Source organism: Microcebus murinus, chromosome 15 (assembly GCF_040939455.1).
Source record: "Microcebus murinus isolate Inina chromosome 15, M.murinus_Inina_mat1.0, whole genome shotgun sequence".
NCBI lineage: Eukaryota > Metazoa > Chordata > Mammalia > Primates > Cheirogaleidae > Microcebus > Microcebus murinus.
The window spans coordinates 79,002,718-79,070,671 of record NC_134118.1 but is presented as its reverse complement, the minus strand read 5'-3'; the positions used below and the strand labels follow the sequence as shown (position 1 = coordinate 79,070,671).

The following is a 67,954-nucleotide window of genomic DNA, read 5'->3' as shown; positions in this document are numbered from 1 at the left end:
GCGTGGTTTGTGGGGCGCTGAAGAAATCAGTCCCCTCCATCTCCTACCTCTGGAAAACGCCCAAGCCCTTGGAGAACTGCCGGCAACGCGACCGGGGGGGGGCCGGGACCCTCCTCTGCGTCCTCCTGTGGCCCAGTCCAAGGGGCCTGGGCCTGGCCGGGGCTGCATTGGACCCCGACCACCCTGGCGTGTGGACTCGCTAAAAATCGGCGATTAGATATTGGATTCCAGCTTCATTGAGGTCATTTCACTAATGAGTGCACCGGAAAGAGTTTCCTAATCCATCTGTGAGGGTGGCAACTGAAAGAGAATTTTAAAGCTGACAGAATAGGCGAGGAAAGGCATAGGAGATTTCCACACCCAGTAAGGAAGCCTTTCCCGAAATGGAAGAAAGAAACGAGCAAACAGAAACACCGGTAGCCCGCCAGGATCAGAGTCTGCCCCCGAGAGAAAGTACCCTGACCAGGTTCACCCGTGGGTGGGTGGCGAGCTAGCGGCATTCAGAAGAGCGAGGCCCGCAGTCTGTGCAGAAGACACCTGCACTCGGGTGTGTGTGGCGGCACGATTCACAAGCAGCTCCAGATGTTAAGCCAAGGAGAAGCCAGGGAGTTCCCAACGCCCCAGGTGTCCTCAGCCCACGACTGGCTGCTGGGGGAATGCGAAGCCCGGCTCCTTGTCTCAGAGCGGGACAACCAGGAGGTGTGACGTACACCCCGGGGTTCCCAGGAGGATCAGGCTGAAGCTGGGACTTGGCCTGAAAGTGTCCCCTCGCATGGCCACCCCCTTCCCCTTCCTGCTCCTCTACTCCTGGTGCCCCTCCATCCAGGGGCCAGACCTTAAAGAGTCACCCGCAAGAGAATCCTGGTCCCAAAGGAGCCTTCTGGGGGACCCGTGCTGAGAGAGGTTGTGGGCATGGCCCGCTGGGGCTCTGCCCGACCCAGGGCTGAGAGATGCAACCTCCCAGCTCTGGGTCCCTGCAGGGGAAGCGTTGGCAAGCACAGGGCCAGTCCTCCAAAGGCCCAGGTGCAGGGAGCCCAGGCCAAGCAGCCTGTGGAAGAAGCCACACCGGGAAGACGACTGCAGGCCACGGCCCTTCCCACCTCCTCCTCCTCCTCCTCCTCCTGCTCCTCCACCCCCGCCCGACCTCCCACCCCCCACCCCCGACATGGCGCAGGGCTCAGAGACACCTCAGACACTTGCTACCCAAAGTGCAAAGGGCATCAGTTGCTCCTCCAAACCCCCCCCCCGCCCAGCAGACCGCGTTGTCCAGCCAGCCCCCGGGCCTCCCTGGGGTGCCCAGCACAAAAGTGCAGACAACCACCGGACCCTCAATGTCAGTTTTCGGATGTTTTTGCCACTCTAAGGACCCGCAGGCCAGCTGGGCCTTCTGGCAGGACAGAGAGCCCCGGAATCCGACGTGGAGAGCTGGGTGTACGTCCCCACGAGGAGGCGGTCCCCACCTCCGCGGCTCTCCCCTTGCGGGGGGGGGGAAAAGCAGCCACGGGGCCTCAGAGAAGACACCAGGCTGGGCGCCCGCCCCACAGTGGGGGCACGTCCCCCGCAGGCCACTTAGCGACGGCCGCCGGCCGGCGGACGGTTGGGTGGCGCGAGACGCTGCGGCCGCCCTGCTACCGGGTTCCTGGGAGGGCGTCCTGGAACCAGCGTCCACACCAAGCCCTTGGAAGGCCCAGGCGACGGAGGAGCCCCGTCAGGCAGGGGCCGAGGACGGTGACGGCCCGGGCGGGGAGGAGCGTGTCAGGCAGGGGCAGAGGACGGTGACAGGTGACAGGCCGGGCGGGAAGGAGTCAGTCAGGCAGGGGCCGAGGAGGAGACGGGCTGGGTAAGGGTTAGGGTTAGAGTCAGGGCACAAGTCACAATCGCAAAGACCTGGAAGCGACCCGAGTGCCCATCGACCCACGAGTGCGTAAATGAAATGTGGCGCGTGGACACCACGGAGTGCTATTCAGCTAGGAGGAGCAGCGGTGAGAGGGCACCTCTCGTGGTTCTCCTGGCCAGAGCTGGAACCCGTTCCAGTAAGCCAGGTAGCCCAAGAATGGACACACGAGCACCACGTGCTCGCGCTCACCAGCAAATGGGTACGAACCGATGGACACCTAAGTGGACACAGAGGAATCACCTTCATCGGGTGGGTGTCGGGCGGGTGGGGGGAGGGGATGGGCATACACCTCCATTAGGAATGGGGTGGGTGCGCACCGACTGGGGGATGGGCGCACTTGAGGCTCTGACCCGAGGGGGGAGGCAGGGAGAGGGCAACGTACCCGACCCTAACATTGGTACCCCCACAATACGCTGGAACGACATCAGAGGTAAATGAATAAGAACACAGGGGGGAGGGGGGCACGGGCAACACATGTCACCTTAATACTTGGACTCCCATCATCTGCTTGAAAAGAGAGAGAAAAGAAAATGCAATCATAGAGATAAGAGACACTTTTTAAAAATAATGAATCCGAAGAGAAAAGTAAAAGGAGGCCTGTGGAGCAGGTCTGGGTGTGACTCCGGATCCCCCAACATCAGGTGCCACCACCAAAGATTCCTACGTGTAGCCCAGAGAACCCCAAAAGCAACGGGACGAGTTCTGGTCACATACTCCCTCCAAATGACATCCTGGCCTTCTTCTGGAACTCCCTCCCCTCTCAGACTCTCAAGGTTTCCTCCAGCGTGTCGGTTCCCACAGAGCAGACCTTTGGTCTGAGACCTGACAGTCCAGAAGCCACGCATGCTGCCGCGTGACGGCGGTGTCGCGGCTTGGGACAAGAGGAGGCCCCACGGTGCGGGCTGGGGCGCCAGGCACCGCGGCGGGCGCTGAGGGTGGGGGTGACCCCCACCCCGGGCCGCCGCCTCGCTCCCAGAGAGGGGACAGAACAGGAGGCAAAACAAAAAAAAAAAAAAGAAGAAGCCGACGGCACCCGGTATTCCCAGGCGGTCTCCCATCCAAGTACTAACCGGGCCCGACCCTGCTTAGCTTCCCAGACCAGACGAGGTCGGGCGCGTTCAGGGTGGTGTGGCCCTAGACGGCGGAGGGCGCCCCTGCCCCGCTCAAGAAGCCGAGCCTCTCTGCACTTCCCCGCCGCCTCCTCCCGCCCCAGGCCCCGCACCGGCGCTGACCCGCGCCGGGCCGGGCCTGTTGAGTTCACCGGCCGGGTCCGGCGGGCTCCGAGGGACGGGGGTGACAGGCGGGGCGGGGCGGGGCGGGCAGGGAGCGGTGGGCCGGGGTGGGGGGCTGTCTCTCTATACACACACAAACACACACACACACACACACTCACACTCACTCACTCACACTCACACAAGATGCGCCTCCACGGCTGGACTCGCCAAGGTGGAGACCTTCCAGCCCCCTTCCTCTCCTCGCCTGGCCTCCTTCCCCTACCCGCCCCCCACCCCCAGCTCGTGGCCGCCCCCGCCGCCGCCGCCGCCGCCGCCGCCGATTGCGCACGCGCGGATCGCCCGCCCTTTGACCCCAGGCAGGGGCCGCCCTCCCCGACAACCCCTTTCAGCTGGGCCCCCCACCCTGTGGGTGGGCTGCTGCCTATTCCCCCGGGCCCGGGCTGGGGCACAGCGCATGGGGGAGGGGAGCGAGTGTATGGGGCGTCTCTCTCTCTCTCTAGGGATGTGTCCCATGGGTGGGGTGGCGTGGTTTGTGGGGCGCTGAAGAAATCAGTCCCCTCCATCTCCTACCTCTGGAAAACGCCCAAGCCCTTGGAGAACTGCCGGCAACGCGACCGGGGGGGGGGGCCGGGACCCTCCTCTGCGTCCTCCTGTGGCCCAGTCCAAGGGGCCTGGGCCTGGCCGGGGCTGCATTGGACCCCGACCACCCTGGCGTGTGGACTCGCTAAAAATCGGCGATTAGATATTGGATTCCAGCTTCATTGAGGTCATTTCACTAATGAGTGCACCGGAAAGAGTTTCCTAATCCATCTGTGAGGGTGGCAACTGAAAGAGAATTTTAAAGCTGACAGAATAGGCGAGGAAAGGCATAGGAGATTTCCACACCCAGTAAGGAAGCCTTTCCCGAAATGGAAGAAAGAAACGAGCAAACAGAAACACCGGTAGCCCGCCAGGATCAGAGTCTGCCCCCGAGAGAAAGTACCCTGACCAGGTTCACCCGTGGGTGGGTGGCGAGCTAGCGGCATTCAGAAGAGCGAGGCCCGCAGTCTGTGCAGAAGACACCTGCACTCGGGTGTGTGTGGCGGCACGATTCACAAGCAGCTCCAGATGTTAAGCCAAGGAGAAGCCAGGGAGTTCCCAACGCCCCAGGTGTCCTCAGCCCACGACTGGCTGCTGGGGGAATGCGAAGCCCGGCTCCTTGTCTCAGAGCGGGACAACCAGGAGGTGTGACGTACACCCCGGGGTTCCCAGGAGGATCAGGCTGAAGCTGGGACTTGGCCTGAAAGTGTCCCCTCGCATGGCCACCCCCTTCCCCTTCCTGCTCCTCTACTCCTGGTGCCCCTCCATCCAGGGGCCAGACCTTAAAGAGTCACCCGCAAGAGAATCCTGGTCCCAAAGGAGCCTTCTGGGGGACCCGTGCTGAGAGAGGTTGTGGGCATGGCCCGCTGGGGCTCTGCCCGACCCAGGGCTGAGAGATGCAACCTCCCAGCTCTGGGTCCCTGCAGGGGAAGCGTTGGCAAGCACAGGGCCAGTCCTCCAAAGGCCCAGGTGCAGGGAGCCCAGGCCAAGCAGCCTGTGGAAGAAGCCACCCCGGGAAGACGACTGCAGGCCACGGCCCTTCCCACCTCCTCCTCCTCCTCCTCCTCCTGCTCCTCCACCCCCGCCCGACCTCCCACCCCCCACCCCCGACATGGCGCAGGGCTCAGAGACACCTCAGACACTTGCTACCCAAAGTGCAAAGGGCATCAGTTGCTCCTCCAAACCCCCCCCCCCGCCCAGCAGACCGCGTTGTCCAGCCAGCCCCCGGGCCTCCCTGGGGTGCCCAGCACAAAAGTGCAGACAACCACCGGACCCTCAATCTCAGTTTTCGGATGTTTTTGCCACTCTAAGGACCCGCAGGCCAGCTGGGCCTTCTGGCAGGACAGAGAGCCCCGGAATCCGACGTGGAGAGCTGGGTGTACGTCCCCACGAGGAGGCGGTCCCCACCTCCGCGGCTCTCCCCTTGCGGGGGGGGGGGAAAGCAGCCACGGGGCCTCAGAGAAGACACCAGGCTGGGCGCCCGCCCCACAGTGGGGGCACGTCCCCCGCAGGCCACTTAGCGACGGCCGCCGGCCGGCGGACGGTTGGGTGGCGCGAGACGCTGCGGCCGCCCTGCTACCGGGTTCCTGGGAGGGCGTCCTGGAACCAGCGTCCACACCAAGCCCTTGGAAGGCCCAGGCGACGGAGGAGCCCCGTCAGGCAGGGGCCGAGGACGGTGACGGCCCGGGCGGGGAGGAGCGTGTCAGGCAGGGGCAGAGGACGGTGACAGGTGACAGGCCGGGCGGGAAGGAGTCAGTCAGGCAGGGGCCGAGGAGGAGACGGGCTGGGTAAGGGTTAGGGTTAGAGTCAGGGCACAAGTCACAATCGCAAAGACCTGGAAGCGACCCGAGTGCCCATCGACCCACGAGTGCGTAAATGAAATGTGGCGCGTGGACACCACGGAGTGCTATTCAGCTAGGAGGAGCAGCGGTGAGAGGGCACCTCTCGTGGTTCTCCTGGCCAGAGCTGGAACCCGTTCCAGTAAGCCAGGTAGCCCAAGAATGGACACACGAGCACCACGTGCTCGCGCTCACCAGCAAATGGGTACGAACCGATGGACACCTAAGTGGACACAGAGGAATCACCTTCATCGGGTGGGTGTCGGGCGGGTGGGGGGAGGGGATGGGCATACACCTCCATTAGGAATGGGGTGGGTGCGCACCGACTGGGGGATGGGCGCACTTGAGGCTCTGACCCGAGGGGGGAGGCAGGGAGAGGGCAACGTACCCGACCCTAACATTGGTACCCCCACAATACGCTGGAACGACATCAGAGGTAAATGAATAAGAACACAGGGGGGAGGGGGGCACGGGCAACACATGTCACCTTAATACTTGGACTCCCATCATCTGCTTGAAAAGAGAGAGAAAAGAAAATGCAATCATAGAGATAAGAGACACTTTTTAAAAATAATGAATCCGAAGAGAAAAGTAAAAGGAGGCCTGTGGAGCAGGTCTGGGTGTGACTCCGGATCCCCCAACATCAGGTGCCACCACCAAAGATTCCTACGTGTAGCCCAGAGAACCCCAAAAGCAACGGGACGAGTTCTGGTCACATACTCCCTCCAAATGACATCCTGGCCTTCTTCTGGAACTCCCTCCCCTCTCAGACTCTCAAGGTTTCCTCCAGCGTGTCGGTTCCCACAGAGCAGACCTTTGGTCTGAGACCTGACAGTCCAGAAGCCACGCATGCTGCCGCGTGACGGCGGTGTCGCGGCTTGGGACAAGAGGAGGCCCCACGGTGCGGGCTGGGGCGCCAGGCACCGCGGCGGGCGCTGAGGGTGGGGGTGACCCCCACCCCGGGCCGCCGCCTCGCTCCCAGAGAGGGGACAGAACAGGAGGCAAAACAAAAAAAAAAAAAAGAAGAAGCCGACGGCACCCGGTATTCCCAGGCGGTCTCCCATCCAAGTACTAACCGGGCCCGACCCTGCTTAGCTTCCCAGACCAGACGAGGTCGGGCGCGTTCAGGGTGGTGTGGCCCTAGACGGCGGAGGGCGCCCCTGCCCCGCTCAAGAAGCCGAGCCTCTCTGCACTTCCCCGCCGCCTCCTCCCGCCCCAGGCCCCGCACCGGCGCTGACCCGCGCCGGGCCGGGCCTGTTGAGTTCACCGGCCGGGTCCGGCGGGCTCCGAGGGACGGGGGTGACAGGCGGGGCGGGGCGGGGCGGGCAGGGAGCGGTGGGCCGGGGTGGGGGGCTGTCTCTCTATACACACACAAACACACACACACACACACACTCACACTCACTCACTCACACTCACACAAGATGCGCCTCCACGGCTGGACTCGCCAAGGTGGAGACCTTCCAGCCCCCTTCCTCTCCTCGCCTGGCCTCCTTCCCCTACCCGCCCCCCACCCCCAGCTCGTGGCCGCCCCCGCCGCCGCCGCCGCCGCCGCCGCCGATTGCGCACGCGCGGATCGCCCGCCCTTTGACCCCAGGCAGGGGCCGCCCTCCCCGACAACCCCTTTCAGCTGGGCCCCCCACCCTGTGGGTGGGCTGCTGCCTATTCCCCCGGGCCCGGGCTGGGGCACAGCGCATGGGGGAGGGGAGCGAGTGTATGGGGCGTCTCTCTCTCTCTCTAGGGATGTGTCCCATGGGTGGGGTGGCGTGGTTTGTGGGGCGCTGAAGAAATCAGTCCCCTCCATCTCCTACCTCTGGAAAACGCCCAAGCCCTTGGAGAACTGCCGGCAACGCGACCGGGGGGGGGGGCCGGGACCCTCCTCTGCGTCCTCCTGTGGCCCAGTCCAAGGGGCCTGGGCCTGGCCGGGGCTGCATTGGACCCCGACCACCCTGGCGTGTGGACTCGCTAAAAATCGGCGATTAGATATTGGATTCCAGCTTCATTGAGGTCATTTCACTAATGAGTGCACCGGAAAGAGTTTCCTAATCCATCTGTGAGGGTGGCAACTGAAAGAGAATTTTAAAGCTGACAGAATAGGCGAGGAAAGGCATAGGAGATTTCCACACCCAGTAAGGAAGCCTTTCCCGAAATGGAAGAAAGAAACGAGCAAACAGAAACACCGGTAGCCCGCCAGGATCAGAGTCTGCCCCCGAGAGAAAGTACCCTGACCAGGTTCACCCGTGGGTGGGTGGCGAGCTAGCGGCATTCAGAAGAGCGAGGCCCGCAGTCTGTGCAGAAGACACCTGCACTCGGGTGTGTGTGGCGGCACGATTCACAAGCAGCTCCAGATGTTAAGCCAAGGAGAAGCCAGGGAGTTCCCAACGCCCCAGGTGTCCTCAGCCCACGACTGGCTGCTGGGGGAATGCGAAGCCCGGCTCCTTGTCTCAGAGCGGGACAACCAGGAGGTGTGACGTACACCCCGGGGTTCCCAGGAGGATCAGGCTGAAGCTGGGACTTGGCCTGAAAGTGTCCCCTCGCATGGCCACCCCCTTCCCCTTCCTGCTCCTCTACTCCTGGTGCCCCTCCATCCAGGGGCCAGACCTTAAAGAGTCACCCGCAAGAGAATCCTGGTCCCAAAGGAGCCTTCTGGGGGACCCGTGCTGAGAGAGGTTGTGGGCATGGCCCGCTGGGGCTCTGCCCGACCCAGGGCTGAGAGATGCAACCTCCCAGCTCTGGGTCCCTGCAGGGGAAGCGTTGGCAAGCACAGGGCCAGTCCTCCAAAGGCCCAGGTGCAGGGAGCCCAGGCCAAGCAGCCTGTGGAAGAAGCCACCCCGGGAAGACGACTGCAGGCCACGGCCCTTCCCACCTCCTCCTCCTCCTCCTCCTCCTGCTCCTCCACCCCCGCCCGACCTCCCACCCCCCACCCCCGACATGGCGCAGGGCTCAGAGACACCTCAGACACTTGCTACCCAAAGTGCAAAGGGCATCAGTTGCTCCTCCAAACCCCCCCCCCCGCCCAGCAGACCGCGTTGTCCAGCCAGCCCCCGGGCCTCCCTGGGGTGCCCAGCACAAAAGTGCAGACAACCACCGGACCCTCAATCTCAGTTTTCGGATGTTTTTGCCACTCTAAGGACCCGCAGGCCAGCTGGGCCTTCTGGCAGGACAGAGAGCCCCGGAATCCGACGTGGAGAGCTGGGTGTACGTCCCCACGAGGAGGCGGTCCCCACCTCCGCGGCTCTCCCCTTGCGGGGGGGGGGGGAAAAGCAGCCACGGGGCCTCAGAGAAGACACCAGGCTGGGCGCCCGCCCCACAGTGGGGGCACGTCCCCCGCAGGCCACTTAGCGACGGCCGCCGGCCGGCGGACGGTTGGGTGGCGCGAGACGCTGCGGCCGCCCTGCTACCGGGTTCCTGGGAGGGCGTCCTGGAACCAGCGTCCACACCAAGCCCTTGGAAGGCCCAGGCGACGGAGGAGCCCCGTCAGGCAGGGGCCGAGGACGGTGACGGCCCGGGCGGGGAGGAGCGTGTCAGGCAGGGGCAGAGGACGGTGACAGGTGACAGGCCGGGCGGGAAGGAGTCAGTCAGGCAGGGGCCGAGGAGGAGACGGGCTGGGTAAGGGTTAGGGTTAGAGTCAGGGCACAAGTCACAATCGCAAAGACCTGGAAGCGACCCGAGTGCCCATCGACCCACGAGTGCGTAAATGAAATGTGGCGCGTGGACACCACGGAGTGCTATTCAGCTAGGAGGAGCAGCGGTGAGAGGGCACCTCTCGTGGTTCTCCTGGCCAGAGCTGGAACCCGTTCCAGTAAGCCAGGTAGCCCAAGAATGGACACACGAGCACCACGTGCTCGCGCTCACCAGCAAATGGGTACGAACCGATGGACACCTAAGTGGACACAGAGGAATCACCTTCATCGGGTGGGTGTCGGGCGGGTGGGGGGAGGGGATGGGCATACACCTCCATTAGGAATGGGGTGGGTGCGCACCGACTGGGGGATGGGCGCACTTGAGGCTCTGACCCGAGGGGGGAGGCAGGGAGAGGGCAACGTACCCGACCCTAACATTGGTACCCCCACAATACGCTGGAACGACATCAGAGGTAAATGAATAAGAACACAGGGGGGAGGGGGGCACGGGCAACACATGTCACCTTAATACTTGGACTCCCATCATCTGCTTGAAAAGAGAGAGAAAAGAAAATGCAATCATAGAGATAAGAGACACTTTTTAAAAATAATGAATCCGAAGAGAAAAGTAAAAGGAGGCCTGTGGAGCAGGTCTGGGTGTGACTCCGGATCCCCCAACATCAGGTGCCACCACCAAAGATTCCTACGTGTAGCCCAGAGAACCCCAAAAGCAACGGGACGAGTTCTGGTCACATACTCCCTCCAAATGACATCCTGGCCTTCTTCTGGAACTCCCTCCCCTCTCAGACTCTCAAGGTTTCCTCCAGCGTGTCGGTTCCCACAGAGCAGACCTTTGGTCTGAGACCTGACAGTCCAGAAGCCACGCATGCTGCCGCGTGACGGCGGTGTCGCGGCTTGGGACAAGAGGAGGCCCCACGGTGCGGGCTGGGGCGCCAGGCACCGCGGCGGGCGCTGAGGGTGGGGGTGACCCCCACCCCGGGCCGCCGCCTCGCTCCCAGAGAGGGGACAGAACAGGAGGCAAAACAAAAAAAAAAAAAAGAAGAAGCCGACGGCACCCGGTATTCCCAGGCGGTCTCCCATCCAAGTACTAACCGGGCCCGACCCTGCTTAGCTTCCCAGACCAGACGAGGTCGGGCGCGTTCAGGGTGGTGTGGCCCTAGACGGCGGAGGGCGCCCCTGCCCCGCTCAAGAAGCCGAGCCTCTCTGCACTTCCCCGCCGCCTCCTCCCGCCCCAGGCCCCGCACCGGCGCTGACCCGCGCCGGGCCGGGCCTGTTGAGTTCACCGGCCGGGTCCGGCGGGCTCCGAGGGACGGGGGTGACAGGCGGGGCGGGGCGGGGCGGGCAGGGAGCGGTGGGCCGGGGTGGGGGGCTGTCTCTCTATACACACACAAACACACACACACACACACACTCACACTCACTCACTCACACTCACACAAGATGCGCCTCCACGGCTGGACTCGCCAAGGTGGAGACCTTCCAGCCCCCTTCCTCTCCTCGCCTGGCCTCCTTCCCCTACCCGCCCCCCACCCCCAGCTCGTGGCCGCCCCCGCCGCCGCCGCCGCCGCCGCCGCCGATTGCGCACGCGCGGATCGCCCGCCCTTTGACCCCAGGCAGGGGCCGCCCTCCCCGACAACCCCTTTCAGCTGGGCCCCCCACCCTGTGGGTGGGCTGCTGCCTATTCCCCCGGGCCCGGGCTGGGGCACAGCGCATGGGGGAGGGGAGCGAGTGTATGGGGCGTCTCTCTCTCTCTCTAGGGATGTGTCCCATGGGTGGGGTGGCGTGGTTTGTGGGGCGCTGAAGAAATCAGTCCCCTCCATCTCCTACCTCTGGAAAACGCCCAAGCCCTTGGAGAACTGCCGGCAACGCGACCGGGGGGGGGGCCGGGACCCTCCTCTGCGTCCTCCTGTGGCCCAGTCCAAGGGGCCTGGGCCTGGCCGGGGCTGCATTGGACCCCGACCACCCTGGCGTGTGGACTCGCTAAAAATCGGCGATTAGATATTGGATTCCAGCTTCATTGAGGTCATTTCACTAATGAGTGCACCGGAAAGAGTTTCCTAATCCATCTGTGAGGGTGGCAACTGAAAGAGAATTTTAAAGCTGACAGAATAGGCGAGGAAAGGCATAGGAGATTTCCACACCCAGTAAGGAAGCCTTTCCCGAAATGGAAGAAAGAAACGAGCAAACAGAAACACCGGTAGCCCGCCAGGATCAGAGTCTGCCCCCGAGAGAAAGTACCCTGACCAGGTTCACCCGTGGGTGGGTGGCGAGCTAGCGGCATTCAGAAGAGCGAGGCCCGCAGTCTGTGCAGAAGACACCTGCACTCGGGTGTGTGTGGCGGCACGATTCACAAGCAGCTCCAGATGTTAAGCCAAGGAGAAGCCAGGGAGTTCCCAACGCCCCAGGTGTCCTCAGCCCACGACTGGCTGCTGGGGGAATGCGAAGCCCGGCTCCTTGTCTCAGAGCGGGACAACCAGGAGGTGTGACGTACACCCCGGGGTTCCCAGGAGGATCAGGCTGAAGCTGGGACTTGGCCTGAAAGTGTCCCCTCGCATGGCCACCCCCTTCCCCTTCCTGCTCCTCTACTCCTGGTGCCCCTCCATCCAGGGGCCAGACCTTAAAGAGTCACCCGCAAGAGAATCCTGGTCCCAAAGGAGCCTTCTGGGGGACCCGTGCTGAGAGAGGTTGTGGGCATGGCCCGCTGGGGCTCTGCCCGACCCAGGGCTGAGAGATGCAACCTCCCAGCTCTGGGTCCCTGCAGGGGAAGCGTTGGCAAGCACAGGGCCAGTCCTCCAAAGGCCCAGGTGCAGGGAGCCCAGGCCAAGCAGCCTGTGGAAGAAGCCACCCCGGGAAGACGACTGCAGGCCACGGCCCTTCCCACCTCCTCCTCCTCCTCCTCCTCCTGCTCCTCCACCCCCGCCCGACCTCCCACCCCCCACCCCCGACATGGCGCAGGGCTCAGAGACACCTCAGACACTTGCTACCCAAAGTGCAAAGGGCATCAGTTGCTCCTCCAAACCCCCCCCCCCGCCCAGCAGACCGCGTTGTCCAGCCAGCCCCCGGGCCTCCCTGGGGTGCCCAGCACAAAAGTGCAGACAACCACCGGACCCTCAATCTCAGTTTTCGGATGTTTTTGCCACTCTAAGGACCCGCAGGCCAGCTGGGCCTTCTGGCAGGACAGAGAGCCCCGGAATCCGACGTGGAGAGCTGGGTGTACGTCCCCACGAGGAGGCGGTCCCCACCTCCGCGGCTCTCCCCTTGCGGGGGGGGGGGGGAAAGCAGCCACGGGGCCTCAGAGAAGACACCAGGCTGGGCGCCCGCCCCACAGTGGGGGCACGTCCCCCGCAGGCCACTTAGCGACGGCCGCCGGCCGGCGGACGGTTGGGTGGCGCGAGACGCTGCGGCCGCCCTGCTACCGGGTTCCTGGGAGGGCGTCCTGGAACCAGCGTCCACACCAAGCCCTTGGAAGGCCCAGGCGACGGAGGAGCCCCGTCAGGCAGGGGCCGAGGACGGTGACGGCCCGGGCGGGGAGGAGCGTGTCAGGCAGGGGCAGAGGACGGTGACAGGTGACAGGCCGGGCGGGAAGGAGTCAGTCAGGCAGGGGCCGAGGAGGAGACGGGCTGGGTAAGGGTTAGGGTTAGAGTCAGGGCACAAGTCACAATCGCAAAGACCTGGAAGCGACCCGAGTGCCCATCGACCCACGAGTGCGTAAATGAAATGTGGCGCGTGGACACCACGGAGTGCTATTCAGCTAGGAGGAGCAGCGGTGAGAGGGCACCTCTCGTGGTTCTCCTGGCCAGAGCTGGAACCCGTTCCAGTAAGCCAGGTAGCCCAAGAATGGACACACGAGCACCACGTGCTCGCGCTCACCAGCAAATGGGTACGAACCGATGGACACCTAAGTGGACACAGAGGAATCACCTTCATCGGGTGGGTGTCGGGCGGGTGGGGGGAGGGGATGGGCATACACCTCCATTAGGAATGGGGTGGGTGCGCACCGACTGGGGGATGGGCGCACTTGAGGCTCTGACCCGAGGGGGGAGGCAGGGAGAGGGCAACGTACCCGACCCTAACATTGGTACCCCCACAATACGCTGGAACGACATCAGAGGTAAATGAATAAGAACACAGGGGGGAGGGGGGCACGGGCAACACATGTCACCTTAATACTTGGACTCCCATCATCTGCTTGAAAAGAGAGAGAAAAGAAAATGCAATCATAGAGATAAGAGACACTTTTTAAAAATAATGAATCCGAAGAGAAAAGTAAAAGGAGGCCTGTGGAGCAGGTCTGGGTGTGACTCCGGATCCCCCAACATCAGGTGCCACCACCAAAGATTCCTACGTGTAGCCCAGAGAACCCCAAAAGCAACGGGACGAGTTCTGGTCACATACTCCCTCCAAATGACATCCTGGCCTTCTTCTGGAACTCCCTCCCCTCTCAGACTCTCAAGGTTTCCTCCAGCGTGTCGGTTCCCACAGAGCAGACCTTTGGTCTGAGACCTGACAGTCCAGAAGCCACGCATGCTGCCGCGTGACGGCGGTGTCGCGGCTTGGGACAAGAGGAGGCCCCACGGTGCGGGCTGGGGCGCCAGGCACCGCGGCGGGCGCTGAGGGTGGGGGTGACCCCCACCCCGGGCCGCCGCCTCGCTCCCAGAGAGGGGACAGAACAGGAGGCAAAACAAAAAAAAAAAAAAGAAGAAGCCGACGGCACCCGGTATTCCCAGGCGGTCTCCCATCCAAGTACTAACCAGGCCCGACCCTGCTTAGCTTCCCAGACCAGACGAGGTCGGGCGCGTTCAGGGTGGTGTGGCCCTAGACGGCGGAGGGCGCCCCTGCCCCGCTCAAGAAGCCGAGCCTCTCTGCACTTCCCCGCCGCCTCCTCCCGCCCCAGGCCCCGCACCGGCGCTGACCCGCGCCGGGCCGGGCCTGTTGAGTTCACCGGCCGGGTCCGGCGGGCTCCGAGGGACGGGGGTGACAGGCGGGGCGGGGCGGGGCGGGCAGGGAGCGGTGGGCCGGGGTGGGGGGCTGTCTCTCTATACACACACAAACACACACACACACACACACTCACACTCACTCACTCACACTCACACAAGATGCGCCTCCACGGCTGGACTCGCCAAGGTGGAGACCTTCCAGCCCCCTTCCTCTCCTCGCCTGGCCTCCTTCCCCTACCCGCCCCCCACCCCCAGCTCGTGGCCGCCCCCGCCGCCGCCGCCGCCGCCGCCGCCGATTGCGCACGCGCGGATCGCCCGCCCTTTGACCCCAGGCAGGGGCCGCCCTCCCCGACAACCCCTTTCAGCTGGGCCCCCCACCCTGTGGGTGGGCTGCCGCCTATTCCCCCGGGCCCGGGCTGGGGCACAGCGCATGGGGGAGGGGAGCGAGTGTATGGGGCGTCTCTCTCTCTCTCTAGGGATGTGTCACATGGGTGGGGTGGCGTGGTTTGTGGGGCGCTGAAGAAATCAGTCCCCTCCATCTCCTACCTCTGGAAAACGCCCAAGCCCTTGGAGAACTGCCGGCAACGCGACCGGGGGGGGGGCCGGGACCCTCCTCTGCGTCCTCCTGTGGCCCAGTCCAAGGGGCCTGGGCCTGGCCGGGGCTGCATTGGACCCCGACCACCCTGGCGTGTGGACTCGCTAAAAATCGGCGATTAGATATTGGATTCCAGCTTCATTGAGGTCATTTCACTAATGAGTGCACCGGAAAGAGTTTCCTAATCCATCTGTGAGGGTGGCAACTGAAAGAGAATTTTAAAGCTGACAGAATAGGCGAGGAAAGGCATAGGAGATTTCCACACCCAGTAAGGAAGCCTTTCCCGAAATGGAAGAAAGAAACGAGCAAACAGAAACACCGGTAGCCCGCCAGGATCAGAGTCTGCCCCCGAGAGAAAGTACCCTGACCAGGTTCACCCGTGGGTGGGTGGCGAGCTAGCGGCATTCAGAAGAGCGAGGCCCGCAGTCTGTGCAGAAGACACCTGCACTCGGGTGTGTGTGGCGGCACGATTCACAAGCAGCTCCAGATGTTAAGCCAAGGAGAAGCCAGGGAGTTCCCAACGCCCCAGGTGTCCTCAGCCCACGACTGGCTGCTGGGGGAATGCGAAGCCCGGCTCCTTGTCTCAGAGCGGGACAACCAGGAGGTGTGACGTACACCCCGGGGTTCCCAGGAGGATCAGGCTGAAGCTGGGACTTGGCCTGAAAGTGTCCCCTCGCATGGCCACCCCCTTCCCCTTCCTGCTCCTCTACTCCTGGTGCCCCTCCATCCAGGGGCCAGACCTTAAAGAGTCACCCGCAAGAGAATCCTGGTCCCAAAGGAGCCTTCTGGGGGACCCGTGCTGAGAGAGGTTGTGGGCATGGCCCGCTGGGGCTCTGCCCGACCCAGGGCTGAGAGATGCAACCTCCCAGCTCTGGGTCCCTGCAGGGGAAGCGTTGGCAAGCACAGGGCCAGTCCTCCAAAGGCCCAGGTGCAGGGAGCCCAGGCCAAGCAGCCTGTGGAAGAAGCCACCCCGGGAAGACGACTGCAGGCCACGGCCCTTCCCACCTCCTCCTCCTCCTCCTCCTCCTGCTCCTCCACCCCCGCCCGACCTCCCACCCCCCACCCCCGACATGGCGCAGGGCTCAGAGACACCTCAGACACTTGCTACCCAAAGTGCAAAGGGCATCAGTTGCTCCTCCAAACCCCCCCCCCGCCCAGCAGACCGCGTTGTCCAGCCAGCCCCCGGGCCTCCCTGGGGTGCCCAGCACAAAAGTGCAGACAACCACCGGACCCTCAATCTCAGTTTTCGGATGTTTTTGCCACTCTAAGGACCCGCAGGCCAGCTGGGCCTTCTGGCAGGACAGAGAGCCCCGGAATCCGACGTGGAGAGCTGGGTGTACGTCCCCACGAGGAGGCGGTCCCCACCTCCGCGGCTCTCCCCTTGCGGGGGGGGGGGGGAAAGCAGCCACGGGGCCTCAGAGAAGACACCAGGCTGGGCGCCCGCCCCACAGTGGGGGCACGTCCCCCGCAGGCCACTTAGCGACGGCCGCCGGCCGGCGGACGGTTGGGTGGCGCGAGACGCTGCGGCCGCCCTGCTACCGGGTTCCTGGGAGGGCGTCCTGGAACCAGCGTCCACACCAAGCCCTTGGAAGGCCCAGGCGACGGAGGAGCCCCGTCAGGCAGGGGCCGAGGACGGTGACGGCCCGGGCGGGGAGGAGCGTGTCAGGCAGGGGCAGAGGACGGTGACAGGTGACAGGCCGGGCGGGAAGGAGTCAGTCAGGCAGGGGCCGAGGAGGAGACGGGCTGGGTAAGGGTTAGGGTTAGAGTCAGGGCACAAGTCACAATCGCAAAGACCTGGAAGCGACCCGAGTGCCCATCGACCCACGAGTGCGTAAATGAAATGTGGCGCGTGGACACCACGGAGTGCTATTCAGCTAGGAGGAGCAGCGGTGAGAGGGCACCTCTCGTGGTTCTCCTGGCCAGAGCTGGAACCCGTTCCAGTAAGCCAGGTAGCCCAAGAATGGACACACGAGCACCACGTGCTCGCGCTCACCAGCAAATGGGTACGAACCGATGGACACCTAAGTGGACACAGAGGAATCACCTTCATCGGGTGGGTGTCGGGCGGGTGGGGGGAGGGGATGGGCATACACCTCCATTAGGAATGGGGTGGGTGCGCACCGACTGGGGGATGGGCGCACTTGAGGCTCTGACCCGAGGGGGGAGGCAGGGAGAGGGCAACGTACCCGACCCTAACATTGGTACCCCCACAATACGCTGGAACGACATCAGAGGTAAATGAATAAGAACACAGGGGGGAGGGGGGCACGGGCAACACATGTCACCTTAATACTTGGACTCCCATCATCTGCTTGAAAAGAGAGAGAAAAGAAAATGCAATCATAGAGATAAGAGACACTTTTTAAAAATAATGAATCCGAAGAGAAAAGTAAAAGGAGGCCTGTGGAGCAGGTCTGGGTGTGACTCCGGATCCCCCAACATCAGGTGCCACCACCAAAGATTCCTACGTGTAGCCCAGAGAACCCCAAAAGCAACGGGACGAGTTCTGGTCACATACTCCCTCCAAATGACATCCTGGCCTTCTTCTGGAACTCCCTCCCCTCTCAGACTCTCAAGGTTTCCTCCAGCGTGTCGGTTCCCACAGAGCAGACCTTTGGTCTGAGACCTGACAGTCCAGAAGCCACGCATGCTGCCGCGTGACGGCGGTGTCGCGGCTTGGGACAAGAGGAGGCCCCACGGTGCGGGCTGGGGCGCCAGGCACCGCGGCGGGCGCTGAGGGTGGGGGTGACCCCCACCCCGGGCCGCCGCCTCGCTCCCAGAGAGGGGACAGAACAGGAGGCAAAACAAAAAAAAAAAAAAGAAGAAGCCGACGGCACCCGGTATTCCCAGGCGGTCTCCCATCCAAGTACTAACCAGGCCCGACCCTGCTTAGCTTCCCAGACCAGACGAGGTCGGGCGCGTTCAGGGTGGTGTGGCCCTAGACGGCGGAGGGCGCCCCTGCCCCGCTCAAGAAGCCGAGCCTCTCTGCACTTCCCCGCCGCCTCCTCCCGCCCCAGGCCCCGCACCGGCGCTGACCCGCGCCGGGCCGGGCCTGTTGAGTTCACCGGCCGGGTCCGGCGGGCTCCGAGGGACGGGGGTGACAGGCGGGGCGGGGCGGGGCGGGCAGGGAGCGGTGGGCCGGGGTGGGGGGCTGTCTCTCTATACACACACAAACACACACACACACACACACACTCACACTCACTCACTCACACTCACACAAGATGCGCCTCCACGGCTGGACTCGCCAAGGTGGAGACCTTCCAGCCCCCTTCCTCTCCTCGCCTGGCCTCCTTCCCCTACCCGCCCCCCACCCCCAGCTCGTGGCCGCCCCCGCCGCCGCCGCCGCCGCCGCCGCCGATTGCGCACGCGCGGATCGCCCGCCCTTTGACCCCAGGCAGGGGCCGCCCTCCCCGACAACCCCTTTCAGCTGGGCCCCCCACCCTGTGGGTGGGCTGCCGCCTATTCCCCCGGGCCCGGGCTGGGGCACAGCGCATGGGGGAGGGGAGCGAGTGTATGGGGCGTCTCTCTCTCTCTCTAGGGATGTGTCCCATGGGTGGGGTGGCGTGGTTTGTGGGGCGCTGAAGAAATCAGTCCCCTCCATCTCCTACCTCTGGAAAACGCCCAAGCCCTTGGAGAACTGCCGGCAACGCGACCGGGGGGGGGCCGGGACCCTCCTCTGCGTCCTCCTGTGGCCCAGTCCAAGGGGCCTGGGCCTGGCCGGGGCTGCATTGGACCCCGACCACCCTGGCGTGTGGACTCGCTAAAAATCGGCGATTAGATATTGGATTCCAGCTTCATTGAGGTCATTTCACTAATGAGTGCACCGGAAAGAGTTTCCTAATCCATCTGTGAGGGTGGCAACTGAAAGAGAATTTTAAAGCTGACAGAATAGGCGAGGAAAGGCATAGGAGATTTCCACACCCAGTAAGGAAGCCTTTCCCGAAATGGAAGAAAGAAACGAGCAAACAGAAACACCGGTAGCCCGCCAGGATCAGAGTCTGCCCCCGAGAGAAAGTACCCTGACCAGGTTCACCCGTGGGTGGGTGGCGAGCTAGCGGCATTCAGAAGAGCGAGGCCCGCAGTCTGTGCAGAAGACACCTGCACTCGGGTGTGTGTGGCGGCACGATTCACAAGCAGCTCCAGATGTTAAGCCAAGGAGAAGCCAGGGAGTTCCCAACGCCCCAGGTGTCCTCAGCCCACGACTGGCTGCTGGGGGAATGCGAAGCCCGGCTCCTTGTCTCAGAGCGGGACAACCAGGAGGTGTGACGTACACCCCGGGGTTCCCAGGAGGATCAGGCTGAAGCTGGGACTTGGCCTGAAAGTGTCCCCTCGCATGGCCACCCCCTTCCCCTTCCTGCTCCTCTACTCCTGGTGCCCCTCCATCCAGGGGCCAGACCTTAAAGAGTCACCCGCAAGAGAATCCTGGTCCCAAAGGAGCCTTCTGGGGGACCCGTGCTGAGAGAGGTTGTGGGCATGGCCCGCTGGGGCTCTGCCCGACCCAGGGCTGAGAGATGCAACCTCCCAGCTCTGGGTCCCTGCAGGGGAAGCGTTGGCAAGCACAGGGCCAGTCCTCCAAAGGCCCAGGTGCAGGGAGCCCAGGCCAAGCAGCCTGTGGAAGAAGCCACCCCGGGAAGACGACTGCAGGCCACGGCCCTTCCCACCTCCTCCTCCTCCTCCTCCTCCTGCTCCTCCACCCCCGCCCGACCTCCCACCCCCCACCCCCGACATGGCGCAGGGCTCAGAGACACCTCAGACACTTGCTACCCAAAGTGCAAAGGGCATCAGTTGCTCCTCCAAACCCCCCCCTGCCCAGCAGACCGCGTCGTCCAGCCAGCCTCTGGGCCTCCCTGGGGTGCCCAGCACAAAAGTGCAGACAACCACCGGACCCTCAATCTCAGTTTTCGGATGTTTTTGCCACTCTAAGGACCCGCAGGCCAGCTGGGCCTTCTGGCAGGACAGAGAGCCCCGGAATCCGACGTGGAGAGCTGGGTGTACGTCCCCACGAGGAGGCGGTCCCCACCTCCGCGGCTCTCCCCTTGCGGGGGGGGGAAAAGCAGCCACGGGGCCTCGGAGAAGACACCAGGCTGGGCGCCCGCCCCACAGTGGGGGCACGTCCCCCGCAGGCCACTTAGCGACGGCCGCCGGCCGGCGGACGGTTGGGTGGCGCGAGACGCTGCGGCCGCCCTGCTACCGGGTTCCTGGGAGGGCGTCCTGGAACCAGCGTCCACACCAAGCCCTTGGAAGGCCCAGGCGACGGAGGAGCCCCGTCAGGCAGGGGCCGAGGACGGTGACGGCCCGGGCGGGGAGGAGCGTGTCAGGCAGGGGCAGAGGACGGTGACAGGTGACAGGCCGGGCGGGAAGGAGTCAGTCAGGCAGGGGCCGAGGAGGAGACGGGCTGGGTAAGGGTTAGGGTTAGAGTCAGGGCACAAGTCACAATCGCAAAGACCTGGAAGCGACCCGAGTGCCCATCGACCCACGAGTGCGTAAATGAAATGTGGCGCGTGGACACCACGGAGTGCTATTCAGCTAGGAGGAGCAGCGGTGAGAGGGCACCTCTCGTGGTTCTCCTGGCCAGAGCTGGAACCCGTTCCAGTAAGCCAGGTAGCCCAAGAATGGACACACGAGCACCACGTGCTCGCGCTCACCAGCAAATGGGTACGAACCGATGGACACCTAAGTGGACACAGAGGTATCACCTTCATCGGGTGGGTGTCGGGCGGGTGGGGGGAGGGGATGGGCATACACCTCCATTAGGAATGGGGTGGGTGCGCACCGACTGGGGCATGGGCGCACTTGAGGCTCTGACCCGAGGGGGGAGGCTGGGAGAGGGCAACGTACCCGACCTTAACATTGGTACCCCCACAATACGCTGGAACGACATCAGAGGTAAATGAATAAGAACACAGGGGGGAGGGGGGCACGGGCAACACATGTCACCTTAATACTTGGACTCCCATCATCTGCTTGAAAAGAGAGAGAAAAGAAAATGCAATCATAGAGATAAGAGACACTTTTTAAAAATAATGAATCCGAAGAGAAAAGTAAAAGGAGGCCTGTGGAGCAGGTCTGGGTGCGACTCCGGATCCCCCAACATCAGGTGCCACCACCAAAGATTCCTACGTGTAGCCCATAGAACCCCAAAAGCAACGGGACGAGTTCTGGTCACATACTCCCTCCAAATGACATCCTGGCCTTCTTCTGGAAATCCCTCCCCTCTCAGACTCTCAAGGTTTCCTCCAGCGTGTCGGTTCCCACAGAGCAGACCTTTGGTCTGAGACCTGACAGTCCAGAAGCCACGCATGCTGCCGCGTGACGGCGGTGTCGCGGCTTGGGACAAGAGGAGGCCCCACGGTGCGGGCTGGGGCGCCAGGCACCGCGGCGGGCGCTGAGGGTGGGGGTGACCCCCACCCCGGGCCGCCGCCTCGCTCCCAGAGAGGGGACAGAACAAGAGGCAAAACAAAAAAAAAAAAAAAGAAGAAGCCTACGGCACCCGGTATTCCCAGGCGGTCTCCCATCCAAGTACTAACCAGGCCCGACCCTGCTTAGCTTCCGAGACCAGACGAGGTCGGGCGCGTTCAGGGTGGTGTGGCCCTAGACGGCGGAGGGCGCCCCTGCCCCGCTCAAGAAGCCGAGCCTCTCTGCGCTTCCCCGCCGCCTCCTCCCGCCCCAGGCCCCGCACCGGCGCTGACCCGCGCCGGGCCGGGCCTGTTGAGTTCACCGGCCGGGTCCGGCGGGCTCCGAGGGACGGGGGTGACAGGCGGGGCGGGGCGGGGCGGGCAGGGAGCGGTGGGCCGGGGTGGGGGGCTGTCTCTCTATACACACACAAACACACACACACACACACACTCACACTCACTCACTCACACTCACACAAGATGCGCCTCCACGGCTGGACTCGCCAAGGTGGAGACCTTCCAGCCCCCTTCCTCTCCTCGCCTGGCCTCCTTCCCCTACCCGCCCCCCACCCCCAGCTCGTGGCCGCCCCCGCCGCCGCCGCCGCCGCCGCCGCCGATTGCGCACGCGCGGATCGCCCGCCCTTTGACCCCAGGCAGGGGCCGCCCTCCCCGACAACCCCTTTCAGCTGGGCCCCCCACCCTGTGGGTGGGCTGCCGCCTATTCCCCCGGGCCCGGGCTGGGGCACAGCGCATGGGGGAGGGGAGCGAGTGTATGGGGCGTCTCTCTCTCTCTCTAGGGATGTGTCCCATGGGTGGGGTGGCGTGGTTTGTGGGGCGCTGAAGAAATCAGTCCCCTCCATCTCCTACCTCTGGAAAACGCCCAAGCCCTTGGAGAACTGCCGGCAACGCGACCGGGGGGGGGGGCCGGGACCCTCCTCTGCGTCCTCCTGTGGCCCAGTCCAAGGGGCCTGGGCCTGGCCGGGGCTGCATTGGACCCCGACCACCCTGGCGTGTGGACTCGCTAAAAATCGGCGATTAGATATTGGATTCCAGCTTCATTGAGGTCATTTCACTAATGAGTGCACCGGAAAGAGTTTCCTAATCCATCTGTGAGGGTGGCAACTGAAAGAGAATTTTAAAGCTGACAGAATAGGCGAGGAAAGGCATAGGAGATTTCCACACCCAGTAAGGAAGCCTTTCCCGAAATGGAAGAAAGAAACGAGCAAACAGAAACACCGGTAGCCCGCCAGGATCAGAGTCTGCCCCCGAGAGAAAGTACCCTGACCAGGTTCACCCGTGGGTGGGTGGCGAGCTAGCGGCATTCAGAAGAGCGAGGCCCGCAGTCTGTGCAGAAGACACCTGCACTCGGGTGTGTGTGGCGGCACGATTCACAAGCAGCTCCAGATGTTAAGCCAAGGAGAAGCCAGGGAGTTCCCAACGCCCCAGGTGTCCTCAGCCCACGACTGGCTGCTGGGGGAATGCGAAGCCCGGCTCCTTGTCTCAGAGCGGGACAACCAGGAGGTGTGACGTACACCCCGGGGTTCCCAGGAGGATCAGGCTGAAGCTGGGACTTGGCCTGAAAGTGTCCCCTCGCATGGCCACCCCCTTCCCCTTCCTGCTCCTCTACTCCTGGTGCCCCTCCATCCAGGGGCCAGACCTTAAAGAGTCACCCGCAAGAGAATCCTGGTCCCAAAGGAGCCTTCTGGGGGACCCGTGCTGAGAGAGGTTGTGGGCATGGCCCGCTGGGGCTCTGCCCGACCCAGGGCTGAGAGATGCAACCTCCCAGCTCTGGGTCCCTGCAGGGGAAGCGTTGGCAAGCACAGGGCCAGTCCTCCAAAGGCCCAGGTGCAGGGAGCCCAGGCCAAGCAGCCTGTGGAAGAAGCCACCCCGGGAAGACGACTGCAGGCCACGGCCCTTCCCACCTCCTCCTCCTCCTCCTCCTCCTGCTCCTCCACCCCCGCCCGACCTCCCACCCCCCACCCCCGACATGGCGCAGGGCTCAGAGACACCTCAGACACTTGCTACCCAAAGTGCAAAGGGCATCAGTTGCTCCTCCAAACCCCCCCCTGCCCAGCAGACCGCGTCGTCCAGCCAGCCTCTGGGCCTCCCTGGGGTGCCCAGCACAAAAGTGCAGACAACCACCGGACCCTCAATCTCAGTTTTCGGATGTTTTTGCCACTCTAAGGACCCGCAGGCCAGCTGGGCCTTCTGGCAGGACAGAGAGCCCCGGAATCCGACGTGGAGAGCTGGGTGTACGTCCCCACGAGGAGGCGGTCCCCACCTCCGCGGCTCTCCCCTTGCGGGGGGGGGAAAAGCAGCCACGGGGCCTCGGAGAAGACACCAGGCTGGGCGCCCGCCCCACAGTGGGGGCACGTCCCCCGCAGGCCACTTAGCGACGGCCGCCGGCCGGCGGACGGTTGGGTGGCGCGAGACGCTGCGGCCGCCCTGCTACCGGGTTCCTGGGAGGGCGTCCTGGAACCAGCGTCCACACCAAGCCCTTGGAAGGCCCAGGCGACGGAGGAGCCCCGTCAGGCAGGGGCCGAGGACGGTGACGGCCCGGGCGGGGAGGAGCGTGTCAGGCAGGGGCAGAGGACGGTGACAGGTGACAGGCCGGGCGGGAAGGAGTCAGTCAGGCAGGGGCCGAGGAGGAGACGGGCTGGGTAAGGGTTAGGGTTAGAGTCAGGGCACAAGTCACAATCGCAAAGACCTGGAAGCGACCCGAGTGCCCATCGACCCACGAGTGCGTAAATGAAATGTGGCGCGTGGACACCACGGAGTGCTATTCAGCTAGGAGGAGCAGCGGTGAGAGGGCACCTCTCGTGGTTCTCCTGGCCAGAGCTGGAACCCGTTCCAGTAAGCCAGGTAGCCCAAGAATGGACACACGAGCACCACGTGCTCGCGCTCACCAGCAAATGGGTACGAACCGATGGACACCTAAGTGGACACAGAGGTATCACCTTCATCGGGTGGGTGTCGGGCGGGTGGGGGGAGGGGATGGGCATACACCTCCATTAGGAATGGGGTGGGTGCGCACCGACTGGGGCATGGGCGCACTTGAGGCTCTGACCCGAGGGGGGAGGCTGGGAGAGGGCAACGTACCCGACCTTAACATTGGTACCCCCACAATACGCTGGAACGACATCAGAGGTAAATGAATAAGAACACAGGGGGGAGGGGGGCACGGGCAACACATGTCACCTTAATACTTGGACTCCCATCATCTGCTTGAAAAGAGAGAGAAAAGAAAATGCAATCATAGAGATAAGAGACACTTTTTAAAAATAATGAATCCGAAGAGAAAAGTAAAAGGAGGCCTGTGGAGCAGGTCTGGGTGCGACTCCGGATCCCCCAACATCAGGTGCCACCACCAAAGATTCCTACGTGTAGCCCATAGAACCCCAAAAGCAACGGGACGAGTTCTGGTCACATACTCCCTCCAAATGACATCCTGGCCTTCTTCTGGAACTCCCTCCCCTCTCAGACTCTCAAGGTTTCCTCCAGCGTGTCGGTTCCCACAGAGCAGACCTTTGGTCTGAGACCTGACAGTCCAGAAGCCACGCATGCTGCCGCGTGACGGCGGTGTCGCGGCTTGGGACAAGAGGAGGCCCCACGGTGCGGGCTGGGGCGCCAGGCACCGCGGCGGGCGCTGAGGGTGGGGGTGACCCCCACCCCGGGCCGCCGCCTCGCTCCCAGAGAGGGGACAGAACAAGAGGCAAAACAAAAAAAAAAAAAAAGAAGAAGCCTACGGCACCCGGTATTCCCAGGCGGTCTCCCATCCAAGTACTAACCAGGCCCGACCCTGCTTAGCTTCCGAGACCAGACGAGGTCGGGCGCGTTCAGGGTGGTGTGGCCCTAGACGGCGGAGGGCGCCCCTGCCCCGCTCAAGAAGCCGAGCCTCTCTGCGCTTCCCCGCCGCCTCCTCCCGCCCCAGGCCCCGCACCGGCGCTGACCCGCGCCGGGCCGGGCCTGTTGAGTTCACCGGCCGGGTCCGGCGGGCTCCGAGGGACGGGGGTGACAGGCGGGGCGGGGCGGGCAGGGAGCGGTGGGCCGGGGTGGGGGGCTGTCTCTCTATACACACACACACACACACACACACACTCACACTCACACAAGATGCGCCTCCACGGCTGGACTCGCCAAGGTGGAGACCTTCCAGCCCCCTTCCTCTCCTCGCCGGGCCTCCTTCACCTACCCGCCCCCCACCCCCAGCTCGTGGCCGCCCCCGCCGCCGCCGCCGCCGCCGCCGCCGCCGCCGCCGCCGCCGCCGCCGATTGCGCACGCGCGGATCGCCCGCCCTTTGACCCCAGGCAGGGGCCGCCCTCCCCGACAACCCCTTTCAGCTGGGCCCCCCACCCTGTGGGTGGGCTGCCGCCTATTCCCCCGGGCCCGGGCTGGGGCACAGCGCATGGGGGAGGGGAGCGAGTGTATGGGGCGTCTCTCTCTCTCTCTAGGGATGTGTCACATGGGTGGGGTGGCGTGGTTTGTGGGGCGCTGAAGAAATCAGTCCCCTCCATCTCCTACCTCTGGAAAACGCCCAAGCCCTTGGAGAACTGCCGGCAACGCGACCGGGGGGGGGGCCGGGACCCTCCTCTGCGTCCTCCTGTGGCCCAGTCCAAGGGGCCTGGGCCTGGCCGGGGCTGCATTGGACCCCGACCACCCTGGCGTGTGGACTCGCTAAAAATCGGCGATTAGATATTGGATTCCAGCTTCATTGAGGTCATTTCACTAATGAGTGCACCGGAAAGAGTTTCCTAATCCATCTGTGAGGGTGGCAACTGAAAGAGAATTTTAAAGCTGACAGAATAGGCGAGGAAAGGCATAGGAGATTTCCACACCCAGTAAGGAAGCCTTTCCCGAAATGGAAGAAAGAAACGAGCAAACAGAAACACCGGTAGCCCGCCAGGATCAGAGTCTGCCCCCGAGAGAAAGTACCCTGACCAGGTTCACCCGTGGGTGGGTGGCGAGCTAGCGGCATTCAGAAGAGCGAGGCCCGCAGTCTGTGCAGAAGACACCTGCACTCGGGTGTGTGTGGCGGCACGATTCACAAGCAGCTCCAGATGTTAAGCCAAGGAGAAGCCAGGGAGTTCCCAACGCCCCAGGTGTCCTCAGCCCACGACTGGCTGCTGGGGGAATGCGAAGCCCGGCTCCTTGTCTCAGAGCGGGACAACCAGGAGGTGTGACGTACACCCCGGGGTTCCCAGGAGGATCAGGCTGAAGCTGGGACTTGGCCTGAAAGTGTCCCCTCGCATGGCCACCCCCTTCCCCTTCCTGCTCCTCTACTCCTGGTGCCCCTCCATCCAGGGGCCAGACCTTAAAGAGTCACCCGCAAGAGAATCCTGGTCCCAAAGGAGCCTTCTGGGGGACCCGTGCTGAGAGAGGTTGTGGGCATGGCCCGCTGGGGCTCTGCCCGACCCAGGGCTGAGAGATGCAACCTCCCAGCTCTGGGTCCCTGCAGGGGAAGCGTTGGCAAGCACAGGGCCAGTCCTCCAAAGGCCCAGGTGCAGGGAGCCCAGGCCAAGCAGCCTGTGGAAGAAGCCACCCCGGGAAGACGACTGCAGGCCACGGCCCTTCCCACCTCCTCCTCCTCCTCCTCCTCCTGCTCCTCCACCCCCGCCCGACCTCCCACCCCCCACCCCCGACATGGCGCAGGGCTCAGAGACACCTCAGACACTTGCTACCCAAAGTGCAAAGGGCATCAGTTGCTCCTCCAAACCCCCCCCCCGCCCAGCAGACCGCGTTGTCCAGCCAGCCCCCGGGCCTCCCTGGGGTGCCCAGCACAAAAGTGCAGACAACCACCGGACCCTCAATCTCAGTTTTCGGATGTTTTTGCCACTCTAAGGACCCGCAGGCCAGCTGGGCCTTCTGGCAGGACAGAGAGCCCCGGAATCCGACGTGGAGAGCTGGGTGTACGTCCCCACGAGGAGGCGGTCCCCACCTCCGCGGCTCTCCCCTTGCGGGGGGGGGGGGGAAAGCAGCCACGGGGCCTCAGAGAAGACACCAGGCTGGGCGCCCGCCCCACAGTGGGGGCACGTCCCCCGCAGGCCACTTAGCGACGGCCGCCGGCCGGCGGACGGTTGGGTGGCGCGAGACGCTGCGGCCGCCCTGCTACCGGGTTCCTGGGAGGGCGTCCTGGAACCAGCGTCCACACCAAGCCCTTGGAAGGCCCAGGCGACGGAGGAGCCCCGTCAGGCAGGGGCCGAGGACGGTGACGGCCCGGGCGGGGAGGAGCGTGTCAGGCAGGGGCAGAGGACGGTGACAGGTGACAGGCCGGGCGGGAAGGAGTCAGTCAGGCAGGGGCCGAGGAGGAGACGGGCTGGGTAAGGGTTAGGGTTAGAGTCAGGGCACAAGTCACAATCGCAAAGACCTGGAAGCGACCCGAGTGCCCATCGACCCACGAGTGCGTAAATGAAATGTGGCGCGTGGACACCACGGAGTGCTATTCAGCTAGGAGGAGCAGCGGTGAGAGGGCACCTCTCGTGGTTCTCCTGGCCAGAGCTGGAACCCGTTCCAGTAAGCCAGGTAGCCCAAGAATGGACACACGAGCACCACGTGCTCGCGCTCACCAGCAAATGGGTACGAACCGATGGACACCTAAGTGGACACAGAGGAATCACCTTCATCGGGTGGGTGTCGGGCGGGTGGGGGGAGGGGATGGGCATACACCTCCATTAGGAATGGGGTGGGTGCGCACCGACTGGGGGATGGGCGCACTTGAGGCTCTGACCCGAGGGGGGAGGCAGGGAGAGGGCAACGTACCCGACCCTAACATTGGTACCCCCACAATACGCTGGAACGACATCAGAGGTAAATGAATAAGAACACAGGGGGGAGGGGGGCACGGGCAACACATGTCACCTTAATACTTGGACTCCCATCATCTGCTTGAAAAGAGAGAGAAAAGAAAATGCAATCATAGAGATAAGAGACACTTTTTAAAAATAATGAATCCGAAGAGAAAAGTAAAAGGAGGCCTGTGGAGCAGGTCTGGGTGTGACTCCGGATCCCCCAACATCAGGTGCCACCACCAAAGATTCCTACGTGTAGCCCAGAGAACCCCAAAAGCAACGGGACGAGTTCTGGTCACATACTCCCTCCAAATGACATCCTGGCCTTCTTCTGGAACTCCCTCCCCTCTCAGACTCTCAAGGTTTCCTCCAGCGTGTCGGTTCCCACAGAGCAGACCTTTGGTCTGAGACCTGACAGTCCAGAAGCCACGCATGCTGCCGCGTGACGGCGGTGTCGCGGCTTGGGACAAGAGGAGGCCCCACGGTGCGGGCTGGGGCGCCAGGCACCGCGGCGGGCGCTGAGGGTGGGGGTGACCCCCACCCCGGGCCGCCGCCTCGCTCCCAGAGAGGGGACAGAACAGGAGGCAAAACAAAAAAAAAAAAAAGAAGAAGCCGACGGCACCCGGTATTCCCAGGCGGTCTCCCATCCAAGTACTAACCAGGCCCGACCCTGCTTAGCTTCCCAGACCAGACGAGGTCGGGCGCGTTCAGGGTGGTGTGGCCCTAGACGGCGGAGGGCGCCCCTGCCCCGCTCAAGAAGCCGAGCCTCTCTGCACTTCCCCGCCGCCTCCTCCCGCCCCAGGCCCCGCACCGGCGCTGACCCGCGCCGGGCCGGGCCTGTTGAGTTCACCGGCCGGGTCCGGCGGGCTCCGAGGGACGGGGGTGACAGGCGGGGCGGGGCGGGGCGGGCAGGGAGCGGTGGGCCGGGGTGGGGGGCTGTCTCTCTATACACACACAAACACACACACACACACACACACTCACACTCACTCACTCACACTCACACAAGATGCGCCTCCACGGCTGGACTCGCCAAGGTGGAGACCTTCCAGCCCCCTTCCTCTCCTCGCCTGGCCTCCTTCCCCTACCCGCCCCCCACCCCCAGCTCGTGGCCGCCCCCGCCGCCGCCGCCGCCGCCGCCGCCGATTGCGCACGCGCGGATCGCCCGCCCTTTGACCCCAGGCAGGGGCCGCCCTCCCCGACAACCCCTTTCAGCTGGGCCCCCCACCCTGTGGGTGGGCTGCCGCCTATTCCCCCGGGCCCGGGCTGGGGCACAGCGCATGGGGGAGGGGAGCGAGTGTATGGGGCGTCTCTCTCTCTCTCTAGGGATGTGTCCCATGGGTGGGGTGGCGTGGTTTGTGGGGCGCTGAAGAAATCAGTCCCCTCCATCTCCTACCTCTGGAAAACGCCCAAGCCCTTGGAGAACTGCCGGCAACGCGACCGGGGGGGGGCCGGGACCCTCCTCTGCGTCCTCCTGTGGCCCAGTCCAAGGGGCCTGGGCCTGGCCGGGGCTGCATTGGACCCCGACCACCCTGGCGTGTGGACTCGCTAAAAATCGGCGATTAGATATTGGATTCCAGCTTCATTGAGGTCATTTCACTAATGAGTGCACCGGAAAGAGTTTCCTAATCCATCTGTGAGGGTGGCAACTGAAAGAGAATTTTAAAGCTGACAGAATAGGCGAGGAAAGGCATAGGAGATTTCCACACCCAGTAAGGAAGCCTTTCCCGAAATGGAAGAAAGAAACGAGCAAACAGAAACACCGGTAGCCCGCCAGGATCAGAGTCTGCCCCCGAGAGAAAGTACCCTGACCAGGTTCACCCGTGGGTGGGTGGCGAGCTAGCGGCATTCAGAAGAGCGAGGCCCGCAGTCTGTGCAGAAGACACCTGCACTCGGGTGTGTGTGGCGGCACGATTCACAAGCAGCTCCAGATGTTAAGCCAAGGAGAAGCCAGGGAGTTCCCAACGCCCCAGGTGTCCTCAGCCCACGACTGGCTGCTGGGGGAATGCGAAGCCCGGCTCCTTGTCTCAGAGCGGGACAACCAGGAGGTGTGACGTACACCCCGGGGTTCCCAGGAGGATCAGGCTGAAGCTGGGACTTGGCCTGAAAGTGTCCCCTCGCATGGCCACCCCCTTCCCCTTCCTGCTCCTCTACTCCTGGTGCCCCTCCATCCAGGGGCCAGACCTTAAAGAGTCACCCGCAAGAGAATCCTGGTCCCAAAGGAGCCTTCTGGGGGACCCGTGCTGAGAGAGGTTGTGGGCATGGCCCGCTGGGGCTCTGCCCGACCCAGGGCTGAGAGATGCAACCTCCCAGCTCTGGGTCCCTGCAGGGGAAGCGTTGGCAAGCACAGGGCCAGTCCTCCAAAGGCCCAGGTGCAGGGAGCCCAGGCCAAGCAGCCTGTGGAAGAAGCCACCCCGGGAAGACGACTGCAGGCCACGGCCCTTCCCACCTCCTCCTCCTCCTCCTCCTCCTGCTCCTCCACCCCCGCCCGACCTCCCACCCCCCACCCCCGACATGGCGCAGGGCTCAGAGACACCTCAGACACTTGCTACCCAAAGTGCAAAGGGCATCAGTTGCTCCTCCAAACCCCCCCCTGCCCAGCAGACCGCGTCGTCCAGCCAGCCTCTGGGCCTCCCTGGGGTGCCCAGCACAAAAGTGCAGACAACCACCGGACCCTCAATCTCAGTTTTCGGATGTTTTTGCCACTCTAAGGACCCGCAGGCCAGCTGGGCCTTCTGGCAGGACAGAGAGCCCCGGAATCCGACGTGGAGAGCTGGGTGTACGTCCCCACGAGGAGGCGGTCCCCACCTCCGCGGCTCTCCCCTTGCGGGGGGGGGAAAAGCAGCCACGGGGCCTCGGAGAAGACACCAGGCTGGGCGCCCGCCCCACAGTGGGGGCACGTCCCCCGCAGGCCACTTAGCGACGGCCGCCGGCCGGCGGACGGTTGGGTGGCGCGAGACGCTGCGGCCGCCCTGCTACCGGGTTCCTGGGAGGGCGTCCTGGAACCAGCGTCCACACCAAGCCCTTGGAAGGCCCAGGCGACGGAGGAGCCCCGTCAGGCAGGGGCCGAGGACGGTGACGGCCCGGGCGGGGAGGAGCGTGTCAGGCAGGGGCAGAGGACGGTGACAGGTGACAGGCCGGGCGGGAAGGAGTCAGTCAGGCAGGGGCCGAGGAGGAGACGGGCTGGGTAAGGGTTAGGGTTAGAGTCAGGGCACAAGTCACAATCGCAAAGACCTGGAAGCGACCCGAGTGCCCATCGACCCACGAGTGCGTAAATGAAATGTGGCGCGTGGACACCACGGAGTGCTATTCAGCTAGGAGGAGCAGCGGTGAGAGGGCACCTCTCGTGGTTCTCCTGGCCAGAGCTGGAACCCGTTCCAGTAAGCCAGGTAGCCCAAGAATGGACACACGAGCACCACGTGCTCGCGCTCACCAGCAAATGGGTACGAACCGATGGACACCTAAGTGGACACAGAGGTATCACCTTCATCGGGTGGGTGTCGGGCGGGTGGGGGGAGGGGATGGGCATACACCTCCATTAGGAATGGGGTGGGTGCGCACCGACTGGGGCATGGGCGCACTTGAGGCTCTGACCCGAGGGGGGAGGCTGGGAGAGGGCAACGTACCCGACCTTAACATTGGTACCCCCACAATACGCTGGAACGACATCAGAGGTAAATGAATAAGAACACAGGGGGGAGGGGGGCACGGGCAACACATGTCACCTTAATACTTGGACTCCCATCATCTGCTTGAAAAGAGAGAGAAAAGAAAATGCAATCATAGAGATAAGAGACACTTTTTAAAAATAATGAATCCGAAGAGAAAAGTAAAAGGAGGCCTGTGGAGCAGGTCTGGGTGCGACTCCGGATCCCCCAACATCAGGTGCCACCACCAAAGATTCCTACGTGTAGCCCATAGAACCCCAAAAGCAACGGGACGAGTTCTGGTCACATACTCCCTCCAAATGACATCCTGGCCTTCTTCTGGAAATCCCTCCCCTCTCAGACTCTCAAGGTTTCCTCCAGCGTGTCGGTTCCCACAGAGCAGACCTTTGGTCTGAGACCTGACAGTCCAGAAGCCACGCATGCTGCCGCGTGACGGCGGTGTCGCGGCTTGGGACAAGAGGAGGCCCCACGGTGCGGGCTGGGGCGCCAGGCACCGCGGCGGGCGCTGAGGGTGGGGGTGACCCCCACCCCGGGCCGCCGCCTCGCTCCCAGAGAGGGGACAGAACAAGAGGCAAAACAAAAAAAAAAAAAAAGAAGAAGCCTACGGCACCCGGTATTCCCAGGCGGTCTCCCATCCAAGTACTAACCAGGCCCGACCCTGCTTAGCTTCCGAGACCAGACGAGGTCGGGCGCGTTCAGGGTGGTGTGGCCCTAGACGGCGGAGGGCGCCCCTGCCCCGCTCAAGAAGCCGAGCCTCTCTGCGCTTCCCCGCCGCCTCCTCCCGCCCCAGGCCCCGCACCGGCGCTGACCCGCGCCGGGCCGGGCCTGTTGAGTTCACCGGCCGGGTCCGGCGGGCTCCGAGGGACGGGGGTGACAGGCGGGGCGGGGCGGGGCGGGCAGGGAGCGGTGGGCCGGGGTGGGGGGCTGTCTCTCTATACACACACAAACACACACACACACACACACTCACACTCACTCACTCACACTCACACAAGATGCGCCTCCACGGCTGGACTCGCCAAGGTGGAGACCTTCCAGCCCCCTTCCTCTCCTCGCCTGGCCTCCTTCCCCTACCCGCCCCCCACCCCCAGCTCGTGGCCGCCCCCGCCGCCGCCGCCGCCGCCGCCGCCGATTGCGCACGCGCGGATCGCCCGCCCTTTGACCCCAGGCAGGGGCCGCCCTCCCCGACAACCCCTTTCAGCTGGGCCCCCCACCCTGTGGGTGGGCTGCCGCCTATTCCCCCGGGCCCGGGCTGGGGCACAGCGCATGGGGGAGGGGAGCGAGTGTATGGGGCGTCTCTCTCTCTCTCTAGGGATGTGTCCCATGGGTGGGGTGGCGTGGTTTGTGGGGCGCTGAAGAAATCAGTCCCCTCCATCTCCTACCTCTGGAAAACGCCCAAGCCCTTGGAGAACTGCCGGCAACGCGACCGGGGGGGGGGGCCGGGACCCTCCTCTGCGTCCTCCTGTGGCCCAGTCCAAGGGGCCTGGGCCTGGCCGGGGCTGCATTGGACCCCGACCACCCTGGCGTGTGGACTCGCTAAAAATCGGCGATTAGATATTGGATTCCAGCTTCATTGAGGTCATTTCACTAATGAGTGCACCGGAAAGAGTTTCCTAATCCATCTGTGAGGGTGGCAACTGAAAGAGAATTTTAAAGCTGACAGAATAGGCGAGGAAAGGCATAGGAGATTTCCACACCCAGTAAGGAAGCCTTTCCCGAAATGGAAGAAAGAAACGAGCAAACAGAAACACCGGTAGCCCGCCAGGATCAGAGTCTGCCCCCGAGAGAAAGTACCCTGACCAGGTTCACCCGTGGGTGGGTGGCGAGCTAGCGGCATTCAGAAGAGCGAGGCCCGCAGTCTGTGCAGAAGACACCTGCACTCGGGTGTGTGTGGCGGCACGATTCACAAGCAGCTCCAGATGTTAAGCCAAGGAGAAGCCAGGGAGTTCCCAACGCCCCAGGTGTCCTCAGCCCACGACTGGCTGCTGGGGGAATGCGAAGCCCGGCTCCTTGTCTCAGAGCGGGACAACCAGGAGGTGTGACGTACACCCCGGGGTTCCCAGGAGGATCAGGCTGAAGCTGGGACTTGGCCTGAAAGTGTCCCCTCGCATGGCCACCCCCTTCCCCTTCCTGCTCCTCTACTCCTGGTGCCCCTCCATCCAGGGGCCAGACCTTAAAGAGTCACCCGCAAGAGAATCCTGGTCCCAAAGGAGCCTTCTGGGGGACCCGTGCTGAGAGAGGTTGTGGGCATGGCCCGCTGGGGCTCTGCCCGACCCAGGGCTGAGAGATGCAACCTCCCAGCTCTGGGTCCCTGCAGGGGAAGCGTTGGCAAGCACAGGGCCAGTCCTCCAAAGGCCCAGGTGCAGGGAGCCCAGGCCAAGCAGCCTGTGGAAGAAGCCACCCCGGGAAGACGACTGCAGGCCACGGCCCTTCCCACCTCCTCCTCCTCCTCCTCCTCCTGCTCCTCCACCCCCGCCCGACCTCCCACCCCCCACCCCCGACATGGCGCAGGGCTCAGAGACACCTCAGACACTTGCTACCCAAAGTGCAAAGGGCATCAGTTGCTCCTCCAAACCCCCCCCTGCCCAGCAGACCGCGTCGTCCAGCCAGCCTCTGGGCCTCCCTGGGGTGCCCAGCACAAAAGTGCAGACAACCACCGGACCCTCAATCTCAGTTTTCGGATGTTTTTGCCACTCTAAGGACCCGCAGGCCAGCTGGGCCTTCTGGCAGGACAGAGAGCCCCGGAATCCGACGTGGAGAGCTGGGTGTACGTCCCCACGAGGAGGCGGTCCCCACCTCCGCGGCTCTCCCCTTGCGGGGGGGGGAAAAGCAGCCACGGGGCCTCGGAGAAGACACCAGGCTGGGCGCCCGCCCCACAGTGGGGGCACGTCCCCCGCAGGCCACTTAGCGACGGCCGCCGGCCGGCGGACGGTTGGGTGGCGCGAGACGCTGCGGCCGCCCTGCTACCGGGTTCCTGGGAGGGCGTCCTGGAACCAGCGTCCACACCAAGCCCTTGGAAGGCCCAGGCGACGGAGGAGCCCCGTCAGGCAGGGGCCGAGGACGGTGACGGCCCGGGCGGGGAGGAGCGTGTCAGGCAGGGGCAGAGGACGGTGACAGGTGACAGGCCGGGCGGGAAGGAGTCAGTCAGGCAGGGGCCGAGGAGGAGACGGGCTGGGTAAGGGTTAGGGTTAGAGTCAGGGCACAAGTCACAATCGCAAAGACCTGGAAGCGACCCGAGTGCCCATCGACCCACGAGTGCGTAAATGAAATGTGGCGCGTGGACACCACGGAGTGCTATTCAGCTAGGAGGAGCAGCGGTGAGAGGGCACCTCTCGTGGTTCTCCTGGCCAGAGCTGGAACCCGTTCCAGTAAGCCAGGTAGCCCAAGAATGGACACACGAGCACCACGTGCTCGCGCTCACCAGCAAATGGGTACGAACCGATGGACACCTAAGTGGACACAGAGGTATCACCTTCATCGGGTGGGTGTCGGGCGGGTGGGGGGAGGGGATGGGCATACACCTCCATTAGGAATGGGGTGGGTGCGCACCGACTGGGGCATGGGCGCACTTGAGGCTCTGACCCGAGGGGGGAGGCTGGGAGAGGGCAACGTACCCGACCTTAACATTGGTACCCCCACAATACGCTGGAACGACATCAGAGGTAAATGAATAAGAACACAGGGGGGAGGGGGGCACGGGCAACACATGTCACCTTAATACTTGGACTCCCATCATCTGCTTGAAAAGAGAGAGAAAAGAAAATGCAATCATAGAGATAAGAGACACTTTTTAAAAATAATGAATCCGAAGAGAAAAGTAAAAGGAGGCCTGTGGAGCAGGTCTGGGTGCGACTCCGGATCCCCCAACATCAGGTGCCACCACCAAAGATTCCTACGTGTAGCCCATAGAACCCCAAAAGCAACGGGACGAGTTCTGGTCACATACTCCCTCCAAATGACATCCTGGCCTTCTTCTGGAACTCCCTCCCCTCTCAGACTCTCAAGGTTTCCTCCAGCGTGTCGGTTCCCACAGAGCAGACCTTTGGTCTGAGACCTGACAGTCCAGAAGCCACGCATGCTGCCGCGTGACGGCGGTGTCGCGGCTTGGGACAAGAGGAGGCCCCACGGTGCGGGCTGGGGCGCCAGGCACCGCGGCGGGCGCTGAGGGTGGGGGTGACCCCCACCCCGGGCCGCCGCCTCGCTCCCAGAGAGGGGACAGAACAAGAGGCAAAACAAAAAAAAAAAAAAAGAAGAAGCCTACGGCACCCGGTATTCCCAGGCGGTCTCCCATCCAAGTACTAACCAGGCCCGACCCTGCTTAGCTTCCGAGACCAGACGAGGTCGGGCGCGTTCAGGGTGGTGTGGCCCTAGACGGCGGAGGGCGCCCCTGCCCCGCTCAAGAAGCCGAGCCTCTCTGCGCTTCCCCGCCGCCTCCTCCCGCCCCAGGCCCCGCACCGGCGCTGACCCGCGCCGGGCCGGGCCTGTTGAGTTCACCGGCCGGGTCCGGCGGGCTCCGAGGGACGGGGGTGACAGGCGGGGCGGGGCGGGCAGGGAGCGGTGGGCCGGGGTGGGGGGCTGTCTCTCTATACACACACACACACACACACACACACTCACACTCACACAAGATGCGCCTCCACGGCTGGACTCGCCAAGGTGGAGACCTTCCAGCCCCCTTCCTCTCCTCGCCGGGCCTCCTTCACCTACCCGCCCCCCACCCCCAGCTCGTGGCCGCCCCCGCCGCCGCCGCCGCCGCCGCCGCCGCCGCCGCCGCCGCCGCCGCCGATTGCGCACGCGCGGATCGCCCGCCCTTTGACCCCAGGCAGGGGCCGCCCTCCCCGACAACCCCTTTCAGCTGGGCCCCCCACCCTGTGGGTGGGCTGCCGCCTATTCCCCCGGGCCCGGGCTGGGGCACAGCGCATGGGGGAGGGGAGCGAGTGTATGGGGCGTCTCTCTCTCTCTCTAGGGATGTGTCCCATGGGTGGGGTGGCGTGGTTTGTGGGGCGCTGAAGAAATCAGTCCCCTCCATCTCCTAACTCTGGAAAACGCCCAAGCCCTTGGAGAACTGCCGGCAACGCGACCGGGGGGGCCGGGACCCTCCTCTGCGTCCTCCTGTGGCCCAGTCCAAGGGGCCTGGGCCTGGCCGGGGCTGCATTGGACCCCGACCACCCTGGCGTGTGGACTCGCTAAAAATCGGCCATTAGATATTGGATTCCAGCTTCATTGAGGTCATTTCACTAATGAGTGCACCGGAAAGAGTTTCCTAATCCATCTGTGAGGGTGGCAACTGAAAGAGAATTTTAAAGCTGACAGAATAGGCGAGGAAAGGCATAGGAGATTTCCACACCCAGTAAGGAAGCCTTTCCCGAAATGGAAGAAAGAAACGAGCAAACAGAAACACCGGTAGCCCGCCAGGATCAGAGTCTGCCCCCGAGAGAAAGTACCCTGACCAGGTTCACCCGTGGGTGGGTGGCGAGCTAGCGGCATTCAGAAGAGCGAGGCCCGCAGTCTGTGCAGAAGACACCTGCACTCGGGTGTGTGTGTGGCGGCACGATTCACAAGCAGCTCCAGATGTTAAGCCAAGGAGAAGCCAGGGAGTTCCCAACGCCCCAGGTGTCCTCAGCCCACGACTGGCTGCTGGGGGAATGCGAAGCCCGGCTCCTTGTCTCAGAGCGGGACAACCAGGAGGTGTGACGTACACCCCGGGGTTCCCAGGAGGATCAGGCTGAAGCTGGGACTTGGCCTGAAAGTGTCCCCTCGCATGGCCACCCCCTTCCCCTTCCTGCTCCTCTACTCCTGGTGCCCCTCCATCCAGGGGCCAGACCTTAAAGAGTCACCCGCAAGAGAATCCTGGTCCCAAAGGAGCCTTCTGGGGGACCCGTGCTGAGAGAGGTTGTGGGCATGGCCCGCTGGGGCTCTGCCCGACCCAGGGCTGAGAGATGCAACCTCCCAGCTCTGGGTCCCTGCAGGGGAAGCGTTGGCAAGCACAGGGCCAGTCCTCCAAAGGCCCAGGTGCAGGGAGCCCAGGCCAAGCAGCCTGTGGAAGAAGCCACCCCGGGAAGACGACTGCAGGCCACGGCCCTTCCCACCTCCTCCTCCTCCTCCTCCTCCTCCTCCTCCTCCTGCTCCTCCACCCCCCCGACCTCCCACCCCCCACCCCCGACATGGCGCAGGGCTCAGAGACACCTCAGACACTTGCTACCCAAAGTGCAAAGGGCATCAGTTGCTCCTCCAAACCCCCCCCCTGCCCAGCAGACCGCGTTGTCCAGCCAGCCCCCGGGCCTCCCTGGGGTGCCCAGCACAAAAGTGCAGACAACCACCGGACCCTCAATCTCAGTTTTCGGATGTTTTTGCCACTCTAAGGACCCGCAGGCCAGCTGGGCCTTCTGGCAGGACAGAGAGCCCCGGAATCCGACGTGGAGAGCTGGGTGTACGTCCCCACGAGGAGGCGGTCCCCACCTCCGCGGCTCTCCCCTTGCGGGGGGGGGGAAAAGCAGCCACGGGGCCTCAGAGAAGACACCAGGCTGGGCGCCCGCCCCACAGTGGGGGCACGTCCCCCGCAGGCCACTTAGCGACGGCCGCCGGCCGGCGGACGGTTGGGTGGCGCGAGACGCTGCGGCCGCCCTGCTACCGGGTTCCTGGGAGGGCGTCCTGGAACCAGCGTCCACACCAAGCCCTTGGAAGGCCCAGGCGACGGAGGAGCCCCATCAGGCAGGGGCCGAGGACGGTGACGGCCCGGGCGGGGAGGAGCGTGTCAGGCAGGGGCAGAGGACGGTGACAGGTGACAGGCCGGGCGGGAAGGAGTCAGTCAGGCAGGGGCCGAGGAGGAGACGGGCTGGGTAAGGGTTAGGGTTAGAGTCAGGGCACAAGTCACAATCGCAAAGACCTGGAAGCGACCCGAGTGCCCATCGACCCACGAGTGCGTAAATGAAATGTGGCGCGTGGACACCACGGAGTGCTATTCAGCTAGGAGGAGCAGCGGTGAGAGGGCACCTCTCGTGGTTCTCCTGGCCAGAGCTGGAACCCGTTCCAGTAAGCCAGGTAGCCCAAGAATGGACACACGAGCACCACGTGCTCGCGCTCACCAGCAAATGGGTACGAACCGATGGACACCTAAGTGGACACAGAGGAATCACCTTCATCGGGTGGGTGTCGGGCGGGTGGGGGGAGGGGATGGGCATACACCTCCATTAGGAATGGGGTGGGTGCGCACCGACTGGGGCATGGGCGCACTTGAGGCTCTGACCCGAGGGGGGAGGCAGGGAGAGGGCAACGTACCCGACCCTAACATTGGTACCCCCACAATACGCTGGAACGACATCAGAGGTAAATGAATAAGAACACAGGGGGGAGGGGGGCACGGGCAACACATGTCACCTTAATACTTGGACTCCCATCATCTGCTTGAAAAGAGAGAGAAAAGAAAATGCAATCATAGAGATAAGAGACACTTTTTAAAAATAATGAATCCGAAGAGAAAAGTAAAAGGAGGCCTGTGGAGCAGGTCTGGGTGCGACTCCGGATCCCCCAACATCAGGTGCCACCACCAAAGATTCCTACGTGTAGCCCATAGAACCCCAAAAGCAACGGGACGAGTTCTGGTCACATACTCCCTCCAAATGACATCCTGGTCTTCTTCTGGAACTCCCTCCCCTCTCAGACTCTCAAGGTTTCCTCCAGCGTGTCGGTTCCCACAGAGCAGACCTTTGGTCTGAGACCTGACAGTCCAGAAGCCACGCATGCTGCCGCGTGACGGCGGTGTCGCGGCTTGGGACAAGAGGAGGCCCCACGGTGCGGGCTGGGGCGCCAGGCACCGCGGCGGGCGCTGAGGGTGGGGGTGACCCCCACCCCGGGCCGCCGCCTCGCTCCCAGAGAGGGGACAGAACAAGAGGCAAAACAAAAAAAAAAAAAAAGAAGAAGCCTACGGCACCCGGTATTCCCAGGCGGTCTCCCATCCAAGTACTAACCAGGCCCGACCCTGCTTAGCTTCCGAGACCAGACGAGGTCGGGCGCGTTCAGGGTGGTGTGGCCCTAGACGGCGGAGGGCGCCCCTGCCCCGCTCAAGAAGCCGAGCCTCTCTGCGCTTCCCCGGGGCCTCCTCCCGCCCCAGGCCCCGCACCGGCGCTGACCCGCGCCGGGCCGGGCCTGTTGAGTTCACCGGCCGGGTCCGGCGGGCTCCGAGGGACGGGGGTGACAGGCGGGGCGGGGCGGGGCGGGCAGGGAGCGGTGGGCCGGGGTGGGGGGCTGTCTCTCTATACACACACAAACACACACACACACACACACTCACACTCACTCACTCACACTCACACAAGATGCGCCTCCACGGCTGGACTCGCCAAGGTGGAGACCTTCCAGCCCCCTTCCTCTCCTCGCCTGGCCTCCTTCCCCTACCCGCCCCCCACCCCAAGCTCGTGGCCGCCCCCGCCGCCGCCGCCGCCGCCGCCGCCGCCGCCGCCGCCGCCGATTGCGCACGCGCGGATCGCCCGCCCTTTGACCCCAGGCAGGGGCCGCCCTCCCCGACAACCCCTTTCAGCTGGGCCCCCCACCCTGTGGGTGGGCTGCCGCCTATTCCCCCGGGCCCGGGCTGGGGCACAGCGCATGGGGGAGGGGAGCCAGTGTATGGGGCGTCTCTCTCTCTCTCTAGGGATGTGTCCCATGGGTGGGGTGGCGTGGTTTGTGGGGCGCTGAAGAAATCAGTCCCCTCCATCTCCTACCTCTGGAAAACGCCCAAGCCCTTGGAGAACTGCCGGCAACGCGACCGGGGGGGCCGGGACCCTCCTCTGCGTCCTCCTGTGGCCCAGTCCAAGGGGCCTGGGCCTGGCCGGGGCTGCATTGGACCCCGACCACCCTGGCGTGTGGACTCGCTAAAAATCGGCGATTAGATATTGGATTCCAGCTTCATTGAGGTCATTTCACTAATGAGTGCACCGGAAAGAGTTTCCTAATCCATCTGTGAGGGTGGCAACTGAAAGAGAATTTTAAAGCTGACAGAATAGGCGAGGAAAGGCATAGGAGATTTCCACACCCAGTAAGGAAGCCTTTCCCGAAATGGAAGAAAGAAACGAGCAAACAGAAACACCGGTAGCCCGCCAGGATCAGAGTCTGCCCCCGAGAGAAAGTACCCTGACCAGGTTCACCCGTGGGTGGGTGGCGAGCTAGCGGCATTCAGAAGAGCGAGGCCCGCAGTCTGTGCAGAAGACACCTGCACTCGGGTGTGTGTGGCGGCACGATTCACAAGCAGCTCCAGATGTTAAGCCAAGGAGAAGCCAGGGAGTTCCCAACGCCCCAGGTGTCCTCAGCCCACGACTGGCTGCTGGGGGAATGCGAAGCCCGGCTCCTTGTCTCAGAGCGGGACAACCAGGAGGTGTGACGTACACCCCGGGGTTCCCAGGAGGATCAGGCTGAAGCTGGGACTTGGCCTGAAAGTGTCCCCTCGCATGGCCACCCCCTTCCCCTTCCTGCTCCTCTACTCCTGGTGCCCCTCCATCCAGGGGCCAGACCTTAAAGAGTCACCCGCAAGAGAATCCTGGTCCCAAAGGAGCCTTCTGGGGGACCCGTGCTGAGAGAGGTTGTGGGCATGGCCCGCTGGGGCTCTGCCCGACCCAGGGCTGAGAGATGCAACCTCCCAGCTCTGGGTCCCTGCAGGGGAAGCGTTGGCAAGCACAGGGCCAGTCCTCCAAAGGCCCAGGTGCAGGGAGCCCAGGCCAAGCAGCCTGTGGAAGAAGCCACCCCGGGAAGACGACTGCAGGCCACGGCCCTTCCCACCTCCTCCTCCTCCTCCTCCTCCTGCTCCTCCACCCCCGCCCGACCTCCCACCCCCCACCCCCGACATGGCGCAGGGCTCAGAGACACCTCAGACACTTGCTACCCAAAGTGCAAAGGGCATCAGTTGCTCCTCCAAACCCCCCCCACCGCCCAGCAGACCGCGTTGTCCAGCCAGCCCCCGGGCCTCCCTGGGGTGCCCAGCACAAAAGTGCAGACAACCACCGGACCCTCAATCTCAGTTTTCGGATGTTTTTGCCACTCTAAGGACCCGCAGGCCAGCTGGGCCTTCTGGCAGGACAGAGAGCCCCGGAATCCGACGTGGAGAGCTGGGTGTACGTCCCCACGAGGAGGCGGTCCCCACCTCCGCGGCTCTCCCCTTGCGGGGGGGGGGGGAAAAGCAGCCACGGGGCCTCAGAGAAGACACCAGGCTGGGCGCCCGCCCCACAGTGGGGGCACGTCCCCCGCAGGCCACTTAGCGACGGCCGCCGGCCGGCGGACGGTTGGGTGGCGCGAGACGCTGCGGCCGCCCTGCTACCGGGTTCCTGGGAGGGCGTCCTGGAACCAGCGTCCACACCAAGCCCTTGGAAGGCCCAGGCGACGGAGGAGCCCCGTCAGGCAGGGGCCGAGGACGGTGACGGCCCGGGCGGGGAGGAGCGTGTCAGGCAGGGGCAGAGGACGGTGACAGGTGACAGGCCGGGCGGGAAGGAGTCAGTCAGGCAGGGGCCGAGGAGGAGACGGGCTGGGTAAGGGTTAGGGTTAGAGTCAGGGCACAAGTCACAATCGCAAAGACCTGGAAGCGACCCGAGTGCCCATCGACCCACGAGTGCGTAAATGAAATGTGGCGCGTGGACACCACGGAGTGCTATTCAGCTAGGAGGAGCAGCGGTGAGAGGGCACCTCTCGTGGTTCTCCTGGCCAGAGCTGGAACCCGTTCCAGTAAGCCAGGTAGCCCAAGAATGGACACACGAGCACCACGTGCTCGCGCTCACCAGCAAATGGGTACGAACCGATGGACACCTAAGTGGACACAGAGGAATCACCTTCATCGGGTGGGTGTCGGGCGGGTGGGGGGAGGGGATGGGCATACACCTCCATTAGGAATGGGGTGGGTGCGCACCGACTGGGGGATGGGCGCACTTGAGGCTCTGACCCGAGGGGGGAGGCAGGGAGAGGGCAACGTACCCGACCCTAACATTGGTACCCCCACAATACGCTGGAACGACATCAGAGGTAAATGAATAAGAACACAGGGGGGAGGGGGGCACGGGCAACACATGTCACCTTAATACTTGGACTCCCATCATCTGCTTGAAAAGAGAGAGAAAAGAAAATGCAATCATAGAGATAAGAGACACTTTTTAAAAATAATGAATCCGAAGAGAAAAGTAAAAGGAGGCCTGTGGAGCAGGTCTGGGTGTGACTCCGGATCCCCCAACATCAGGTGCCACCACCAAAGATTCCTACGTGTAGCCCAGAGAACCCCAAAAGCAACGGGACGAGTTCTGGTCACATACTCCCTCCAAATGACATCCTGGCCTTCTTCTGGAACTCCCTCCCCTCTCAGACTCTCAAGGTTTCCTCCAGCGTGTCGGTTCCCACAGAGCAGACCTTTGGTCTGAGACCTGACAGTCCAGAAGCCACGCATGCTGCCGCGTGACGGCGGTGTCGCGGCTTGGGACAAGAGGAGGCCCCACGGTGCGGGCTGGGGCGCCAGGCACCGCGGCGGGCGCTGAGGGTGGGGGTGACCCCCACCCCGGGCCGCCGCCTCGCTCCCAGAGAGGGGACAGAACAGGAGGCAAAACAAAAAAAAAAAAAAGAAGAAGCCGACGGCACCCGGTATTCCCAGGCGGTCTCCCATCCAAGTACTAACCAGGCCCGACCCTGCTTAGCTTCCCAGACCAGACGAGGTCGGGCGCGTTCAGGGTGGTGTGGCCCTAGACGGCGGAGGGCGCCCCTGCCCCGCTCAAGAAGCCGAGCCTCTCTGCACTTCCCCGCCGCCTCCTCCCGCCCCAGGCCCCGCACCGGCGCTGACCCGCGCCGGGCCGGGCCTGTTGAGTTCACCGGCCGGGTCCGGCGGGCTCCGAGGGACGGGGGTGACAGGCGGGGCGGGGCGGGGCGGGCAGGGAGCGGTGGGCCGGGGTGGGGGGCTGTCTCTCTATACACACACAAACACACACACACACACACACTCACACTCACTCACTCACACTCACACAAGATGCGCCTCCACGGCTGGACTCGCCAAGGTGGAGACCTTCCAGCCCCCTTCCTCTCCTCGCCTGGCCTCCTTCCCCTACCCGCCCCCCACCCCCAGCTCGTGGCCGCCCCCACCGCCGCCGCCGCCGCCGCCGCCGCCGATTGCGCACGCGCGGATCGCCCGCCCTTTGACCCCAGGCAGGGGCCGCCCTCCCCGACAACCCCTTTCAGCTGGGCCCCCCACCCTGTGGGTGGGCTGCCGCCTATTCCCCCGGGCCCGGGCTGGGGCACAGCGCATGGGGGAGGGGAGCGAGTGTATGGGGCGTCTCTCTCTCTCTCTAGGGATGTGTCCCATGGGTGGGGTGGCGTGGTTTGTGGGGCGCTGAAGAAATCAGTCCCCTCCATCTCCTACCTCTGGAAAACGCCCAAGCCCTTGGAGAACTGCCGGCAACGCGACCGGGGGGGGGGGGCCGGGACCCTCCTCTGCGTCCTCCTGTGGCCCAGTCCAAGGGGCCTGGGCCTGGCCGGGGCTGCATTGGACCCCGACCACCCTGGCGTGTGGACTCGCTAAAAATCGGCGATTAGATATTGGATTCCAGCTTCATTGAGGTCATTTCACTAATGAGTGCACCGGAAAGAGTTTCCTAATCCATCTGTGAGGGTGGCAACTGAAAGAGAATTTTAAAGCTGACAGAATAGGCGAGGAAAGGCATAGGAGATTTCCACACCCAGTAAGGAAGCCTTTCCCGAAATGAAAGAAAGAAACGAGCAAACAGAAACACCGGTAGCCCGCCAGGATCAGAGTCTGCCCCCGAGAGAAAGTACCCTGACCAGGTTCACCCGTGGGTGGGTGGCGAGCTAGCGGCATTCAGAAGAGCGAGGCCCGCAGTCTGTGCAGAAGACACCTGCACTCGGGTGTGTGTGGCGGCACGATTCACAAGCAGCTCCAGATGTTAAGCCAAGGAGAAGCCAGGGAGTTCCCAACGCCCCAGGTGTCCTCAGCCCACGACTGGCTGCTGGGGGAATGCGAAGCCCGGCTCCTTGTCTCAGAGCGGGACAACCAGGAGGTGTGACGTACACCCCGGGGTTCCCAGGAGGATCAGGCTGAAGCTGGGACTTGGCCTGAAAGTGTCCCCTCGCATGGCCACCCCCTTCCCCTTCCTGCTCCTCTACTCCTGGTGCCCCTCCATCCAGGGGCCAGACCTTAAAGAGTCACCCGCAAGAGAATCCTGGTCCCAAAGGAGCCTTCTGGGGGACCCGTGCTGAGAGAGGTTGTGGGCATGGCCCGCTGGGGCTCTGCCCGACCCAGGGCTGAGAGATGCAACCTCCCAGCTCTGGGTCCCTGCAGGGGAAGCGTTGGCAAGCACAGGGCCAGTCCTCCAAAGGCCCAGGTGCAGGGAGCCCAGGCCAAGCAGCCTGTGGAAGAAGCCACCCCGGGAAGACGACTGCAGGCCACGGCCCTTCCCACCTCCTCCTCCTCCTCCTCCTGCTCCTCCACCCCCGCCCGACCTCCCACCCCCCACCCCCGACATGGCGCAGGGCTCAGAGACACCTCAGACACTTGCTACCCAAAGTGCAAAGGGCATCAGTTGCTCCTCCAAACCCCCCCCCCGCCCAGCAGACCGCGTTGTCCAGCCAGCCCCCGGGCCTCCCTGGGGTGCCCAGCACAAAAGTGCAGACAACCACCGGACCCTCAATCTCAGTTTTCGGATGTTTTTGCCACTCTAAGGACCCGCAGGCCAGCTGGGCCTTCTGGCAGGACAGAGAGCCCCGGAATCCGACGTGGAGAGCTGGGTGTACGTCCCCACGAGGAGGCGGTCCCCACCTCCGCGGCTCTCCCCTTGCGGGGGGGGGGAAAAGCAGCCACGGGGCCTCAGAGAAGACACCAGGCTGGGCGCCCGCCCCACAGTGGGGGCACGTCCCCCGCAGGCCACTTAGCGACGGCCGCCGGCCGGCGGACGGTTGGGTGGCGCGAGACGCTGCGGCCGCCCTGCTACCGGGTTCCTGGGAGGGCGTCCTGGAACCAGCGTCCACACCAAGCCCTTGGAAGGCCCAGGCGACGGAGGAGCCCCGTCAGGCAGGGGCCGAGGACGGTGACGGCCCGGGCGGGGAGGAGCGTGTCAGGCAGGGGCAGAGGACGGTGACAGGTGACAGGCCGGGCGGGAAGGAGTCAGTCAGGCAGGGGCCGAGGAGGAGACGGGCTGGGTAAGGGTTAGGGTTAGAGTCAGGGCACAAGTCACAATCGCAAAGACCTGGAAGCGACCCGAGTGCCCATCGACCCACGAGTGCGTAAATGAAATGTGGCGCGTGGACACCACGGAGTGCTATTCAGCTAGGAGGAGCAGCGGTGAGAGGGCACCTCTCGTGGTTCTCCTGGCCAGAGCTGGAACCCGTTCCAGTAAGCCAGGTAGCCCAAGAATGGACACACGAGCACCACGTGCTCGCGCTCACCAGCAAATGGGTACGAACCGATGGACACCTAAGTGGACACAGAGGAATCACCTTCATCGGGTGGGTGTCGGGCGGGTGGGGGGAGGGGATGGGCATACACCTCCATTAGGAATGGGGTGGGTGCGCACCGACTGGGGGATGGGCGCACTTGAGGCTCTGACCCGAGGGGGGAGGCAGGGAGAGGGCAACGTACCCGACCCTAACATTGGTACCCCCACAATACGCTGGAACGACATCAGAGGTAAATGAATAAGAACACAGGGGGGAGGGGGGCACGGGCAACACATGTCACCTTAATACTTGGACTCCCATCATCTGCTTGAAAAGAGAGAGAAAAGAAAATGCAATCATAGAGATAAGAGACACTTTTTAAAAATAATGAATCCGAAGAGAAAAGTAAAAGGAGGCCTGTGGAGCAGGTCTGGGTGTGACTCCGGATCCCCCAACATCAGGTGCCACCACCAAAGATTCCTACGTGTAGCCCAGAGAACCCCAAAAGCAACGGGACGAGTTCTGGTCACATACTCCCTCCAAATGACATCCTGGCCTTCTTCTGGAACTCCCTCCCCTCTCAGACTCTCAAGGTTTCCTCCAGCGTGTCGGTTCCCACAGAGCAGACCTTTGGTCTGAGACCTGACAGTCCAGAAGCCACGCATGCTGCCGCGTGACGGCGGTGTCGCGGCTTGGGACAAGAGGAGGCCCCACGGTGCGGGCTGGGGCGCCAGGCACCGCGGCGGGCGCTGAGGGTGGGGGTGACCCCCACCCCGGGCCGCCGCCTCGCTCCCAGAGAGGGGACAGAACAGGAGGCAAAACAAAAAAAAAAAAAAGAAGAAGCCGACGGCACCCGGTATTCCCAGGCGGTCTCCCATCCAAGTACTAACCGGGCCCGACCCTGCTTAGCTTCCCAGACCAGACGAGGTCGGGCGCGTTCAGGGTGGTGTGGCCCTAGACGGCGGAGGGCGCCCCTGCCCCGCTCAAGAAGCCGAGCCTCTCTGCACTTCCCCGCCGCCTCCTCCCGCCCCAGGCCCCGCACCGGCGCTGACCCGCGCCGGGCCGGGCCTGTTGAGTTCACCGGCCGGGTCCGGCGGGCTCCGAGGGACGGGGGTGACAGGCGGGGCGGGGCGGGGCGGGCAGGGAGCGGTGGGCCGGGGTGGGGGGCTGTCTCTCTATACACACACAAACACACACACACACACACACTCACACTCACTCACTCACACTCACACAAGATGCGCCTCCACGGCTGGACTCGCCAAGGTGGAGACCTTCCAGCCCCCTTCCTCTCCTCGCCTGGCCTCCTTCCCCTACCCGCCCCCCACCCCCAGCTCGTGGCCGCCCCCGCCGCCGCCGCCGCCGCCGCCGCCGATTGCGCACGCGCGGATCGCCCGCCCTTTGACCCCAGGCAGGGGCCGCCCTCCCCGACAACCCCTTTCAGCTGGGCCCCCCACCCTGTGGGTGGGCTGCCGCCTATTCCCCCGGGCCCGGGCTGGGGCACAGCGCATGGGGGAGGGGAGCGAGTGTATGGGGCGTCTCTCTCTCTCTCTAGGGATGTGTCCCATGGGTGGGGTGGCGTGGTTTGTGGGGCGCTGAAGAAATCAGTCCCCTCCATCTCCTACCTCTGGAAAACGCCCAAGCCCTTGGAGAACTGCCGGCAACGCGACCGGGGGGGGGGCCGGGACCCTCCTCTGCGTCCTCCTGTGGCCCAGTCCAAGGGGCCTGGGCCTGGCCGGGGCTGCATTGGACCCCGACCACCCTGGCGTGTGGACTCGCTAAAAATCGGCGATTAGATATTGGATTCCAGCTTCATTGAGGTCATTTCACTAATGAGTGCACCGGAAAGAGTTTCCTAATCCATCTGTGAGGGTGGCAACTGAAAGAGAATTTTAAAGCTGACAGAATAGGCGAGGAAAGGCATAGGAGATTTCCACACCCAGTAAGGAAGCCTTTCCCGAAATGAAAGAAAGAAACGAGCAAACAGAAACACCGGTAGCCCGCCAGGATCAGAGTCTGCCCCCGAGAGAAAGTACCCTGACCAGGTTCACCCGTGGGTGGGTGGCGAGCTAGCGGCATTCAGAAGAGCGAGGCCCGCAGTCTGTGCAGAAGACACCTGCACTCGGGTGTGTGTGGCGGCACGATTCACAAGCAGCTCCAGATGTTAAGCCAAGGAGAAGCCAGGGAGTTCCCAACGCCCCAGGTGTCCTCAGCCCACGACTGGCTGCTGGGGGAATGCGAAGCCCGGCTCCTTGTCTCAGAGCGGGACAACCAGGAGGTGTGACGTACACCCCGGGGTTCCCAGGAGGATCAGGCTGAAGCTGGGACTTGGCCTGAAAGTGTCCCCTCGCATGGCCACCCCCTTCCCCTTCCTGCTCCTCTACTCCTGGTGCCCCTCCATCCAGGGGCCAGACCTTAAAGAGTCACCCGCAAGAGAATCCTGGTCCCAAAGGAGCCTTCTGGGGGACCCGTGCTGAGAGAGGTTGTGGGCATGGCCCGCTGGGGCTCTGCCCGACCCAGGGCTGAGAGATGCAACCTCCCAGCTCTGGGTCCCTGCAGGGGAAGCGTTGGCAAGCACAGGGCCAGTCCTCCAAAGGCCCAGGTGCAGGGAGCCCAGGCCAAGCAGCCTGTGGAAGAAGCCACCCCGGGAAGACGACTGCAGGCCACGGCCCTTCCCACCTCCTCCTCCTCCTCCTCCTGCTCCTCCACCCCCGCCCGACCTCCCACCCCCCACCCCCGACATGGCGCAGGGCTCAGAGACACCTCAGACACTTGCTACCCAAAGTGCAAAGGGCATCAGTTGCTCCTCCAAACCCCCCCCCCGCCCAGCAGACCGCGTTGTCCAGCCAGCCCCCGGGCCTCCCTGGGGTGCCCAGCACAAAAGTGCAGACAACCACCGGACCCTCAATCTCAGTTTTCGGATGTTTTTGCCACTCTAAGGACCCGCAGGCCAGCTGGGCCTTCTGGCAGGACAGAGAGCCCCGGAATCCGACGTGGAGAGCTGGGTGTACGTCCCCACGAGGAGGCGGTCCCCACCTCCGCGGCTCTCCCCTTGCGGGGGGGGGGAAAAGCAGCCACGGGGCCTCAGAGAAGACACCAGGCTGGGCGCCCGCCCCACAGTGGGGGCACGTCCCCCGCAGGCCACTTAGCGACGGCCGCCGGCCGGCGGACGGTTGGGTGGCGCGAGACGCTGCGGCCGCCCTGCTACCGGGTTCCTGGGAGGGCGTCCTGGAACCAGCGTCCACACCAAGCCCTTGGAAGGCCCAGGCGACGGAGGAGCCCCGTCAGGCAGGGGCCGAGGACGGTGACGGCCCGGGCGGGGAGGAGCGTGTCAGGCAGGGGCAGAGGACGGTGACAGGTGACAGGCCGGGCGGGAAGGAGTCAGTCAGGCAGGGGCCGAGGAGGAGACGGGCTGGGTAAGGGTTAGGGTTAGAGTCAGGGCACAAGTCACAATCGCAAAGACCTGGAAGCGACCCGAGTGCCCATCGACCCACGAGTGCGTAAATGAAATGTGGCGCGTGGACACCACGGAGTGCTATTCAGCTAGGAGGAGCAGCGGTGAGAGGGCACCTCTCGTGGTTCTCCTGGCCAGAGCTGGAACCCGTTCCAGTAAGCCAGGTAGCCCAAGAATGGACACACGAGCACCACGTGCTCGCGCTCACCAGCAAATGGGTACGAACCGATGGACACCTAAGTGGACACAGAGGAATCACCTTCATCGGGTGGGTGTCGGGCGGGTGGGGGGAGGGGATGGGCATACACCTCCATTAGGAATGGGGTGGGTGCGCACCGACTGGGGGATGGGCGCACTTGAGGCTCTGACCCGAGGGGGGAGGCAGGGAGAGGGCAACGTACCCGACCCTAACATTGGTACCCCCACAATACGCTGGAACGACATCAGAGGTAAATGAATAAGAACACAGGGGGGAGGGGGGCACGGGCAACACATGTCACCTTAATACTTGGACTCCCATCATCTGCTTGAAAAGAGAGAGAAAAGAAAATGCAATCATAGAGATAAGAGACACTTTTTAAAAATAATGAATCCGAAGAGAAAAGTAAAAGGAGGCCTGTGGAGCAGGTCTGGGTGTGACTCCGGATCCCCCAACATCAGGTGCCACCACCAAAGATTCCTACGTGTAGCCCAGAGAACCCCAAAAGCAACGGGACGAGTTCTGGTCACATACTCCCTCCAAATGACATCCTGGCCTTCTTCTGGAACTCCCTCCCCTCTCAGACTCTCAAGGTTTCCTCCAGCGTGTCGGTTCCCACAGAGCAGACCTTTGGTCTGAGACCTGACAGTCCAGAAGCCACGCATGCTGCCGCGTGACGGCGGTGTCGCGGCTTGGGACAAGAGGAGGCCCCACGGTGCGGGCTGGGGCGCCAGGCACCGCGGCGGGCGCTGAGGGTGGGGGTGACCCCCACCCCGGGCCGCCGCCTCGCTCCCAGAGAGGGGACAGAACAGGAGGCAAAACAAAAAAAAAAAAAAGAAGAAGCCGACGGCACCCGGTATTCCCAGGCGGTCTCCCATCCAAGTACTAACCGGGCCCGACCCTGCTTAGCTTCCCAGACCAGACGAGGTCGGGCGCGTTCAGGGTGGTGTGGCCCTAGACGGCGGAGGGCGCCCCTGCCCCGCTCAAGAAGCCGAGCCTCTCTGCACTTCCCCGCCGCCTCCTCCCGCCCCAGGCCCCGCACCGGCGCTGACCCGCGCCGGGCCGGGCCTGTTGAGTTCACCGGCCGGGTCCGGCGGGCTCCGAGGGACGGGGGTGACAGGCGGGGCGGGGCGGGGCGGGCAGGGAGCGGTGGGCCGGGGTGGGGGGCTGTCTCTCTATACACACACAAACACACACACACACACACTCACACTCACTCACTCACACTCACACAAGATGCGCCTCCACGGCTGGACTCGCCAAGGTGGAGACCTTCCAGCCCCCTTCCTCTCCTCGCCTGGCCTCCTTCCCCTACCCGCCCCCCACCCCCAGCTCGTGGCCGCCCCCGCCGCCGCCGCCGATTGCGCACGCGCGGATCGCCCGCCCTTTGACCCCAGGCAGGGGCCGCCCTCCCCGACAACCCCTTTCAGCTGGGCCCCCCACCCTGTGGGTGGGCTGCCGCCTATTCCCCCGGGCCCGGGCTGGGGCACAGCGCATGGGGGAGGGGAGCGAGTGTATGGGGCGTCTCTCTCTCTCTCTAGGGATGTGTCCCATGGGTGGGGTGGCGTGGTTTGTGGGGCGCTGAAGAAATCAGTCCCCTCCATCTCCTACCTCTGGAAAACGCCCAAGCCCTTGGAGAACTGCCGGCAACGCGACCGGGGGGGGGGGCCGGGACCCTCCTCTGCGTCCTCCTGTGGCCCAGTCCAAGGGGCCTGGGCCTGGCCGGGGCTGCATTGGACCCCGACCACCCTGGCGTGTGGACTCGCTAAAAATCGGCGATTAGATATTGGATTCCAGCTTCATTGAGGTCATTTCACTAATGAGTGCACCGGAAAGAGTTTCCTAATCCATCTGTGAGGGTGGCAACTGAAAGAGAATTTTAAAGCTGACAGAATAGGCGAGGAAAGGCATAGGAGATTTCCACACCCAGTAAGGAAGCCTTTCCCGAAATGGAAGAAAGAAACGAGCAAACAGAAACACCGGTAGCCCGCCAGGATCAGAGTCTGCCCCCGAGAGAAAGTACCCTGACCAGGTTCACCCGTGGGTGGGTGGCGAGCTAGCGGCATTCAGAAGAGCGAGGCCCGCAGTCTGTGCAGAAGACACCTGCACTCGGGTGTGTGTGGCGGCACGATTCACAAGCAGCTCCAGATGTTAAGCCAAGGAGAAGCCAGGGAGTTCCCAACGCCCCAGGTGTCCTCAGCCCACGACTGGCTGCTGGGGGAATGCGAAGCCCGGCTCCTTGTCTCAGAGCGGGACAACCAGGAGGTGTGACGTACACCCCGGGGTTCCCAGGAGGATCAGGCTGAAGCTGGGACTTGGCCTGAAAGTGTCCCCTCGCATGGCCACCCCCTTCCCCTTCCTGCTCCTCTACTCCTGGTGCCCCTCCATCCAGGGGCCAGACCTTAAAGAGTCACCCGCAAGAGAATCCTGGTCCCAAAGGAGCCTTCTGGGGGACCCGTGCTGAGAGAGGTTGTGGGCATGGCCCGCTGGGGCTCTGCCCGACCCAGGGCTGAGAGATGCAACCTCCCAGCTCTGGGTCCCTGCAGGGGAAGCGTTGGCAAGCACAGGGCCAGTCCTCCAAAGGCCCAGGTGCAGGGAGCCCAGGCCAAGCAGCCTGTGGAAGAAGCCACCCCGGGAAGACGACTGCAGGCCACGGCCCTTCCCACCTCCTCCTCCTCCTCCTCCTGCTCCTCCACCCCCGCCCGACCTCCCACCCCCCACCCCCGACATGGCGCAGGGCTCAGAGACACCTCAGACACTTGCTACCCAAAGTGCAAAGGGCATCAGTTGCTCCTCCAAACCCCCCCCCCCGCCCAGCAGACCGCGTTGTCCAGCCAGCCCCCGGGCCTCCCTGGGGTGCCCAGCACAAAAGTGCAGACAACCACCGGACCCTCAATCTCAGTTTTCGGATGTTTTTGCCACTCTAAGGACCCGCAGGCCAGCTGGGCCTTCTGGCAGGACAGAGAGCCCCGGAATCCGACGTGGAGAGCTGGGTGTACGTCCCCACGAGGAGGCGGTCCCCACCTCCGCGGCTCTCCCCTTGCGGGGGGGGGGGAAAAGCAGCCACGGGGCCTCAGAGAAGACACCAGGCTGGGCGCCCGCCCCACAGTGGGGGCACGTCCCCCGCAGGCCACTTAGCGACGGCCGCCGGCCGGCGGACGGTTGGGTGGCGCGAGACGCTGCGGCCGCCCTGCTACCGGGTTCCTGGGAGGGCGTCCTGGAACCAGCGTCCACACCAAGCCCTTGGAAGGCCCAGGCGACGGAGGAGCCCCGTCAGGCAGGGGCCGAGGACGGTGACGGCCCGGGCGGGGAGGAGCGTGTCAGGCAGGGGCAGAGGACGGTGACAGGTGACAGGCCGGGCGGGAAGGAGTCAGTCAGGCAGGGGCCGAGGAGGAGACGGGCTGGGTAAGGGTTAGGGTTAGAGTCAGGGCACAAGTCACAATCGCAAAGACCTGGAAGCGACCCGAGTGCCCATCGACCCACGAGTGCGTAAATGAAATGTGGCGCGTGGACACCACGGAGTGCTATTCAGCTAGGAGGAGCAGCGGTGAGAGGGCACCTCTCGTGGTTCTCCTGGCCAGAGCTGGAACCCGTTCCAGTAAGCCAGGTAGCCCAAGAATGGACACACGAGCACCACGTGCTCGCGCTCACCAGCAAATGGGTACGAACCGATGGACACCTAAGTGGACACAGAGGAATCACCTTCATCGGGTGGGTGTCGGGCGGGTGGGGGGAGGGGATGGGCATACACCTCCATTAGGAATGGGGTGGGTGCGCACCGACTGGGGGATGGGCGCACTTGAGGCTCTGACCCGAGGGGGGAGGCAGGGAGAGGGCAACGTACCCGACCCTAACATTGGTACCCCCACAATACGCTGGAACGACATCAGAGGTAAATGAATAAGAACACAGGGGGGAGGGGGGCACGGGCAACACATGTCACCTTAATACTTGGACTCCCATCATCTGCTTGAAAAGAGAGAGAAAAGAAAATGCAATCATAGAGATAAGAGACACTTTTTAAAAATAATGAATCCGAAGAGAAAAGTAAAAGGAGGCCTGTGGAGCAGGTCTGGGTGTGACTCCGGATCCCCCAACATCAGGTGCCACCACCAAAGATTCCTACGTGTAGCCCAGAGAACCCCAAAAGCAACGGGACGAGTTCTGGTCACATACTCCCTCCAAATGACATCCTGGCCTTCTTCTGGAACTCCCTCCCCTCTCAGACTCTCAAGGTTTCCTCCAGCGTGTCGGTTCCCACAGAGCAGACCTTTGGTCTGAGACCTGACAGTCCAGAAGCCACGCATGCTGCCGCGTGACGGCGGTGTCGCGGCTTGGGACAAGAGGAGGCCCCACGGTGCGGGCTGGGGCGCCAGGCACCGCGGCGGGCGCTGAGGGTGGGGGTGACCCCCACCCCGGGCCGCCGCCTCGCTCCCAGAGAGGGGACAGAACAGGAGGCAAAACAAAAAAAAAAAAAAGAAGAAGCCGACGGCACCCGGTATTCCCAGGCGGTCTCCCATCCAAGTACTAACCAGGCCCGACCCTGCTTAGCTTCCCAGACCAGACGAGGTCGGGCGCGTTCAGGGTGGTGTGGCCCTAGACGGCGGAGGGCGCCCCTGCCCCGCTCAAGAAGCCGAGCCTCTCTGCACTTCCCCGCCGCCTCCTCCCGCCCCAGGCCCCGCACCGGCGCTGACCCGCGCCGGGCCGGGCCTGTTGAGTTCACCGGCCGGGTCCGGCGGGCTCCGAGGGACGGGGGTGACAGGCGGGGCGGGGCGGGGCGGGCAGGGAGCGGTGGGCCGGGGTGGGGGGCTGTCTCTCTATACACACACAAACACACACACACACACACACTCACACTCACTCACTCACACTCACACAAGATGCGCCTCCACGGCTGGACTCGCCAAGGTGGAGACCTTCCAGCCCCCTTCCTCTCCTCGCCTGGCCTCCTTCCCCTACCCGCCCCCCACCCCCAGCTCGTGGCCGCCCCCGCCGCCGCCGCCGCCGCCGCCGCCGATTGCGCACGCGCGGATCGCCCGCCCTTTGACCCCAGGCAGGGGCCGCCCTCCCCGACAACCCCTTTCAGCTGGGCCCCCCACCCTGTGGGTGGGCTGCCGCCTATTCCCCCGGGCCCGGGCTGGGGCACAGCGCATGGGGGAGGGGAGCGAGTGTATGGGGCGTCTCTCTCTCTCTCTAGGGATGTGTCCCATGGGTGGGGTGGCGTGGTTTGTGGGGCGCTGAAGAAATCAGTCCCCTCCATCTCCTACCTCTGGAAAACGCCCAAGCCCTTGGAGAACTGCCGGCAACGCGACCGGGGGGGGGCCGGGACCCTCCTCTGCGTCCTCCTGTGGCCCAGTCCAAGGGGCCTGGGCCTGGCCGGGGCTGCATTGGACCCCGACCACCCTGGCGTGTGGACTCGCTAAAAATCGGCGATTAGATATTGGATTCCAGCTTCATTGAGGTCATTTCACTAATGAGTGCACCGGAAAGAGTTTCCTAATCCATCTGTGAGGGTGGCAACTGAAAGAGAATTTTAAAGCTGACAGAATAGGCGAGGAAAGGCATAGGAGATTTCCACACCCAGTAAGGAAGCCTTTCCCGAAATGGAAGAAAGAAACGAGCAAACAGAAACACCGGTAGCCCGCCAGGATCAGAGTCTGCCCCCGAGAGAAAGTACCCTGACCAGGTTCACCCGTGGGTGGGTGGCGAGCTAGCGGCATTCAGAAGAGCGAGGCCCGCAGTCTGTGCAGAAGACACCTGCACTCGGGTGTGTGTGGCGGCACGATTCACAAGCAGCTCCAGATGTTAAGCCAAGGAGAAGCCAGGGAGTTCCCAACGCCCCAGGTGTCCTCAGCCCACGACTGGCTGCTGGGGGAATGCGAAGCCCGGCTCCTTGTCTCAGAGCGGGACAACCAGGAGGTGTGACCTACACCCAGGGGTTCCCAGGAGGATCAGGCTGAAGCTGGGACTTGGCCTGAAAGTGTCCCCTCGCATGGCCACCCCCTTCCCCTTCCTGCTCCTCTACTCCTGGTGCCCCTCCATCCAGGGGCCAGACCTTAAAGAGTCACCCGCAAGAGAATCCTGGTCCCAAAGGAGCCTTCTGGGGGACCCGTGCTGAGAGAGGTTGTGGGCATGGCCCGCTGGGGCTCTGCCCGACCCAGGGCTGAGAGATGCAACCTCCCAGCTCTGGGTCCCTGCAGGGGAAGCGTTGGCAAGCACAGGGCCAGTCCTCCAAAGGCCCAGGTGCAGGGAGCCCAGGCCAAGCAGCCTGTGGAAGAAGCCACCCCGGGAAGACGACTGCAGGCCACGGCCCTTCCCACCTCCTCCTCCTCCTCCTCCTCCTGCTCCTCCACCCCCGCCCGACCTCCCACCCCCCACCCCCGACATGGCGCAGGGCTCAGAGACACCTCAGACACTTGCTACCCAAAGTGCAAAGGGCATCAGTTGCTCCTCCAAACCCCCCCCCCCGCCCAGCAGACCGCGTTGTCCAGCCAGCCCCCGGGCCTCCCTGGGGTGCCCAGCACAAAAGTGCAGACAACCACCGGACCCTCAATCTCAGTTTTCGGATGTTTTTGCCACTCTAAGGACCCGCAGGCCAGCTGGGCCTTCTGGCAGGACAGAGAGCCCCGGAATCCGACGTGGAGAGCTGGGTGTACGTCCCCACGAGGAGGCGGTCCCCACCTCCGCGGCTCTCCCCTTGCGGGGGGGGGGGAAAAGCAGCCACGGGGCCTCAGAGAAGACACCAGGCTGGGCGCCCGCCCCACAGTGGGGGCACGTCCCCCGCAGGCCACTTAGCGACGGCCGCCGGCCGGCGGACGGTTGGGTGGCGCGAGACGCTGCGGCCGCCCTGCTACCGGGTTCCTGGGAGGGCGTCCTGGAACCAGCGTCCACACCAAGCCCTTGGAAGGCCCAGGCGACGGAGGAGCCCCGTCAGGCAGGGGCCGAGGACGGTGACGGCCCGGGCGGGGAGGAGCGTGTCAGGCAGGGGCAGAGGACGGTGACAGGTGACAGGCCGGGCGGGAAGGAGTCAGTCAGGCAGGGGCCGAGGAGGAGACGGGCTGGGTAAGGGTTAGGGTTAGAGTCAGGGCACAAGTCACAATCGCAAAGACCTGGAAGCGACCCGAGTGCCCATCGACCCACGAGTGCGTAAATGAAATGTGGCGCGTGGACACCACGGAGTGCTATTCAGCTAGGAGGAGCAGCGGTGAGAGGGCACCTCTCGTGGTTCTCCTGGCCAGAGCTGGAACCCGTTCCAGTAAGCCAGGTAGCCCAAGAATGGACACACGAGCACCACGTGCTCGCGCTCACCAGCAAATGGGTACGAACCGATGGACACCTAAGTGGACACAGAGGAATCACCTTCATCGGGTGGGTGTCGGGCGGGTGGGGGGAGGGGATGGGCATACACCTCCATTAGGAATGGGGTGGGTGCGCACCGACTGGGGGATGGGCGCACTTGAGGCTCTGACCCGAGGGGGGAGGCAGGGAGAGGGCAACGTACCCGACCCTAACATTGGTACCCCCACAATACGCTGGAACGACATCAGAGGTAAATGAATAAGAACACAGGGGGGAGGGGGGCACGGGCAACACATGTCACCTTAATACTTGGACTCCCATCATCTGCTTGAAAAGAGAGAGAAAAGAAAATGCAATCATAGAGATAAGAGACACTTTTTAAAAATAATGAATCCGAAGAGAAAAGTAAAAGGAGGCCTGTGGAGCAGGTCTGGGTGTGACTCCGGATCCCCCAACATAAGGTGCCACCACCAAAGATTCCTACGTGTAGCCCAGAGAACCCCAAAAGCAACGGGACGAGTTCTGGTCACATACTCCCTCCAAATGACATCCTGGCCTTCTTCTGGAACTCCCTCCCCTCTCAGACTCTCAAGGTTTCCTCCAGCGTGTCGGTTCCCACAGAGCAGACCTTTGGTCTGAGACCTGACAGTCCAGAAGCCACGCATGCTGCCGCGTGACGGCGGTGTCGCGGCTTGGGACAAGAGGAGGCCCCACGGTGCGGGCTGGGGCGCCAGGCACCGCGGCGGGCGCTGAGGGTGGGGGTGACCCCCACCCCGGGCCGCCGCCTCGCTCCCAGACAGGGGACAGAACAGGAGGCAAAACAAAAAAAAAAAAAAGAAGAAGCCGACGGCACCCGGTATTCCCAGGCGGTCTCCCATCCAAGTACTAACCAGGCCCGACCCTGCTTAGCTTCCCAGACCAGACGAGGTCGGGCGCGTTCAGGGTGGTGTGGCCCTAGACGGCGGAGGGCGCCCCTGCCCCGCTCAAGAAGCCGAGCCTCTCTGCGCTTCCCCGCCGCCTCCTCCCGCCCCAGGCCCCGCACCGGCGCTGACCCGCGCCGGGCCGGGCCTGTTGAGTTCACCGGCCGGGTCCGGCGGGCTCCGAGGGACGGGGGTGACAGGCGGGGCGGGGCGGGGCGGGCAGGGAGCGGTGGGCCGGGGTGGGGGGCTGTCTCTCTATACACACACAAACACACACACACACACACTCACACTCACTCACTCACACTCACACAAGATGCGCCTCCACGGCTGGACTCGCCAAGGTGGAGACCTTCCAGCCCCCTTCCTCTCCTCGCCTGGCCTCCTTCCCCTACCCGCCCCCCACCCCCAGCTCGTGGCCGCCCCCGCCGCCGCCGCCGCCGCCGCCGCCGATTGCGCACGCGCGGATCGCCCGCCCTTTGACCCCAGGCAGGGGCCGCCCTCCCCGACAACCCCTTTCAGCTGGGCCCCCCACCCTGTGGGTGGGCTGCCGCCTATTCCCCCGGGCCCGGGCTGGGGCACAGCGCATGGGGGAGGGGAGCGAGTGTATGGGGCGTCTCTCTCTCTCTCTAGGGATGTGTCCCATGGGTGGGGTGGCGTGGTTTGTGGGGCGCTGAAGAAATCAGTCCCCTCCATCTCCTACCTCTGGAAAACGCCCAAGCCCTTGGAGAACTGCCGGCAACGCGACCGGGGGGGGGCCGGGACCCTCCTCTGCGTCCTCCTGTGGCCCAGTCCAAGGGGCCTGGGCCTGGCCGGGGCTGCATTGGACCCCGACCACCCTGGCGTGTGGACTCGCTAAAAATCGGCGATTAGATATTGGATTCCAGCTTCATTGAGGTCATTTCACTAATGAGTGCACCGGAAAGAGTTTCCTAATCCATCTGTGAGGGTGGCAACTGAAAGAGAATTTTAAAGCTGACAGAATAGGCGAGGAAAGGCATAGGAGATTTCCACACCCAGTAAGGAAGCCTTTCCCGAAATGGAAGAAAGAAACGAGCAAACAGAAACACCGGTAGCCCGCCAGGATCAGAGTCTGCCCCCGAGAGAAAGTACCCTGACCAGGTTCACCCGTGGGTGGGTGGCGAGCTAGCGGCATTCAGAAGAGCGAGGCCCGCAGTCTGTGCAGAAGACACCTGCACTCGGGTGTGTGTGGCGGCACGATTCACAAGCAGCTCCAGATGTTAAGCCAAGGAGAAGCCAGGGAGTTCCCAACGCCCCAGGTGTCCTCAGCCCACGACTGGCTGCTGGGGGAATGCGAAGCCCGGCTCCTTGTCTCAGAGCGGGACAACCAGGAGGTGTGACGTACACCCCGGGGTTCCCAGGAGGATCAGGCTGAAGCTGGGACTTGGCCTGAAAGTGTCCCCTCGCATGGCCACCCCCTTCCCCTTCCTGCTCCTCTACTCCTGGTGCCCCTCCATCCAGGGGCCAGACCTTAAAGAGTCACCCGCAAGAGAATCCTGGTCCCAAAGGAGCCTTCTGGGGGACCCGTGCTGAGAGAGGTTGTGGGCATGGCCCGCTGGGGCTCTGCCCGACCCAGGGCTGAGAGATGCAACCTCCCAGCTCTGGGTCCCTGCAGGGGAAGCGTTGGCAAGCACAGGGCCAGTCCTCCAAAGGCCCAGGTGCAGGGAGCCCAGGCCAAGCAGCCTGTGGAAGAAGCCACCCCGGGAAGACGACTGCAGGCCACGGCCCTTCCCACCTCCTCCTCCTCCTCCTCCTCCTGCTCCTCCACCCCCCCGACCTCCCACCCCCCACCCCCGACATGGCGCAGGGCTCAGAGACACCTCAGACACTTGCTACCCAAAGTGCAAAGGGCATCAGTTGCTCCTCCAAACCCCCCCCCCGCCCAGCAGACCGCGTTGTCCAGCCAGTCCCCGGGCCTCCCTGGGGTGCCCAGCACAAAAGTGCAGACAACCACCGGACCCTCAATCTCAGTTTTCGGATGTTTTTGCCACTCTAAGGACCCGCAGGCCAGCTGGGCCTTCTGGCAGGACAGAGAGCCCCGGAATCCGACGTGGAGAGCTGGGTGTACGTCCCCACGAGGAGGCGGTCCCCACCTCCGCGGCTCTCCCCTTGCGGGGGGGGGGGAAAAGCAGCCACGGGGCCTCAGAGAAGACACCAGGCTGGGCGCCCGCCCCACAGTGGGGGCACGTCCCCCGCAGGCCACTTAGCGACGGCCGCCGGCCGGCGGACGGTTGGGTGGCGCGAGACGCTGCGGCCGCCCTGCTACCGGGTTCCTGGGAGGGCGTCCTGGAACCAGCGTCCACACCAAGCCCTTGGAAGGCCCAGGCGACGGAGGAGCCCCGTCAGGCAGGGGCCGAGGACGGTGACGGCCCGGGCGGGGAGGAGCGTGTCAGGCAGGGGCAGAGGACGGTGACAGGTGACAGGCCGGGCGGGAAGGAGTCAGTCAGGCAGGGGCCGAGGAGGAGACGGGCTGGGTAAGGGTTAGGGTTAGAGTCAGGGCACAAGTCACAATCGCAAAGACCTGGAAGCGACCCGAGTGCCCATCGACCCACGAGTGCGTAAATGAAATGTGGCGCGTGGACACCACGGAGTGCTATTCAGCTAGGAGGAACAGCGGTGAGAGGGCACCTCTCGTGGTTCTCCTGGCCAGAGCTGGAACCCGTTCCAGTAAGCCAGGTAGCCCAAGAATGGACACACGAGCACCACGTGCTCGCGCTCACCAGCAAATGGGTACGAACCGATGGACACCTAAGTGGACACAGAGGAATCACCTTCATCGGGTGGGTGTCGGGCGGGTGGGGGGAGGGGATGGGCATACACCTCCATTAGGAATGGGGTGGGTGCGCACCGACTGGGGGATGGGCGCACTTGAGGCTCTGACCCGAGGGGGGAGGCAGGGAGAGGGCAACGTACCCGACCCTAACATTGGTACCCCCACAATACGCTGGAACGACATCAGAGGTAAATGAATAAGAACACAGGGGGGAGGGGGGCACGGGCAACACATGTCACCTTAATACTTGGACTCCCATCATCTGCTTGAAAAGAGAGAGAAAAGAAAATGCAATCATAGAGATAAGAGACACTTTTTAAAAATAATGAATCCGAAGAGAAAAGTAAAAGGAGGCCTGTGGAGCAGGTCTGGGTGTGACTCCGGATCCCCCAACATCAGGTGCCACCACCAAAGATTCCTACGTGTAGCCCAGAGAACCCCAAAAGCAACGGGACGAGTTCTGGTCACATACTCCCTCCAAATGACATCCTGGCCTTCTTCTGGAACTCCCTCCCCTCTCAGACTCTCAAGGTTTCCTCCAGCGTGTCGGTTCCCACAGAGCAGACCTTTGGTCTGAGACCTGACAGTCCAGAAGCCACGCATGCTGCCGCGTGACGGCGGTGTCGCGGCTTGGGACAAGAGGAGGCCCCACGGTGCGGGCTGGGGCGCCAGGCACCGCGGCGGGCGCTGAGGGTGGGGGTGACCCCCACCCCGGGCCGCCGCCTCGCTCCCAGAGAGGGGACAGAACAGGAGGCAAAAAAAAAAAAAAAAAAAAGAAGAAGCCGACGGCACCCGGTATTCCCAGGCGGTCTCCCATCCAAGTACTAACCAGGCCCGACCCTGCTTAGCTTCCCAGACCAGACGAGGTCGGGCGCGTTCAGGGTGGTGTGGCCCTAGACGGCGGAGGGCGCCCCTGCCCCGCTCAAGAAGCCGAGCCTCTCTGCACTTCCCCGCCGCCTCCTCCCGCCCCAGGCCCCGCACCGGCGCTGACCCGCGCCGGGCCGGGCCTGTTGAGTTCACCGGCCGGGTCCGGCGGGCTCCGAGGGACGGGGGTGACAGGCGGGGCGGGGCGGGGCGGGCAGGGAGCGGTGGGCCGGGGTGGGGGGCTGTCTCTCTATACACACACAAACACACACACACACACACACTCACACTCACTCACTCACACTCACACAAGATGCGCCTCCACGGCTGGACTCGCCAAGGTGGAGACCTTCCAGCCCCCTTCCTCTCCTCGCCTGGCCTCCTTCCCCTACCCGCCCCCCACCCCCAGCTCGTGGCCGCCCCCGCCGCCGCCGCCGATTGCGCACGCGCGGATCGCCCGCCCTTTGACCCCAGGCAGGGGCCGCCCTCCCCGACAACCCCTTTCAGCTGGGCCCCCCACCCTGTGGGTGGGCTGCCGCCTATTCCCCCGGGCCCGGGCTGGGGCACAGCGCATGGGGGAGGGGAGCGAGTGTATGGGGCGTCTCTCTCTCTCTCTAGGGATGTGTCCCATGGGTGGGGTGGCGTGGTTTGTGGGGCGCTGAAGAAATCAGTCCCCTCCATCTCCTACCTCTGGAAAACGCCCAAGCCCTTGGAGAACTGCCGGCAACGCGACCGGGGGGGGGCCGGGACCCTCCTCTGCGTCCTCCTGTGGCCCAGTCCAAGGGGCCTGGGCCTGGCCGGGGCTGCATTGGACCCCGACCACCCTGGCGTGTGGACTCGCTAAAAATCGGCGATTAGATATTGGATTCCAGCTTCATTGAGGTCATTTCACTAATGAGTGCACCGGAAAGAGTTTCCTAATCCATCTGTGAGGGTGGCAACTGAAAGAGAATTTTAAAGCTGACAGAATAGGCGAGGAAAGGCATAGGAGATTTCCACACCCAGTAAGGAAGCCTTTCCCGAAATGGAAGAAAGAAACGAGCAAACAGAAACACCGGTAGCCCGCCAGGATCAGAGTCTGCCCCCGAGAGAAAGTACCCTGACCAGGTTCACCCGTGGGTGGGTGGCGAGCTAGCGGCATTCAGAAGAGCGAGGCCCGCAGTCTGTGCAGAAGACACCTGCACTCGGGTGTGTGTGGCGGCACGATTCACAAGCAGCTCCAGATGTTAAGCCAAGGAGAAGCCAGGGAGTTCCCAACGCCCCAGGTGTCCTCAGCCCACGACTGGCTGCTGGGGGAATGCGAAGCCCGGCTCCTTGTCTCAGAGCGGGACAACCAGGAGGTGTGACGTACACCCCGGGGTTCCCAGGAGGAACAGGCTGAAGCTGGGACTTGGCCTGAAAGTGTCCCCTCGCATGGCCACCCCCTTCCCCTTCCTGCTCCTCTACTCCTGGTGCCCCTCCATCCAGGGGCCAGACCTTAAAGAGTCACCCGCAAGAGAATCCTGGTCCCAAAGGAGCCTTCTGGGGGACCCGTGCTGAGAGAGGTTGTGGGCATGGCCCGCTGGGGCTCTGCCCGACCCAGGGCTGAGAGATGCAACCTCCCAGCTCTGGGTCCCTGCAGGGGAAGCGTTGGCAAGCACAGGGCCAGTCCTCCAAAGGCCCAGGTGCAGGGAGCCCAGGCCAAGCAGCCTGTGGAAGAAGCCACCCCGGGAAGACGACTGCAGGCCACGGCCTTTCCCACCTCCTCCTCCTCCTCCTCCTGCTCCTCCACCCCCCCGACCTCCCACCCCCCACCCCCGACATGGCGCAGGGCTCAGAGACACCTCAGACACTTGCTACCCAAAGTGCAAAGGGCATCAGTTGCTCCTCCAAACCCCCCCCCCGCCCAGCAGACCGCGTTGTCCAGCCAGCCCCCGGGCCTCCCTGGGGTGCCCAGCACAAAAGTGCAGACAACCACCGGACCCTCAATCTCAGTTTTCGGATGTTTTTGCCACTCTAAGGACCCGCAGGCCAGCTGGGCCTTCTGGCAGGACAGAGAGCCCCGGAATCCGACGTGGAGAGCTGGGTGTACGTCCCCACGAGGAGGCGGTCCCCACCTCCGCGGCTCTCCCCTTGCGGGGGGGGGGGAAAAGCAGCCACGGGGCCTCAGAGAAGACACCAGGCTGGGCGCCCGCCCCACAGTGGGGGCACGTCCCCCGCAGGCCACTTAGCGACGGCCGCCGGCCGGCGGACGGTTGGGTGGCGCGAGACGCTGCGGCCGCCCTGCTACCGGGTTCCTGGGAGGGCGTCCTGGAACCAGCGTCCACACCAAGCCCTTGGAAGGCCCAGGCGACGGAGGAGCCCCGTCAGGCAGGGGCCGAGGACGGTGACGGCCCGGGTGGGGAGGAGCGTGTCAGGCAGGGGCAGAGGACGGTGACAGGTGACAGGCCGGGCGGGAAGGAGTCAGTCAGGCAGGGGCCGAGGAGGAGACGGGCTGGGTAAGGGTTAGGGTTAGAGTCAGGGCACAAGTCACAATCGCAAAGACCTGGAAGCGACCCGAGTGCCCAACGACCCACGAGTGCGTAAATGAAATGTGGCGCGTGGACACCACGGAGTGCTATTCAGCTAGGAGGAGCAGCGGTGAGAGGGCACCTCTCGTGGTTCTCCTGGCCAGAGCTGGAACCCGTTCCAGTAAGCCAGGTAGCCCAAGAATGGACACACGAGCACCACGTGCTCGCGCTCACCAGCAAATGGGTACGAACCGATGGACACCTAAGTGGACACAGAGGAATCACCTTCATCGGGTGGGTGTCGGGCGGGTGGGGGGAGGGGATGGGCATACACCTCCATTAGGAATGGGGTGGGTGCGCACCGACTGGGGGATGGGCGCACTTGAGGCTCTGACCCGAGGGGGGAGGCTGGGAGAGGGCAACGTACCCGACCTTAACATTGGTACCCCCACAATACGCTGGAACGACATCAGAGGTAAATGAATAAGAACACAGGGGGGAGGGGGGCACAGGCAACACATGTCACCTTAATAATTGGACTCCCATCATCTGCTTGAAAAGAGAGAGAAAAGAAAATGCAATCATAGACATAAGAGACACTTTTTAAGAATATTGAATCCGAAGAGAAAAGTAAAAGGAGGCCTGTGGAGCAGGTCTGGGTGTGACTCCGGATCCCCCAACATCAGGTGCCACCACCAAAGATTCCTACGTGTAGCCCATAGAACCCCAAAAGCAACGGGACGAGTTCTGGTCACATACTCCCTCAAAATGACATCCTGGCCTTCTTCTGGAACTCCCTCCCTACGGCAGACGGGCAGTCTGGGCGCAGTGCGGATCTGGATGTGTCCACTTGGGGATCTGGCTGTGTCCACTCACCAATGGGAGACGGGCAGGCAAGGCGCAGTGTGGATCTGGCTGTGTCCACTCACCAATGGGAGACGGGCAGGCAAGGCGCAGTGCGGATCTGGCTGTGTCCACTCACCCATGGCAGACGGGCAGACAGGGCGCAGTGCGGATCTGGCTGTGTCAACTCACACACGGGAGACGGGCAGGAAGGGGACAGTGCGGATCTGGCTGTGTCCACTCACCCACGGGAGACGGGCAGGCAGGGCGCAGTGTGGATCTGGCTGTCTACACTCACCCATCGGAGACGGGCAGGCAGGGGGCAGTGCGGATCAGGCTGTGTCCACTCAGCCACGGCAGACGGGAAGGCAGGGCGCAGTGCGGATCTGGCTCTGTCAACTCACACACGGGAGACGGGCACAGAGGGTGCTGTGTGGATCTGGATATGTCCACAGACCAACGGCAGACGGGCAGGCAGATCGCAGTGCGGATCTGGCTGTGTCCACTCACCCACGGCAGATGGGTAGGCAGGGCGCATTGCGGTTCTGGCTGTGTCCACTCACCAATGGGAGAGGGGCAGGCAAGGCGCAGTGTGGATCTGGCTGTGTCCACTCACCCACGGGAGACGGGCAGATAGGGTGCTGTGTGGATCTGGCTATGTCCACTCACCCACGGCAGACGGGCAGTCTGGGCGCAGTGCGGATCTGGCTGTGTGCACTCACCCACGGCAGACGGGCAGGCAGGGCGCATTGCGGATCTGGATGTGTCCACTTGGGGATCAGGCTGTGTCCACTCACCAACGGGAGACGGGCAGGCAAGGCGCAGTGTGGATCTGGCTGTGTCCACTGACCCACAGCAGATGGGCAGGCAAGGCGCAGTGCGGATCTGGCTGTGTCCACTCACCCATGGCAGACGGGCATACAGGGCGCAGTGCGGATCTGGCTGTGTCCACTCACCCACGGGAGATGGGCAGGCAAGGCGCAGTGTGGATCTGGCTGTGTCCACTCACCCATGGTAGACGGGCAGAGAGGGTGCTGTGTGGATCTGGCTATGTCCACTGACCCACGGCACAAGGGCAGTCAGGGCGCAGTGCGAATCTGGCTGTGTCCACTCACCCATGGCAGACGGGCAGGCAGGGCGCAGTGCGGATCTGGCTGTGTTCTCACCCACCGGAGATGTGCAGAGAGGGTGCTGTGTGGATCTGGCTATGTCCACCTACCCACGGCAGACGGGCAGGAAGGGCGCAGTGCGGATCTGGTTGTGTCCCCTCAGCCTCGACAGACGGGCAGGCAGGATGCAGTGCGGATCTGGCTGTGTCCACTCACCCACGGGAGACGGGCAGGCAACTCGCAGTGTGGATCTGGCTGTGTCCACTCACCCACGGGAGACGGCCAGAGAGGGTACTGTGTGAATCTGGCTACGTCCACTGTCCCACGGCAGACGGGCAAGCGGTGCGCAGTGCGGATCTGGCTGTGTCCACTGACCCACGGCAGTCGGGCAGGCAGGCCGCAGTGCGGATCTGGCTGTGTCCACTCACCCATGGCACACGGGCAGAGAGGGTGCTGTGTGGATCTGGCTATGTCCACTGACCCACGGCAGACGGGCAGGTAGGGCGCAGTGCGGATCTTGCTGTGTCCACTGACCCACGGCAGACGTTCAGGCAGGGCACAGTGCGGATCTGGCTGTGTCCACTCACCCACGGCAGACGGGGAGGCAAGGCACAGTGCGGATCTGGCTGTGTCCACTCACCCACGGGAGGCGGGCAGGCAAGGCGCAGTGTGGATCTGGCTGTGTCCACTCACCCACAGGAGATGGGCAGAGAGGGTGCTGTGTGGATCTGGCTATGTCCACTGACCCACGGCAGACGGGCAGGCAGGGCGCAGTGCGGATCTGGCTGTGTCCACTCACCCACGGGAGACGGGCAGGCAAGGCGCAGTGTGGATCTGGCTGTGTCCACTCACCCACGGGAGACGGGCACTGAGGGTGCTGTGTGGATCCTGCTGTGACCACTCACCCACGGGAGATGGGCAGTGAGGGTGCTGTGTGGATCTGGCTGTGTCCACTCAACCACAATAGACGGGCAGGCAGGGTGCAGTGTGGATCTGGCTGTGTCCACTCACCCACGGGAGACGGGCAGGCTGGGCGCAGTGTGGATCTGGCTGTGTCCACTCACCCACGGGAGACGGGCAGGCAAGGCTCAGTGTGGATCTGGCTGTGTCCACTCTCCCACGGGAGACGGGCAGTGAGCCTGCTGTGTGGATCTGGCTATGTCCACTCACCCACGGGAGACGGGCAGGCAGGGCACAGTGTGGATCTTGCTGTGACCACACTACCACGGGAGATGGGCAGTGAAGGCACAGTGTGAATCTGGCTATGTCCACTGACCCACGGGAGATGGGCAGGCAGGGAACAGTGAGGATATAGCAGTGTCCATTCACCCATGGCAGACGGGCAGGCATCACACAGAGCGGATCTGGCTGTGTCCACTCACCCATGGGAGACGGGCAAGCAGGGCGCAGTGCGGATCTGGCTGTGTCCACACTCACACGGGAGACGGGCAGTAAGGGCGCAGTGTGGATCTGGCTGTGTCCACTCACCCACGGGAGACGGGCAGTGAGGGTTCAGTGTGGATCTGGCTGTGTCCACTCACTCACGGGAGATGGGCAGTGAGGGCTCAGTGTGGATCTGGCTGTGTCCACTCACTCACGTGAGACGGGCAGTGAGTGGACAGTGTGGATCTGGCTGTGTCCACTCATCCACGGGTGACGGGCAGGCAGGGAACAGTTTGGAATTGGCTGTGTCCACATTCCCACGGGAGACCGGCAATGAGTGCGCAGTGTGGATCCTGCTATGTCCACTCACCCACGGGAGATGGGCAGGGAGGGCAGAGTGTGGATCTGGCTGTGTCCACTCTCCCACAGGAGACGGATAGAGAGAATGCTGTGTGGATCTGGCTATGTCCACTGACCCACGGCAGACGGGCAGGCAGGGCGCAGTGCGGATCTGGCTGTGTCCACTCACCCACAGCAGACGGGCAGGCAGGGTGCAGTGCGGATCTGGCTGTGTCCACTCACCCACGGGCGACGGGCAGGCAAGGCGCAGTGTGG

The 67,954-nt window shown here is 63.8% G+C and overlaps 12 non-coding genes and 5 pseudogenes across 12 annotated transcripts; all 17 read right to left on the bottom strand.

Annotated features, from left to right (window-relative positions):
• Window positions 1–2,918: 2,918 nt before the first annotated feature.
• Window positions 2,919–3,037, bottom strand: LOC142876646 (uncharacterized; annotated as a pseudogene).
• Window positions 3,038–6,576: 3,539 nt separating this feature from the next.
• On the bottom strand, window positions 6,577–6,695 carry LOC142876645 (uncharacterized; annotated as a pseudogene).
• A 3,541-nt stretch (window positions 6,696–10,236) lies between these two features.
• Window positions 10,237–10,355, bottom strand: LOC142876644 (uncharacterized; annotated as a pseudogene).
• Window positions 10,356–13,895: 3,540 nt separating this feature from the next.
• LOC142876625 (5S ribosomal RNA) lies at window positions 13,896–14,014 on the bottom strand. Its single transcript, XR_012923525.1, has one exon. It is a non-coding gene; the product is annotated as a 5S ribosomal RNA (ribosomal RNA).
• A 3,539-nt stretch (window positions 14,015–17,553) lies between these two features.
• On the bottom strand, window positions 17,554–17,672 carry LOC142876624 (5S ribosomal RNA). Its single transcript, XR_012923524.1, has one exon. It is a non-coding gene; the product is annotated as a 5S ribosomal RNA (ribosomal RNA).
• Window positions 17,673–21,209: 3,537 nt separating this feature from the next.
• Window positions 21,210–21,328, bottom strand: LOC142876456 (5S ribosomal RNA). Its single transcript, XR_012923357.1, has one exon. It is a non-coding gene; the product is annotated as a 5S ribosomal RNA (ribosomal RNA).
• Window positions 21,329–24,865: 3,537 nt separating this feature from the next.
• LOC142876455 (5S ribosomal RNA) lies at window positions 24,866–24,984 on the bottom strand. The gene has a single exon (XR_012923356.1). It is a non-coding gene; the product is annotated as a 5S ribosomal RNA (ribosomal RNA).
• A 3,537-nt stretch (window positions 24,985–28,521) lies between these two features.
• Window positions 28,522–28,640, bottom strand: LOC142876623 (5S ribosomal RNA). The gene has a single exon (XR_012923523.1). It is a non-coding gene; the product is annotated as a 5S ribosomal RNA (ribosomal RNA).
• A 3,537-nt stretch (window positions 28,641–32,177) lies between these two features.
• LOC142876454 (5S ribosomal RNA) lies at window positions 32,178–32,296 on the bottom strand. Its single transcript, XR_012923355.1, has one exon. It is a non-coding gene; the product is annotated as a 5S ribosomal RNA (ribosomal RNA).
• A 3,537-nt stretch (window positions 32,297–35,833) lies between these two features.
• Window positions 35,834–35,952, bottom strand: LOC142876453 (5S ribosomal RNA). The gene has a single exon (XR_012923354.1). It is a non-coding gene; the product is annotated as a 5S ribosomal RNA (ribosomal RNA).
• Window positions 35,953–39,497: 3,545 nt separating this feature from the next.
• On the bottom strand, window positions 39,498–39,616 carry LOC142876452 (5S ribosomal RNA). The gene has a single exon (XR_012923353.1). It is a non-coding gene; the product is annotated as a 5S ribosomal RNA (ribosomal RNA).
• A 3,552-nt stretch (window positions 39,617–43,168) lies between these two features.
• On the bottom strand, window positions 43,169–43,287 carry LOC142876622 (5S ribosomal RNA). The gene has a single exon (XR_012923522.1). It is a non-coding gene; the product is annotated as a 5S ribosomal RNA (ribosomal RNA).
• A 3,539-nt stretch (window positions 43,288–46,826) lies between these two features.
• Window positions 46,827–46,945, bottom strand: LOC142876642 (uncharacterized; annotated as a pseudogene).
• Window positions 46,946–50,479: 3,534 nt separating this feature from the next.
• LOC142876641 (uncharacterized) lies at window positions 50,480–50,598 on the bottom strand (annotated as a pseudogene).
• A 3,523-nt stretch (window positions 50,599–54,121) lies between these two features.
• Window positions 54,122–54,240, bottom strand: LOC142876621 (5S ribosomal RNA). The gene has a single exon (XR_012923521.1). It is a non-coding gene; the product is annotated as a 5S ribosomal RNA (ribosomal RNA).
• A 3,538-nt stretch (window positions 54,241–57,778) lies between these two features.
• Window positions 57,779–57,897, bottom strand: LOC142876620 (5S ribosomal RNA). The gene has a single exon (XR_012923520.1). It is a non-coding gene; the product is annotated as a 5S ribosomal RNA (ribosomal RNA).
• Window positions 57,898–61,431: 3,534 nt separating this feature from the next.
• LOC142876619 (5S ribosomal RNA) lies at window positions 61,432–61,550 on the bottom strand. The gene has a single exon (XR_012923519.1). It is a non-coding gene; the product is annotated as a 5S ribosomal RNA (ribosomal RNA).
• Window positions 61,551–67,954: the final 6,404 nt, after the last annotated feature.